The sequence below is a fragment of the Neovison vison genome, chromosome 13 (genome assembly GCF_020171115.1).
Source record: "Neovison vison isolate M4711 chromosome 13, ASM_NN_V1, whole genome shotgun sequence".
NCBI lineage: Eukaryota > Metazoa > Chordata > Mammalia > Carnivora > Mustelidae > Neogale > Neogale vison.
This window is the reverse complement of record NC_058103.1, coordinates 41,365,493-41,437,581: the sequence shown is the minus strand read 5'-3', so window position 1 is coordinate 41,437,581 and position 72,089 is coordinate 41,365,493. Positions and strand designations below refer to the sequence as shown.

The 72,089-nt window shown below is 40.3% G+C and overlaps 1 protein-coding gene and 2 long non-coding RNA genes across 3 annotated transcripts; 2 read left to right on the top strand and 1 right to left on the bottom strand.

Annotated features, from left to right (window-relative positions):
* Positions 1 to 8,273: 8,273 nt before the first annotated feature.
* Positions 8,274 to 10,686, top strand: LOC122893713. Its single transcript, XR_006381675.1, has 2 exons — positions 8,274 to 8,336; positions 10,570 to 10,686. It is a non-coding gene; the product is annotated as an uncharacterized LOC122893713 (long non-coding RNA).
* A 23,329-nt stretch (positions 10,687 to 34,015) lies between these two features.
* On the top strand, positions 34,016 to 60,500 carry LOC122893712. The gene is made up of 4 exons (XR_006381674.1): positions 34,016 to 34,295; positions 35,984 to 36,066; positions 59,640 to 59,825; positions 60,439 to 60,500. It is a non-coding gene; the product is annotated as an uncharacterized LOC122893712 (long non-coding RNA).
* A 1,307-nt stretch (positions 60,501 to 61,807) lies between these two features.
* On the bottom strand, positions 61,808 to 62,521 carry LOC122893710 (interleukin-18-like). The gene is given in 1 exon segment (XM_044230921.1): positions 61,808 to 62,521. A coding segment is annotated over 1 exon segment (603 nt). The 5' UTR covers positions 62,423 to 62,521; the 3' UTR covers positions 61,808 to 61,819.
* Positions 62,522 to 72,089: the final 9,568 nt, after the last annotated feature.

Genomic DNA, 72,089 nt, shown 5'->3' with positions numbered 1-72,089 from the left:
TTCTCATCCTCAAGTTCCTCTTGTTTCCCACACTCCATTCCCAAATGGAACTTCCCTTCATTTCTACTCTTCACTCCAACTCACGCTTCATACACGTCAGCCAGCCATGGCTCTCTGATTAGTTATTCTCTTCCTTTTATATACTGTGATTTTTTTTTTTTTCTGGTAACTTGTGAAAATAATCCATGTTGATCATAGATGTTTGGAGAAAAATAGGTAAGTACAAAGAAAGAAAATGAATGAGTCACCAGTAATCCCACCAGTCAAGACTGATTATCTCACCGCTCAAGACAGCCGCTATATTTTGGTATTTTCCTTCCATTTTTTCCTATGCATACATTTGTAAATGTGGTCTTTTATAATGAGGTCTTTTCTCTTTTTTTTCCTACTTAACTTTCCATGTGATGTCATTAAACATGGTTTTTAGAAGTTGTATGATTTTCAGTTAAATGAAAGGACCCTAGGCTGACATCCACCTATTGGGTGATGTGGTTAGTTACTAACTGGTTGGTGTATCTGATTGGTTAGTCTATTGGTTTTGATTGATTGGCGTGTTGGTTGTAATTACAGTTGGTTAGTGTCTGTGCCATTAATATTTTAATGTTGTTGTTAAATATTTTGAATATCACCAGTAGTTATACCATTACAGAGTTAACATTTCCCTATCATTGGACATTTGGATTGTATTTAATTCATGCTATTATAAGTACATCTATAAAAGAAACACAATAATTTTTTTTTTTTTTTTATAAATGGCTAAGAATTTCCTCTGGTTAAATTTCTAGAAATTCAGTAACAGGCCAAAGATACAATTATTTTAAAGGTATTGATGTATATTGCCCTGTAGAAAGATTAGATTCATTTATAGTATACTCTAGCCAAAAAGGCACAGAGGTTTCACTGAACCCTACAAGCCTGAATATTATAATTTTCAAAAGATCTTTGCCAGTCTGATGATGGAAAAATTGTGTCTTGCTTGAATTTGTATTTCTTTTGATATATTTTTAATGTGAGCATTTGAACGTTTGACAGTGTGTTTTGCCATTTTTCTCTGCTCACTTTTCTGCTCTACAATTCATCATGTTTCTAGGCTCTATCTTTACTCTTTTTGTAGATGGGACAGCTGTCCCTTCACTGACTGCCAGGATTAGTTTGCCTACTTTCCCTGGCAAGGCTCCTGCCACTTTCTTCACAAACCCACTCGCAGACCTCCTAAAGCAGTTCCTTAGTTGGATTTGCAGATGAGTTATGTTGTAGGGTATTTGTGTTGCTTTCTGTGGGTGTGCTGCTGCCTCACTTATAATCTAAGTTCTCCAAAGAAAAGGGCTTTGACTTTTAATAAAAAGAAAACATTTCTGGGGCGTCTGGGTGGCTCAGTGGGTTAAGCCTCTGCATTCGGCTCAGGTCATGATCCCTGGGTCCTGGGATGGAGCTTCGCATTGGGCTCTCTGCTCAGTGGGGAGCCTGCTTCCTCCTCTCTCTCTCTGCCTGACTCTCTGCCTACTTGTGATCTCTGTTTGTCAAATAAATAAATAAATACATACATACATACATACTATTTAAAAAAAAAAAAAAAAGAAAACATTTCTTTGGGTCTCATTTGATTATCTATTGTTGCATAACAAACCACCCTGAAACTTAGAGGTTTACAACAACCAGCCAATTTATTATTATCTCTCATGGTGTGTGTGTGTGTGAGAGAGAGAGAGAGAAAGAAAGAGAGAGCAAGTGAGCTAGGCTATTGTTCCTTGAGGTGTCTCTTGAAGTTGTAGCCAGGTGGGGGAAGAGGCTAGAGTCATCCAAAAGCTTGACTGGGTTGGATATCCAAGACGGCTTCTTGTCTCACTTCTCTGACTCCTCATAGGCGAAAGCTGGAACAGCTAAGGGCTGTCTGGGCTTTCTCTCTCTCCCTCTCTTGTGTGACTTTTTCACATGGCAACCTTGGGTTTTCTCAAAGCATGGCACTCACAAGGTATATGAATTTCTTACCTGGGGGCTCGCTTCTCCAGGAGCAAGTACTCCAAAGAGATCAAAGTAGAAGCTGCAAGGCTTCTTATGACATGGTCTTAGCAATCATGTAGCATCACTTTGGCCTCATTCTGTTGATCAGAAGGGAGTCACCGAATCTCAAAATTGAGAGCCCTGGTTAAGGAGGAAGGGGCTCTACAGGGGAGTAGACACCAGGAGGCATGGGGGGAGGGGCTTCTTTGGAGACTAGCATTGATTGTATTCCATCCATATTTAGCACTCAATAAATTCTTATTAAATGAACAACCTAGAAACTGGGGATAAATTATTTTATAAAAAAGCCATTTGACCTTAATTTCCTTTGCTGTTGGGGAGGACCCAGAGACTGAGCCATGAAAAATGAGACTCTGTCCTACTGCAATCTAATCTCTGAGGAGCAAGTAACCTCAAAGAAATTCACTTATGGGTGTAATTATATCCTACTGACAACTGGATATTTTATTCCAAGATTCTATTATCCTTCGTTATCTAACCAATATTTTCCTATTTATCCTCATTTTCTGCCTCTGAATAGGAAGGCAGCTGCACTGATGCCAAATCTCCCATCACACATGCTGTTGTTAAACATAATGAAGTTACTTCAGTGCCATTGCATATCCTTTCTGATTCATAACATTAGAAGTTCGGTGTTAGTTACAGTGACAGCCCATCTTTTCACAAGAGATCTAGACCTCAAGGTTCGTTTTTGAATCCAGTCTGGGGAAGGAGCCACCACTGTGTCTCTGACTGAGTCAGTCAGGGAAGTTTTGGGTCATGCTTCGGCCTAAAGTGTAAAATTGGTCTATTCAATTCCCATACTCTAACAACTTCCTTTGACAGCCTCCAAATGGAAAACACATGAGTCTTTAAGCTTCCATGAATACATTTAAAGGTAGTTTCTCATTAACAGTGTTTAGGATTATACCACATGCCTTCTAGGAACTTAGAGAAGGGGAAAAGACACATATCTTGATACAAAGGTAGGCAGCCTATACAAAAGGCCATATAAACGATAAGAGGTGTGAAAGGCCATTGGGATTCAGAGATCAAAGACATTATTGAGGGCGCCTGGGTGGCTCAGTGGGTTAAGCCGCTGCCTTCGGCTCAGGTCATGATCTCAGGGTCCTGGGATCGAGTCCCGCATCGGGCTCTCTGCTCAGCAGGGAGCCTGCTTCCCTCTCTCTCTCTCTACCTGCCTCTCCATCTACTTGTGATTTCTCTCTGTCAAATAAATAAATAAAATCTTTAAAAAAAAAAAAAAGACATTATTGAATAGGGTGGCATCTGTTCGATTCTGAAAAGGATTCCCATAGATAAATGTGCCCATTTTTAGAGCTAAAACCAGTCTCAACACAGAGCCTGCTGCAGCTGGGAAGGGAATGGAGCTTTGTTGCTCTGGCAGCATTTTGTTAGCACGCCTAAGCATCACGGGGAGACCAAAGTGAGTTAACCCCCTCTGTGCCCTCTAAACAAAAACCAGACAACCAGAGGAGGGGCCTCCGGGAAGCCCCACGGAAGGCGGCCTCTTGTCTTCTCAACTGGTGCCAATATTTGAAATATCAGTAGGTGTGGCAGTTTCTCCGCTGTAGGTTTGCAGGTCCCCTGATGGGTGGGGAGGCCTGGCAGAGAAACAATCCCAGCACACATTGGGAAACAAATGTACAAATGTTCATTTGGGCGCCTTGAACAGCACACATGGGTTTCAGCCCTGGAGACTGCAAGGGTTCTTAGCAGGGAAGCAGTTAATGTGTCACAGCACACTTTTAAAACCAGAAGAATCTCCCTGACCCTTCCCCCATCTGGAGCTGGCTTCTAGCTGAGTTTAAGGGATTTGGAAGGGATTTGGGAGGGGGGGTGTGGTTCTGGTGGTTCAGTTCCTAGGAAATAAAACAATCCTTTTCTTTGACCTTTAATGTGATTCAGATCAGCATCTCCTTGGCACAAAGCCTTTTCTGTGCAGCCCGATGGCTGTGAGTGCAGCCGTTCAACCTCGGTCTTCTGCTCCTCCAGTCACCAGCAGCCTGAATTTGGATTGGGAAACTCAGGGATTCAGAGCTCAACCTCTGACTCTTGTATCGCTGATCCTTGAGAAGTTCAAACCCAGCTCAAAGCCGGATCCCTCAGATAATTGTTTCTCCTCCCTTTTTAGTCAGTGACGAAGGGGAACAGCCTTCTTTTAACACTTGGTGAATGGCAGAACTACAAGGGCTTAAGGAAGGACTTAGAACCAGTGATTGGATGGTCTGGAGCCACACTTTGGAATTGTCGCCTAATCCCAAATGACATACATGCTCTCTGGAGGGAAGTTGAAAAGCAAGAATTGAAGGAGTTATGGACAAAAGAGTATATGGTAAATTCCCTCACAAACTGGGGATTTGATTAATCCCAGTGGAGTCATGAATCTGACTGAGGGAAGTACCCATCATGCGGTGCCCCTCTGTGGGAACAAAGATCCTGTCATATTGACGCTGCCTCTTTCCCTCTGCTCTGATGTTATACTGTGTTTTGGCGATGCAATTTGTAGCTTAGAAAGAAGAACACATTTGTCTACAGCATCCACAATAAGAGTCCTGCTGGGTTATCAGGTAGCTTTTGAAATCTGTAAAGGCTCAGTATAACAAAGATAATTTTTTCATTGGTAAGGAAACACAGATTTAGTTTAATCATTGGGGCATAAGCAAGTTAAACTACAAAACCAACAGAATTTGAGATAGACAATCTACCCTGAGTGATAAAGGCCGGCTGTTCAAATTCGAGTCAATTTATAGAGAAGCATTGTAAAAGGCAGGAAGTACTGTGGTTCTCAGACTTTGGTGGACATAAAAACCTTCACGAGGACTTGTTAAAGATGCAGATTCCCAAAGATTCTGATTCAGCAAACCATTTTGAAGGCAAGAAGCAGGGCATCCCAGGTAATTACCCCAGGTAATTCTGATACTCTGGGGTCTAACACATTGAGAAGTAGAATAGGGTTCTAAAGGGGAAGGGCCAGTGCAGAGATTCAGAACCCCAGTTTTTTAAACTATTACCATGACCCATCTCTGAAATCCTCCCAACATCCTCAGTAAGTGAAGCAATCTATTAGTTAGGGAGTAGTTGGCTATAGGTTATAGAAGTCCTGGAAAACAGTGACTTAAACTAATAAGGGCTTTCGTTTTTGAGAGGAGAGGATAAATGAGAAGTCTGGAGTTGGGCAATCCAGGTGTAGTGGCTGGCCTCCCAGGAGTGGTCCCCCAAAAGACATGTCCGACATCGAAATCCCTGGAAACAATGTTACATTATTTGGAAAAAGCGTCTTTGCAGATATCATCAAATATCTTGAGATCATCCTGTATTACCCCGGGTGGACCTAAATCCAATAGCAGGTGCCCTTAGAAGAGTAAAGCAGAGAGAGAGGAGGCACAGAAGAGGAGTCAGCAGAGTGACTACGGAGGTGGAGATGGGAATGATGTGGCCACAAGCCCAGGGGCAGCACCAGGAACTGGAAGAGGCAAACAATGGATTCTTCCCTAAAGCCCCCAAAAGGTGCACAGCGCTACCTGATTTCCAACTTCTAGTCTCCAGAGCTGTGAAAGAATAAATCTGCATTGTTTTAAGCCCCTGAGTTTATAATAATTTGTTATAGCAACTCTAGAAAATTAATACACCAGTGTTGGTATGGAGAGGTTCCAGCAGGGACCAAATTTCCTTCTGTCTTTCTACTCAGCCATTCTTAGCACAAGCTAGCTGCTTCCTTGTCATGAGATGGCTATTCCATCGCTGTATGGTATCTGTGTTCCAAGCAGAAAGAGAAAAGAGCAAAGGGAAAGGCATGGATAGTTTAACCTCCCTCCATTTTAAGGAGCTTTCCTGGAAGCCTCATGTAATAATTTCCTCTTAACGCTCATTGACCAGAATGAGTCAAGCAGCCCCCCCACCGGCAAGGAAGGCTTGGAAAAAAAATAAAATATATATATATATATATTTTTAATGTTAGGTAACTTGTCACATCATACAAAATTGGAGTTTTATTAGTAAAGAGGATGTTGAAATTGGGGAGGCAACCAGAAAACCCTTCCATGGCAACCATGCCCAACAAACCCGACTGTCCCACTACAGTGGGTTTTCCTTAAAACTTGGACTGTGAGAAGTGGAGACTGGTTGGTCTGAGTTGCTTGAGAACACTATGTGAGGGCTAGCAATTCCTTCTCAACCAACCCTTGGTAATGAATACTTTCATATCTTAATGTCATCAACCTGAGGTAAAGGAACTTCTGTGACCTGTTTACCTCACTTTGTTCTTCTTCTTCTTCTTTTTTTTTTTTAATATTTTATTTATTTATTTGACAGAGATCACAAGCAGGCCAGAGAGGCAGGAAGAGAGAGAGAGTAAGGAGAAAACAGGCTCCCTGTGGAGCAGAGAGCCCGATGCGGGACTCGATCCCAGAACTCTGGGATCATGACTCAGGCCTAAGGCAGAGGCTTTAACCCACTGAGCCACCCAGGCACCCCACCTCACTTTGTTCTTAAAAGGAATTTCCTTTTGACCAAAAAATGGCAGATCTCTTACGTGTGGCCCACAAGTTTTGCAAACTTGGATATCTAGAAATTTTAATGAAGACATCTCCTTTTAACACAGTTTTTCTAAACACTATGATTTTTCCAATTCTTTTTTTTTTTTTTTTAAATTAGAAGATAATGCCACTGGCACTATATTTACCCCGTAGGGCTGGTGTGATTGAAAGCATTACAGTAAGTAATCTTTTTTTCCTCAGCTGTGGAGGTTTAGAAAGGATTGAATGTGGCTAAGGAGCTTGTGATTTTTAGAATTAAAGTATGACTTTTTTTGGCCAGCCTTTCGTTCATAAACACTCAGGTCCCCAAAGGGGCCATTGCAGTAGTGGTGTAAGCTCTGGATTCATCGACACTGGACTGTAAACAAAGCTGGCCAGTCAGTGCCCTGCAACATCGCTGCCGATGGGCCCCTCTGCCTCCACCTCCTGGAGTATTGCTGGACAGCCACATCCCTTTGCTGGAGAACGTACTTATGTGAAACAGACATCCTTGAGCCAAACTTTTAATTTGGTGGTTCTCAATGGGGAGAGATTTGGAAACATCTGAAGACATTTTCGTTTGTCACAACTCCGTTGGAGAGGGATTTGGAGGTGGCGCTACTGATACCTAGAAGGAAGAAGCCAATGATGTGGCTAAACATTTTACAGTGCCTAGAATAGCCCCGTTGACATAGAATTATCCAACTCTAGATGTCAGCAGGACTGAGGCAGAGAAACCTTAGAGTACATAAATAGTAACTTTTAAGGGTAAAAATTAAAACCCTTAAGTTAAACAAACAAACAAACAACTCCTAATGTCCTTTGAATTCTTCTGTGAATACCAGAGGCCACTGAGACCCAAGCTGGCTGCTAGCAATGGGTAGAGTTACTGTTGTTATTTTCGAATGAGAAAGATTGTGTTTCTGGGTAAAATAACAGCAGGTGAAATTTTCCAAAAATAAATAGTATTTTCACAGTGTTATCTTGCTTAACTTCTGTGAAAGTTTCAAATGGGGGAACATTTGATCTTGCCACAACTTTCTGCATTAGTCATTCTGACAGCACTTCCTAGGAGGAGGGTGGTTGAGACTGTCAGAGTCTTCTGACAAGTCCCAGACTGATTCTAACCATCAGGAGTGGGTGATTTGCTTCCTATTCAGTACAAATGGAATAAAGGATCTTGAGCCAGGCAGTTAAGAATCATTGTGAATGCATCAGCATATATTGGTCAAGGGGTGAAAGCCATTGCATGTTGCAACCAAACATTTTTGAGAAAACTTGTGTCATGCCGTGGACTAATAGTGTTAGTCTACATTGTGTAATTTTTCCTTTCCATTTGCTGGCCTCTTTAATTCATGTCCAAGTGAGGATCTGTTAAGTAGGTTAATAGATATCATTACTGTTTGAAGCACTACAAACAAGCACGAAATGGCTTCATCTTTTCAATTTTATTTAATTTACAGTGAGAGCACTGTTTCAGTAAATTGATTGCATACAAATTAAGAGCATTAAATAATGTTCCTTGACAGTTTTCAACTTTGGTTTCATCATCTTGCCACTGATACTTTTGCCCATAGTCTTCCAGGATTAGTAGACAGACAACTCAATCAGATGCTTAGTAATACTCAACACCTATTTGCATGACTTAGGAGAAATAGTTGGTAAAATCATCTGTGGGGAATTTAGTCCCTTTCTGCCTTGGAGGATTAACCACATGAGACAACCCTTATGAATCTTGTTTATCCTTCTCACAGGCACTGTTTGTATCTAAGCTTTGCATAAGCCCAAATTCAAAAGGTAAGTTCCCTTTCCTGAGTATTGTTATTTACATAAGTCTCTGGACCTTGGAGTTTAAGGTTATAAAATCCAATACGTAAATGTTCTTCTTAAGCTTTTTAAAATTGTAGGTGACATCTGGCTACACTAGAGCTTTTGCATTATGAGAAGAGAGATCTATTAAAAGTCTGCTTTTCCCAGTAAAATATAACTGAGATTGGCTAACTGCTTGATGATTAAGACTAAATTCTCTCTGGACAGACGAGTCTGTTCAAATATCTGATCCATGGTCAAGAAATGTAAATATAGGGACGCCTGGGTGGCTCAGTTTGTTGGACGACTGCCTTCGGCTCAGGGCGTGATCCTGGAGTCCCCGGATCAAGTCCCACATCAGGCTCCCAGCTCCATGGGGAGTCTGCTTCGCTCTCTGACCTTCTCCTCGCTCATGCTCTCTCTCACTGTCTCTCTCTCTCAAATAAATAAATAAAATCTTTAAAAAAAAAAAAAGAAATGTAAATATATGTGCGTTTGTATGGAAAACTGTTCCTTTACCAATGGAGAAATATGTGGAGTTGATTTTGTTTTCTAGTGTGTAAGTGGATGCATCTTTTCTATTTCTTCTCCTCCCCTTCTCCTTTCTGTTTTGTTTCCCACTATTTCTACTAACCTGTTGACCCCATGTGGAGTAAATTCTTAGTTTTGAAGATACAGACTAATTGGTGCTTTTCGTTGTAGAGGGACTTGCTTACCCAATTTGGATGCTGAGATAAAAACAGCTATGCTTTGGAGGCCCTTGGTTCAACAGGAAAGCTTTCGGCCATACTACTTTGTGTTTGGAACTTCCTTTGTGTACCTGAAACTTCTACTATTTTTCAAATAACTCAGCTATTTGAAAGCACATAGAACTATTTGTGCTGACTTTAGGACATTTCTTCTCTAATTAACTACGGAGGCCTGCATCTTAATTGCTAATATTTTAATTAAGAAAGAGTTCTACAGTTTGCACAGGTAGAACCATTGTAATTTGTGTAGATCTTTTAACTGTGGGCCTGATTTCTCATCTATAACATGAGAGGTTAGAGGCACTAAGTGACCTCTAATGTTTCTTCAAGGTCTAAAATTGTATGATTCTATGATTTGTTTTTCCATATTATCCTTTGTTGAACTGAAGTTGAAAGTCTGCAACACACATCAGAATTAAATAAAACCTGGTTCATAGACTTGGGATAACATACTAGCTCCCTACCACATATTTTGAATTTGAATGTGTCTCTCTGAGATGCCTTCTTTTATCCATGAAATATAGGTGGAATTACCAATCTCATAAGATTTTCACAAGAATGAAAGATAACTTTAAAGAGATAGTTTTCAAGTCATTGAAATAATGCCTGGTACTTAGTAGATGCTCAATAAATACTAGTTTTCTTCTCTTTTGGAGCCTTATAATAAAACCCTTAAATACTGATTTCTTTCAAGTTTGTGAATTATTCCTCACCAAAAGACATTGGCGTGGCTGCCTCTCCTTCTTATTAAGGGAAGGCAAAATGGGACAAGGAGAGATCAAGCTCAAGGGGTCTGTCTCTTGCTACAGACACAACTCCCCCCGCACCCCTTCATTTTTGCCATTAAAGCTCTTGGCAGCAAAAGCAAGGTGGAATTTATCAGGAAAAAGCTATCAGCCAGACTGACTCCTATCAAAGGCTCCATGTCAATAAACATTTACAAGAAATAAGCTTCATAAATGTGCCTTAATTCCAAGAACCGGGTGGCAATGGCAGCTTTGCATCAGGTGTTAGAATCTTTCAAGGTTATAGTTCCATTTTATAACAGTTTCCTCCCAGTATAGAAGTAATTGAAGCTGAGTGCCTATGAAGAAGTTTTTAGATAATGACACTAACTCATTTTAACTGAGGAAAGAAGTGTCCTTCTAAAATAAGATAGATATCCTTCTGTACCTAAGACCAAAAAATCCCTGCTTTCTTTGCTGAAGATGAACCTGCCATTCTTCATGCTGGTCAAACATGGCTGAGATTTATTTTGGCCAAAGAAAACTTTATTTGTTCAGGCTTTGTTTTGCTGATGGAATTGTAGAATCCTGGAAGTGAAAGAGAACTCAGAAATGATTGCCTGAACCCTCCTCTTTCCCCCACTTGAAAGTGAATGAGGTGGGCATAACAGGGATGTTAATGTGACAGACCAGGGCCCAGAAGAGAGAGTGGTATTCAAGAGTGAGCTGAAGTCATTATCCTTTTAGGAGAGTCAAGGGCACCATCAACTGTGTAATGACAGCAGCAGCACTGGAGATGGAGTAGAGAGAGGAGAACCAAGCTGGAAGAAAACAAGGAGGGTCCTTGCTTCAAATAATGGGCAGGTATGTGCCTTATATTTGGGTGCCTGTGACACAGGAGGGTCAGGCTGGTTTGAAAATCTGGGCAGACAGTAAAGACCAACCTCATGTCTTAGAAGAAAAAAATTGCTGCACTGAGAAGCTAAGAGATAAGGCTAACATTAACATAGCTAGTTGGTGGCACAAAGGACTAGCTCTGGGACCTCCAGATTTTTTTATCTTTCTTTCCCGTGACTCATTGTTTCTCTGTTTTTTTTTTTTTTTTTTTTTTGTTGTTGTTGTTGTTGTTAATGGGCCGCCATTTACACTTGAACATTCTTCTCATTACGGTGATTCTCTGTGTATTGTTCAAGATGTATAAGCGTAGCCAATCTCTTATTGCAAGCCAGTAGTACCTCGCTGTCTGAATGGAAAGCTCCAGAGAAATGTAAGGAATTATTTTTATTATTAATGGGTTGTTGTTACTATTATCATTTAGCCAGTGGCTTAAAGGGATCTGGGATGAACCGCTGTCACAGATAACCTTCTCTGGGGGTCTCATTCCCTGCATATTCAGGTCCTCGTTTGAGGGTGACTCCACCAATAGAACAGTCAGATAGCACAGATGCCTAGAGAAAGATACCTTGGGGCCCAGGGGCTTAGTGGGTCTTAGTGAGAGGAGCCTACTGATTCATAACCTCCAAGGCTGCTTCACTGGGGTAGTAGAGGACAGTAGTGAGACAGTGGACTATGGTGCCCTACCCTTCTGGAAAGCAAGGACCATGGCATACATAGCTTGGCAACCCCAGAGACCATGTTGGTAACCTGCCACCTAGGAATGAATGGTACTGAATTTCCCCTTCTTGCTGATGATCTTATCTTCTTATCCCCTTCTTGCTGAGTGATGATCTTACCTGTTCAACCAACTTAATCATTCCATAGCAATTAGCTGATTAATTCAATAAATAATTATGAATAACTTCCGTGTACCAGACACAGTTGTAACTCATTTGTACCTCTTAAAAAAACACACCAGCCTCCATGGGTCCCATGGATTTTGCATGGATGAGCCCATTCCTAAATCACCTTGCTAAAAGGCCCCTGAGTCCTAGATAACAAGGACTAAAGTCACTATATTGTGTTTGCCAGATTTTATGATTTAAAATTTATTATTTGACTGTTGAGTTCTGAATTTTATTGGCTATTTATAATGATTTATGTTCTACTTATTAAAACCTATTTCATAAGCATTATAAGTCTGGATTAAGTATCCTTTTTAAAAGTTCCTAGTATTTGCTACAAATCCAAAACTTAACAAGTGTAAGGTTTATTTTGAAATCACAGCAGTGAAATTGTATGGTCTTCAATGTCCTTGAGGGAACAGACTTTCCCCTGCATTCTGAACCACAATTTATTATTGTTTAAATCAATGCATGACTCTTTGCATACCAGCCTGTACTTAGGGTCACAGAGACTTAACCTCAGAACAAAATCACTTTGTTCAATAAAAAACAGGGTCTCTCCAGTCCTCTGGAGCTTTTTCCATGTATTCCATAAGAAAAAAAGTTTATTTGACTGCATGATAACCTCAAGCATAATTCCTCATAGATATAAACCTGACAAACATCTTACCCACCCCACTACAGAGGGGGATTTAACGCCAGCTTCAGCATTAACTCCTGAAAGGCAGGTAGACAGTGCTCTAAAAAACAAGAGGCCAGGAGAATGGACACAGATTCTTAATAAAGTAGTCATAATGCAAAACTTCTCATATTTGCTCGAAGTTCTTTTACAGGCACTTTCAGTTTTATCCTTTCAGTAGTTCCAGGTCGTTATGACACTATACTTCTAAAGACATCTTCTAGAATTACAGAAATCACTTCAGTTTTCATTCCCCTAAAAACAAGGTGGTTAGTAGGTGAGCAGGGTTTTAAAAGTTTCTGATATGTCTGCGGTTTGCCTCCACTTTGAAGAAGACATTTGTTCACTAGCCCCCCAGTTTTGGTGTCATCTTAGAGGTGGAAATGCTGCTTCTTAAGGGACCATCCCATGCATTCGATCCTACCCTGGTATAGTATTTGCCATCTAGCTTCATTAATGGTACCTAAGATAACTACATGAGATAGAAAAACACTTCTGTATGTTTCTCCTTTACTCTCACGCCACCACTACACTCACAACATATCTGATATCAGATGCAGTATTCCACCCTCCCCCCCCAAACAAGCAATTCCCTGTGATACCAGCTGGGGGTCCTACAATTCACTTTCTACGCTAACTGGGGTTAGTGCAGACCCTGCAGGCTAAGGACCCACTCAGTCCCCCAAGACTGCCCCCCCACTTCAGAATCAATTATAAGTAGTAGGTCTCCAGGTTACCCAAAACATCTGTCTAAGTTGGCTGTAAATCAAAGGTTCCGTTGATCCCCTCTGTGGATTTGATAATTTCCTAGAACAGCTCACAAAACTTAGGAAAATATTTTCTTATGTTTACCAGTTTATTATACAATGAAAGATATCATAAATTATACATATGAACAGCCAGATGAAAGATACATAGGGGGAGGTCTGAAGGGGTCCTGAGCACAGGAGCTTCTGTCTCCATGGAGCTGGAGTGTGCCACCCTTTGGTCCATGGCTGTGTTCGCCAACTGGGAAGCTCTTTGAATCCTATACTTTTGAGATTTTTTTTTTGTATCTCTCTTTGTGTGTTTTTTAAAATTTTTAAAATTATTTTAAAAGTTAACATATAATGTATTATTAGCCCCAGGAGTACAGGTCTGTGAATTGCCAGGTTTACGCACTTCACAGCACTCACCATAGCACATACCCTCCCTAATGTCCATAACCCCACCACCTTCTCCCTGGCCCCTTCCCCCTGGCAACCCTCAGTTTGTTTTGTGAGTCTCTTATGGTTTGTCTCCCTCCTGATCCCATCTTGTTTCATTAATTCTTTTCCTATCCCCAAACCCCCCATGTTGCCTCTCTACTTCCTCATATCAGGGAAATCATATGATAATTGTCTTTCTCTGATTGACTTATTTCGCTAAGCATAATACTCTCTAGTTTCATCCACATCATCGCAAATGGCAAGATTTCTTTTGACAGCTGCATAGTATTCCATTGTATGTATATACCGCCTCTTCTTTATCCATTCATCTGTTGGTGGACATCTAGGTTCTTTCCATACTTTGGCTATTGTGGACATTGCTGCTATAAATATTCAGGTGCACCTGCTCCTTCGGATCACTACGTTTATATCCTTAGGGTAAATACCCAGTAGTGTAATTGCTGGTCCTAGGGTAGCTCTATTTTCAACTTTTTGAGGAACCTCCATACTGTTTTCCAGAGTGGTTGCACCAGCTTGCATTCCCACCAACAGTGTAGGAGGGTTCCCCTTTCTCCACATTCTTGCCTGCATCTGTCATTTCCTGACTTGTTAATTTTAGCCATTCTGACTGGTGTGAGGAGATATCATACTTTTGAGATTTTTATGGAGACTTCATCACACAGGCATGATTGATCATTAGCACAATTTCTAGCACTTCTCCTCTCCTTGGAGAATGGGGTGTGAGGCTGAAAATTCCAAGCTTCTACTCATAATTTGGGCTTTCTGCCCCCATCCAGGAGCCCACCAAGAATCACCTCATTAGAACAAAAGACATTCCTATCACCCAGGAAATTCCTAAGGATTTGGGAGCTCTGTGTCAGGAATCAGGGTTAAAGACCAAATATTAGAACAAAAGATGCTTCTAGTGCTCTTATCACTTAGGAAATTACAAGGGTTTTAGGAACTCTGTTCCAGGAACTGGGGGGTGGAGATCAGTATATATATTTTGTTATTTCACATAAGAGAGAAGACATTAGACTATTTAAACTTCGTAGCTTGGATGCTCCAGGGCTCTGTATGTCTACTATTTTAGTAACCTCTGAAGCTAGGAAGTCAAGGATAAGAATAGTATTTTATAGAATTTTGATAAAGGCACAGCTTGCTCCCCACCCCTCCACTTCTGGGATAGAATATCAGTGCCTCAGGACCCTTCTGGTCTGGTCTCTTTGGTACTGTTTGTTGCTGTGCTTATCATTCAGGGTCTGTGTACAGTAGGCACTCAGTATTCTGTTTGTCCTGTACATCCTTATTGTCTGAGAAGAGGACTCCCTTGAGAACGTCTCCTCCTCTTACTCTCATTGTGTGGCTCCAATGATAGCTGCTAGGATCTTTTATTATTTGTACTATGGCCCCAGTGGCCATGACTGATTAATCCAGAGTTAGCACTGCCTGAGTCTGGGCCAGTAAGAGTCCTTCCCTGGGAACTTTTCAAACTGGAATGAGGAATATAGTCAATCCCTCTCTGGAGATTCCAATGATGGGTTGTACAGCTCAGGAGTGCTCTTGGAGTCTTTGCTTCCTAGCAGAAATGTTCCTGCCATATAGAGAGAAGCAGAAATGAGATGGAACCAGGATTAGCATTTCTGGTTCTAAGTGCTCCAAAGTAAAGCTGGTTCCTTGCCTTTCTCTTAGTTTGGTCCTTCAACTCTTCCTTGGATTTTATGAACTAACAGATTCACCCCCTTCAGTTTTTCTAGTTCAAATTGCATTTCTGTCACTTGCACCCAAAAGAGTCCTACTACTCCAAAGCCCCTCCCCCCATCGTTTGCAAGACCTATCTTGCAACTTATCTTTTCTGTGCACAAAACATCAACTATCTAACTTGGTTAAAGAACCACTTACTCAGGGTTCAGAGGAAACATAGGTGAGTTCTCACCAGACTCTGGAGAAACTTCCGTGCTTTGTTATCTTGTCAATGATTGATAGTAAGGTGGGATTTTGGGGCTTGGCAGAGGGTGAAGAGTCCTGGCACTATGCCTCAAATCACCCAGAGGCAGCTTAATGGGGCCCTGCTGTTGCATTAACACCTGCTGGTCTTGGAATAAGAGAGCCGTTGACTTGGTATACTTTTCTGACTAAAGTATTGAGGAAATATGAACCTGAAAGAATGAGTCTGATTATAGTTTTTCTAAGCTGTGTAGTTTATGCCAATACAGTAACTCGTAATATCTAGATCAGACTTTAAGGAATTCTCTCTGTTCTATCTAATGACTTCCTCAATTTTACTTATCTTTTCTCTATATGTTGTAACTTTTAAGGTGACCTAAATTACTGGAGCAAAATATTAATACCTCAAATGAAGGAAAGTCTTGGAAGCAGTGAATTGGTTAGAGAAGAGAGAAAGTGTAGAATTTGAAAAAGACCAAAAGAATAGAGAAGGAGTACAACAAAGGAGATGGAAAAATGAGTGATAGGGCAAACATCATGAAACAGGAAATAGGTTAGAAAGATCAGTGAAACCAACAAGAAATTAAATAGAGACCTGAATTCTCTTCATCTGTTTTGGAAGAAATGGAGAGTTTCTCATGCTTCCAGAAGAGCAAAAAGTCAAAAGTAACAGCAAAGCTCCAACCCACGGTTTCCTGTCCAGCTGGAGTGAGTTTTAGCTAAGGAATGAATGCCAGCAGTAATAGCTTAGTAGTATTTCCCACTCACTTACAGTCCAGGTTGGTCCTAATTTGGCTCTGGGCATGATATTTTGAGCCAAAATAAGTCTGTCCAATTTGGGATGGATCCAGTTTCACCTGGATTCTTTGGTTCAAAAGGAAGCTGTCCGGAACAGTGAGACATCCTGAATTCCATTCCCTGGTCTCTCCTGATGGCAATGACTTGAAGCCAGGAATTAACGTAGCATCCTGCAAGCTTCCTCCTTGACTTAAAAATTGGAAATGCATTTTCCCATCTTCCTAGAAATACAGTTTCTAATTTAGGTTCCAGAGTGAGTGTGATAAGTACTAGCTCCGGAAAATGGCATATCTGTCTTGTGCCCTCTTTTTTCTCCTTTATTTTCCTTTCTTTGATGTCTAGTGTTGGTTACATGAGCTGTGTTCTTACATTTTCATTAACGAATGCCTCTACTGGCTTGTAAAGCACAAAGAACCAGCTGATTCATCTAGAAAACAGCTTTATGCTCTGTACACACTGTGGATTCAGCATAAGAGCAGTTTAATCCTATCACATCTCAGACAAAGTCAGCCTTTCAGTACTTTCTTGAAGGGTGAGCAAGAACAATATGTGTTTCAGAATAGTTAGGAACAAGAATGTTATAAGTCATGGAATATACAAAACCTTTGCCAGCCAATATGTTTGATAGATGATAAATGTGTTTGTAAAATAAATCCACACTTGGGCAGGCACCCATTATCAACAGCTGCAAAGCTTAAAGAGGATATCCTGCAGGGATATTTTTCACAAACACAAAAATATGTAAATAAATACCAGGGTTGTTTCAGATGGACTCTGTCACCACTAAAAATTCACTTTTCAGAGATAAAATGTCACCATGAGAATTTCATTGCTTCAAGAATGATCCTAGCTATGTTATTTATGGACGAGGAAGGATGATAAGACTCTTCTTCAGTATACTACTTTATCAAGCTGGAAATCCAACGGAGCCAAGATGGTGGAGAGGAGTTGTTTGTTTTGTGTTGTGATAGAAGAGCACAAGGATCCCAACTGCTAGAACAGCTGCATCATAAATAACCCACATAGAACAGATGCAGTGTTGGTGGGGGTGTGGGTGGTTTGGAGGTGCTGCAGGACAAATTTGTGAATGGAAAGATTTGTCACATAAAACCCTCTATAAATATTGAAAGTAGCTAAAATCACTGACATATATTTTTATTGAAAACCTGTGTTGGAGTGTTAGACCTGAAGTTTAATGGTAATGTCATAGCCAGTCCTCATGGATTCAGTATTTTAGTGAATCTGCATTCAATTTTATACACCCCTCCAAGCCAGAAACCTGAGCAGAAAAACTCTTTCTCCTGCATCTCCCACATCTAATCAATCACCAAGCCCATCAGGCTTAGATGTTTATTGAGTCGATCCCCACCTCTTTTTCTTCTCAGTTTCACTGAGATGTAATTGACATATAATACCATATTGTTTAAGATATACAACATAATAATTTGATATATGTAGCTATTGTGAAATGATCACCAAGTGGGTTTAGTTAACTTTCATCACTGACCCAGTTATACTCTTTTTTTCTTGTGATGAGAACTTTTAAGGATCTACTTTCCAACCAACTTTCAAATATACAGTATCTGATTGTTAACTATAGTTATCATGCTGTACATTACTTCCCCAGAACTTATTTATCTTATATCTGGAAGTCTGTACTTTTGACTACCTTCACCCATTTCCCTCACCCTTCACCCCCACCTCAAGCAACCACTAATCTCTTCTGTTTCTATGAGTTCAGTTTTTTCTATATTCTACATATGAGTGAGATTATACAGTATTTCTTTTTCTGATTTATTATCCTTAGCATAATGCCCTCAGAGTTCATCCTTGTTATCGAAAATCAGAATTTCCTTCCTTTTTTAAAAAAATTAATTGGCCCCATCTCTTACTCTCCATGGACAATGACCTTGGTTCAGGACATATGTGATATTTTTGACTGAGGGTCCACTATATTCTCATAGCCCTTGTCTTATCCATCTAATGCAACATCTATCATGTTCAAGAGCTCAATTGCTGGCTTAATGTTTCTATGTCAGTTCCCCCTTTCTTCATGAAGGATAAAAACCTAAATTCCTGGGTATGAAAAAGCCCAGCATAATTAACCTACTTTATAGCCTCAATTATCACAGACTTCCGTAGGCACTTTCATACAGAGCTTACCTGGATTTCCTGGAAATGATCATAACCTTTTACTTATTAATTATATTTGTGTATGATGTTCTCCTAGCTTTGGATGGCCTGTTTTCTCCTTGTCCCAGCCTTCTTTGGTCTATACTGATACTTACAACTTAGATTAAAAATTTCTTCCAGTTTCCTCTATGAAGCACTTCTTGCTCATCCCTGAAGAGTTGGGGAAGCATAACGAATGCTTATTAACTTTTCCACTCACTACCTGCATACCTTTCTTAGGGACACAAATTTACTTTAATGGCACCCTTTTCCAATTTCAGTCTGTGTGCTTCATGTGAGACTGGCTTTATCCCCGGGCCTAAGGTAGTAGAGCATGTGACTTAGGCAGAGCTAATCTGTGTAGTTCATGCCATTGGCTGTAGCCATTGATCAAGTATGAGCATATGATCAAAAGTGGGCCAAAGTCAGATGAAATTCAGTGGTGGCACTGCTGATTGAGCTATTGGGGAAGGAGATTTTCTTATTATTGAATTAGGGGTTGTGATGATATGGGCATGAAATTCCTAGGAGCCATCCTGTGGAGTCAAATTTTGGAGCCCATCCAAAGTAAGAGGAGCAGGAAAGAGGGGCCCAAAGATATTGTGATGAACTGAGCTTCTCCAGTAAGCAAGATCCAATAGGATCTTTCATGAGCCCATAAAATACCCCTTTACTCTTCTTTTGTTTAGGCTGGGGTTGGATTTTGTTTAGTTGGGGTTAGATTTTGTGTCACTTCTAACCCAAGGAACCCCACCTCATAGGTCAATTATTTCTCTCTCCTTCATACTACCTTTTATATCCTTATATTTTGCCCTTGCTCCACTCAGAAGAGTTGAGTAAAACCTAGTGTTCAGTAAAGATGAAGTTTCTAGGGCTATCCTGTCTACGGAGGCATGGAAGTCAACTACCAAGTCAATCTTCCCTCAGTGTTAATGATTGAACATATTATATATCTGGCATAGGATTATATGCCTGGAGGAGGAATGGATAAAAACTGGAGAAGGCAAAAATAGAAGAAAGTAGGGCAAGAAGAGAGGTAGTTTCCATACTAAATGGGAGAAGATTTCTGTCTTGGGTCTTTATCTTTAGATCTTTGTTTCTATTCAAATACAAACTAAAGTGATTCATCACTTATATATATATAACACCCAGTGCTCATCATAACATAGGAGTGAGAAGGGAAGGAGTGTGGAGGGTTCTACCCCAGCTACTCACAATAGTGAGGAATAAGGAAGACATTGCTCTCTTATTTATATTTGCAAAGAATATGGAGATGGGGGTCAGATGAACCTAGACTTGACCTGCCTTAGTTATGGTTCCCATGGAGATTGATCATGAGCATAAGCATTTTTATGACTTTCAGAAGGAGAGTCCTTGACTTTTTAGAATTTAGGTGAAATCAAGGCAAAATAGTTGCCAAAGGTGGCAACATGGAGACCAGGAGTTAATTTAATAGGTCAAATTAAAAATGAGAGCCTAGTAATCATGATAATGCTCAACAGGGTTCTGTTGGCCCTCTTACAACAGTAGATTTGCTCCAGATGCCCACAGGAGCTCTGTCAAATAGTCTTAATACCTCTTGGACTAAGCCCAGAATTCTCTTATTTGAGAATTCTGAGTTTGGATGTGTCCTCAACATATTATTTGATGGATGCTGGGCTAGCACATGCAGATGAAGTAAGTTCTTGCAAAATTCTCTTGGATTAAAGAAGAGGCCAAAGACTGTTAGATCTCACTGCTAAAATATCCAATGAATGTTCCTTATTCTAGAAAGAAGAGGTACTACAGTTAATAACAGAGTCCATGGTTAGCTAGTTAACCCAACACATGGAATCTAGAAATACTTTTTTTTTTTTTAAATTTTATTTATTTATTTGAGAGAGAGAGTGTGAGAGAGAGAATGAGCGAGGAGAAGGTCAGAGAGCGAAGCAGACTCCCCATGGAGCTGGGAGCCTGATGTGGGACTCGATCCCGGGACTCCAGGATCACGCCCTGAGCCGAAGGCAGTCGTCCAACCAACTGCGCCACCCAGGCGTCCCTAGAAATACTTTTAATTAAGTATTTCAAATCCAAGTTCTATATTCTATTTCTTTTCAGGTCTTTAGGGTGGTAGAGATTGAAAAGTTCAACTTGTTTCTGAACTCTGCCTCTGAGTCTTTAGTCTTAAATACTTGGATCATCATATAGTCAACCACATGGGTAATAAGACTGTTTTTTTCCCTTTCCCTTATGGTCTCTCTGCCTCTTTCCTTGCCTTTTAGCTCTTCAGTGCTCAGCTTCTTTATTTTTCCTTTCTTCCCACTTTCTTCCTGTCTAACTTTGTGTCTAGCGTAAGGGGAGGGTTGTCATTTTTTGCTTTCCTGGGGTTGGGGTAGGAGTGAGGTAAGGGCTTTGGGTCCTTAGTGCAAAGGAGGGAGAAGAAGATTACCTTAGGGTAGAGGATTTGAGTTGCAAATATTAGTTTTCTGCTAGCACTTCCCCTTGTTGTTAAAATAAATGAGTTTCTTTCTCCTACCTAGGCTTGTATTACCTTACAGAAACACTTTATTTTTGTTAGGTTCCAGGATCCAAAAGCAGGTATTGGGAAGACTTATTACATGAGAAAAATCCCTGCGCAGAGAGGATCACCATACCCCTGAGATCTAGGGCAGGAGACACTGAACTATTCCTTTAGACTTTTTTATTTGACCACAGGAAAATTGCTCTTCTTCATGGCTTTTGGATTGAAGTGCCTGAACTAAGAAATCAGGGACTGGGTGACTTATATATTCTTGGCTTTCAGTAGGAAAAGGAGTCATGGTCTTGACAGGGATAGCAATATCTTCTTGGTTTTCTCTCTCAAAATGGAGCCCTTGCTCTACTTTATTTTTGGTTTTGCTTAGCAGCTGATATGTGGAAGTTAAATAGGACTTAACATATATTTGTCCCATTGGTTTTAATGTATTTTTTACTTATTTATCTCTTCCCATTAGACTGTAGGTGTCTGGAATTCTGCCTTTTTTTGTCTTTAAGTCCCCATTGCCCAGCACCATGCCGAGTACAGCATTGGTGCTTGTATCTGTTGGATGCAAGGTAAGATAACCCTTGGTAGAGAGCATCAGAAATGTTTATTTGAAATTTTCAGAATGGATTTGGGGAAATTTTCGTGTTTTTCTCAGGTGTAGAATATCTTTATTAGCAAAAATTTGTTGTAAGTGAAGCAATGATAAAAATAAAGAGGTTGAATAAGCTGAATAAATAGTTGCTGTTGACAGTGTTTCTCATTGTGTCCTTCAGACCATCAGCTTCTCCTGAAAACATGCTTGTGGTCTACATTGTTGGTTTTTACCTCTCTCCTTCTATCTGTGCTCCCTGCCCTCTCCCCAAATCCTCCTACAATTTATTAAGTTTCATTTACTCTCGCTTCAAATCAAGGAAATCATGTAGACTTCTTAAAGCCTTAATGCCCAATAAATCCCTAGACTCAGACCTTCTGGCCCTACTCGTTTTTTGAGTTTTTTTTTTTGTTTTTTTTTAATTTCAAGTTTTTATTTAAATTCTGGTTCCTTAACATATAGTAATATTAGTTTCATTATAGTAAAATTAGTTACTATATTGCATATTATATTAGTAATATCTATTAGTAATAAAATAGCTTAATTAAGCAATAATTTAGTGATTCATCACTTATAAATATATAACACCCAGTGCTCATCATAACAAGTGCCCTCCTTAATACCCATCACTCATTTAACCATCTCCCCATCCATCAGACCTTACTCTGTTTTTCACCACCTCCCCAACCTAATTTTAAATATCCTGTTTGAGATTGGGTTGAGTGCCCTCCCTTGATTCATTTTGTAGCAGTTGGAAGAAAGGGCAGTGAGAATGATGTGGAAATATACGAGTTTGTTTTCTGAAAGATAAAACTCAAGTTTTAAAAAAAATTTTATTTTTTAATTTAAATTTAATTTTATTTATTATTATTATTATTTTATTATATTTATTTATTTATTTTAATTTTATTAATATGGTAACCACAAACACCTCTCTGGGTCAATGAATATTTATAATGCAAATACAAAATGGCTTATCCTCAGATATGCTAGCTGTTTTTAAATTTTACCTAGAAAATAAAAAAGGATAAGATGTATATTTTCTATATTTTTCTTTAAACATTATTTTTTTCCTTTTTAGTCTCTTCTTGATGGCAATGGAATTATTTTGCTTGGCAAATTATGGAATAATTGCTTAGCATGTTCACAAAAGAAGTCAAAGTAGAAAATAATTAGTTTGTAGGCATACAAACTTTGCTCTAAGTCAGAGTACAGTTTTGAGTCTGATATTTTTAAGGATTAGCAATTACCACAATGTGTCCCATCAGCTTAATAGTTGCTAAAAATGTGTTAATATTGGGAGATTTCTTTTATACCCTTTTCTTTTATCCTCCCCCCATCCATTCCCTTCCCCCTACCTCCCCACCATTCCCTCCTCTCCTCTTCTTTTCTTCTGAAGAACACTTCATATACTAAGGACACTTATCAGGATATTTGACTGTAGTCACATTTGTCTATTATAACTCTTATTTGTGGAACCACTCATGTCTCAGGTAGTTAGGCTGCCTGATGCCTTTCAAGTTATACCAAAACCCTGAAGTTTTGGCTAAGCTGAGGTTACACTAGTCCTACATGAGAAGCATTTAAATTCCTGCTTTATGTTTTTAGTGATTGTGTAGGGTCAAGCATAACAGGTTGTTGAAGAGTGTTTTTTGTCTAGAGACAGGGTAGTGGTAAAGGATATAAGAAATATTTCACTGGGAATAATGTTAAGATGGAATTAAAACTTTACATTTTCAACCAATCAACATTAAAAAAAAAAAGTTTTGTAACTCAAGAAAGTGGGGCTTAGCCTCAACTTCGCAGTATCACTCTCTTTACATTTTCCTGGACAGGAGTTTCAAGAAAATGAATATACCCTTGACCTTCCTCCATGGGTATCTGGAGGAAAACAAAAGAATCATAAAAGGGTTTTCCCACTCTTGCATGAAAAGTGCAAGAATACTACAAAGTGCTGCTCTGTTTTATAGTGGAAACCATGCAGTAATAGGGTCTGTATGAAGAGGTTTCTTGGAATTTTTGTAATGAATGCATGTGGATTTAAACATGCAGATGGGTTGTAAGTTATTAAACATCAAGACCATGGCAATAAAGATGCCACTGTTCTTTTGATAATATACAGAACTTTGTGTTTGTGCATGTCTGTGTGGGCCTTCATTTCAAAAGATAAATATATTTTTAGAGCTTTGACAAATGAAGTATTCTTTGAGTGTTTGCGAGTTAAGACAAAACCCACCCCAAACCCTCCAAAACCCTAATGGCATGACATCAGTCAGGTGCCCAGTGATGAGAGGACTCCAGACTCATATTGAGAGTAAAGCCTTCTTAAGATGCTCCTATGAGAAAGATTTTCCATAGGATAATATGCAGCTTTATATGTCTGTATTTTTCATTTTACTCCTAATTTTCTCTTGTATACTTTTGTTGTTGTTAGCTGCTGTTTCTTGGAATAATGCTTACAAAAATGATTTACTATATATATAGGATTTAAATATTTTGCAATGTTCTTCACTTTTTTTTTCTTCTCAAAAGTCAAGACAACGCTGATGGGATCAAAGGAATCTCTTTTTCAGATTATCCAGGGGTCAAATTTGGGATTTTATCTTAGGAGAAGTACATTCAGAAAACGTAAAAAGAAAAACAACAAAACTCCCAGCTGGAGTGAGAAATAGCAAAACCTCACATTTTTGTCTGTTGCCAATTGGTGACGTTCCAGCAGAGTCTGTCTTTTGAAATCTTGTTTCCTCTCCCCAAAATTAAACCCCAGTTGTGTCTTCAAAAGGAAAGGCTCCACCGTTCTATCCATCATGACTCTCTATAAACTTTCTTTCATGAAGGAAAAGGAGAATGTTTTTGAGAGTCTTGGAATAGTCAACAAGGTGATTTCACAATTGAATTCATATTCTCTGCATTTTCCCCTTATAATATTTCTGTAGCCTATAATAAATTCTATATTGAAATTTTAGTAGCATCAAAAATCTTCTTTGAGAACAAGAAGTTTCCACCGTCCATGATAACACACTATAACATTCATAGAGTGTTTGCATGTGGACTTGAAGTTGCATATTAACTGTAATTGATGATCTGTTTGGTTCATCAAACTTTGGTCTAGTGAAATGTTTGAGGATTTTAGCTGTAAAGAGAAGGTACCAATATGGCTGAAGATAAAAAGTAACCAATCTATCTGTATATATCTTGTACATTCTCTGAGCTGCCAATGTTCAAGGAGCTATGGGGAATTCAGCAGATGACACAACGCTTGTCTATGAAAAACTGGAGTCTGGAAGGAGATTTGGAGGCAAAAAGGTATAAGCACGTTCTAGAGGCAGAGGTCTCAGCTGCAGTCACAGCTGCTAATAGGGAGAGAAAGGAAGGCAAGTAACAATTCTCAGATGTCAGAAGATGTATGTAATGGTAAAATATTAGAGTTTTACTTTTAATACTCTTCGAATTTAGTTTTAGAAATTAACAGTCATCACATTTTGCTTTTCAAATGACTGCAGCTTCCTTTTGGCATTGTTAAGAGTTGATCCCCTTATAACTTGTATCTGTCTCCTAAGGACCCCGGAGCCTAGATAATGTTTGCAAGAATCATCAGTAATTACTAGCCTCCTCACTTGATAGATCTGCTCTGCTGTAGGGCAGGTGAGGGGTTAGTAGAGACCACCATTATCAGAAATAATTAGCCATTTAGCCAGAGGGGAAGGCTTAGTGGCCTAACTATGGGCTTTACCCATCCAGGTGGGATCATGGCCTCTATTCTCCAGGGGGTCTATTTAGCCTCTTTATCTCAGAATCAGCAAGTTTGCTATTTGTGTCTTTTGGCTAAGAAATTTTTTCTTCTCTCAAAAATCTTTTGCAAGTTACTAGTGTCCCAGGTGGGGAGAAGCATACCTGACTTCAGAGGGGTAAGAGCCTTTGCCTTTTCATTAGGGGACTCAGTGATGCTTTCCTACAGTTGCTCTTACAGTATTTAGTTTCCTGGTTTGACTGCTCCAACAGAGATACTATGAAGCCCCAAATGGCTATATAGTCATTCCTGCAGGAACAGCAGAACAGGGATAACAATGGGCAGAATGTGGGACAGCTGGAAGGGGAGACATGCTATATATATTAAGGCTCCAAGAACAGAGAACATGAAGAGTAAGGTCACATAGGAACCCCCAATCGAGACATAATAGTAAACACGATACAGTTGTTCATTTAGGATAAAGATGTTTCTCGTATGGACATTTCTATCTAGGATGCTCCAGGTTGAGTAGTCACAAATAGTTACTCACATAGTGAACATTAACCTTTTTTTTATTTTTAAAGATTTTATTTATTTATTTGACAGACAGAGATCACAAGTAGGCAGAGAGGCAGGCAGAGAGAGGAGGGGGAAGCAGGCTCCCTGCTGAGCGGAGAGCCCGATGCAGGGCTCGACCCCAGGACCCTGGGATCATGACTTGAGCAGAAGGCAGAGGCTTTAACCCACTGAGCCACACAGGCGCCCCAGCATTAATCTTTTTTATAGTAGCACCCTTTAATAGAAATAAAATATGCATGGCATATGTAATTTAAAATTAGTAGCCACACTTATAAAGTAAAAAGAAATGAGTGAAATTAATTTTAACAATATACTGTCTTCAACCCAATATATCCCAAATATTATCATTTCAGCTTGCCATTAATACAAGAATTATGAATGAGATGTTTTACATTATTTTTTTTCTTCTGATCTAGGTCTTCAAACTTTGGCATAAACTTAACAGTTACAGCACGTGTCTGTTTGGTCTAGCTGCATTTCACCCACACCATAGTCACGTGTGGCACGTGGCTTCTGAATTGAACAGTGTCACTCTAGGCTTAGTAGGCTAGTGGTCTTCTTTATAAATAAAGTATTTTATTTCTTAAACTTGTATTACTGAACAGCAATAACCAAAAAAATTACCCCCCCCATCAAATAAAACCAACCAGCCACATAAATAAAAAAAGTCTTAAGAACAGTCAGCTGGATTCTTGCCAAATTTGAATTCATTTTAATGGCATCCAGAGGTGGGCCTTGGAGAGACAGCCAATTCTCCACAGAAGCTTTAGCAAAGATTTGGTGATTAAATTGCTCCCTCCAGCTCAGCTCTATATGGTGTGCTCCTGGGTGACAGAAGTAATATATCAATTTATTGCTGGTTGGAGGTTCTGGTAAATGAAAGAAGGAAGATCAGCTAGTGTTTCAATACTCAGGGAGCCACATGGGTCTTTCACACTGAGACAGACCAGTGGCAGAAGAGTTAAGTCAAATTTATTTTCTTTTCTGTGCCGAGATTTAACCCAGATGGCTTGGTCTGTCAACCAGGGTTTGTATGCCCCAGTGCCTTGGCTGAAGGATGGCACGTTGTTGGACTCACTTAAGGGATGGAAATAGTGAGGGGATTTGGAATAAAGGATGTCTGCAGTAGAAAGAAAAATGATTGTTGGCTTGCTATCCTTGTTTTCCCCATACCAAAATAAGCAAAGTGGGTATTTTGAACTTATTTTAAAAGCAGTCAGGAAAAGAGGAATCTTAGTGGGCAAGCTGTTACAGCACTAATTCACCAGGCACCATGGTTCTTTCTTAGAAAACCCAGATAAAACAAAAGGATAAATTTGGTTTTTGTACTATAACTGAGTAAGAATATAATTTTTAACAAGAAATGAACCCCACTTATAGGTAACATTTTGGTCTTATTTTCCTGTTATAAAAGTGATTTTATATAAAGCTAGAAAATTCAGAAAAGTATAAAGAAAAATATATTATCTTACCATCCAGTGATGTATAGTATAAGTAGTCATTATTTTCTTGAGTTTTGTTCCCGTGAATATAAATATATTTAAATGAGTTGTTATTACAAATAAATTTCTGTTCTTTTTCACTTGACATAGATAGCATAGACATTTTACCATGTTTTAAATCACCCTTTATAAACTATACATTTATAGAATATACTGTATGACAATGTACTCTTTCTTTCCCTTTTTGGACTTTGAAATTTTTTCTAATATTTTCTAAGTGACATGCAGAAAAATTTTAATTTATTCAATTGAAATCAAATTGCTTAGTTTCATATCAGTATTTGGCATTTATAGTAAAATAATATACTGTAAAGTGAAGATAAAAGAAAGACTATTTTCATTTTATAACCCTTTGCCTTGTATCCAGAACTTATCACTGAAGTCAAGTTGTGCTGTCTTGAATAAAGCAAGTACCAGTTGTGAGCAAATCAGTGAGGACTTTCTTCCCCCAAAGATTTATAAATTTACTTAAGAGAGAGAGAGAGAGAGAGAGAGAGAGAGAGAGGGAGGGGGACTGTGTGAGCAGGGGAGGAGCAGAGGGAACGCTGTCTCCCTGCCCACTGGAGAGCAAGACTTGGGGCTTGATCTCCCTATTGAGAGATTGTGACCTGAGCTGAAACCAAGAGTTGGGCACTCAACCGACTGAGCTACCCTGTTTATGTGTGTTTGTGTGTGTTTAAAGATTTATTTATTTTAGAAAGGTAGAGTGTGTGCAGGTTTGAGGAAAGGCGGACTCCATGGCTAGTGTGGAGCCTGACCGAGGGCTTGATCCCAGTACTCTGAGACCATGACCTGACTTGAAGCCAAGAATCAGATGCTTAACTGACTGAGCCACCAGGCAACTTTCAATGAGGACTTTTTATTTCTGGTCATGGGCTTTTTGAGTTATTAGACACAACAGTGGTTCCCAGTGTATGTCAAGAGAAAAGCATACCCTCTGCACATGTTCTGCCTCACATGCAGGAGATGTCTAGTCAGTGGTACTTATTCTTGCATTGGCATCTGATTCCTAAATGTCATTTTTGTGGAAAAATTTCCTTGTAAAATGTACTGATGACATTGACTAAGTGACATTATTTACCTTCTAACATTATGGCATATTCCTTCATAATAGATACAAAGTAAACCAAATAGTATAATGATAGTCACATACCCATTCCATTATGTAGCTCAGTATTCTGTCATTCTTGCTTCCCCTGTACTTTTATCCTCTCTCCAGACCTTCTACTTGATACTCTTCTATGACTTACACACCTATTGTGATACAGAACATTTTTATTTCCCCAGAAAATTCCTCCATGTCCTTTCCTTTTTTAAAAATTTTATTTTATTTTTTTTCAGTGTTCCAAGATTCATTGTTAATGTACCACATGCAGTGCTACATGCAATACGTGCCTTCCTTAATACCCACCACCAGCCTCACCCACCCACCCCCCCATCCCTTCCCCTGAAAACCATCAGTTTATTTCTCAGAGTCCACAGTCTCTCATTGTTTGTCTTCCCCTCTGATTTCCCCCAACTCACTTCTCCTTTGCTTCTCCCAATGCCCTCCATGTTATTCCTTATGCTCCACAGGTAAGTGAAACCCTATGATAATTGGCTCTTTCTGCTTGATTTTTTTCACTCAGCATAATCTCTTCCAGTCCCATCCATGTTGATACAAAAGTTGGGTATTCATCCTTTCTGATGGAGGCATAATACTCCATTGATTATATATGGACTGTATCTTCTTTATCCATTCGTCCATTGAAGGGCATTGTGGTTCTTTCCACAGTTTGGTGATTATGGCCATTGCTGCTATGAACATTGGGTTACAGATGGCCCTTCTTTTCACTACATCTGTATCTTTGGGGTAAATACCCAGTAGTGCAATTGCAGGGTCCTAGGGTAGCTCTATTTTTAATTTCTTAAGGAATCTCCACACTGTTTCCCAAAGTGGCTGCACCAACTTACATTCCCACCAACAGTGTAAGAGGGTTCCCCTTTCTCCACATCCTCTCCAATACTTGTTGTTTACTGTCTTTCTAATTTTGGCCGTTCTAACTGGTGTAAGGTGATATCTCAATTTGGTTTTGTTTTGAATCTCCCTGATGGCTAATGAGGATGAACATTTTTTCATGTGTCTGTTAGCCATTTGTATGTCTTCTTTGGAAAAGTGTATGTTCGTGTCTTCTGCCCATTTTTTGACATGATTATCTGTTTTGTGTGTGTTGAGTTTGAGGAGTTCTTAATAGATCTCGGATATCAGCCCTTTGTCTGTAGTGTCATTTGCAAATATCTTCTCCCATTCTGTGGGTTGCCTCTTTGTTTTGTTGACTATTTCCTTTGCTTTGCAGAAACTTTTGATCTTGATGAAGTCCCCAAAGTTCATTTTTGCTTTTGTTTCCTTTGCCTTTGGAGACATGTCTTGAAAGAAGTTGCTGTGGCCATTGTTGAAGAGGTTACTGCCTATGTTCTCCTCTAGGATTTTGATAGATTCCTGCCTCACGTTGAGGTCTTTTATCCATTTCGAGTTTATCTTTGTGTATGGTGTAAGAGAATGGTCTTCTTCTATGCTTAGCTGTCCAATTTTCCCAGCACCATTTATTGAAGAGACTGTCTTTTTTCCACTGTATATTTTCCCCTGCTTTGTTGAAGATTATTTGACCATAGAGTTGTGGATTCATATCTGGGCTCTCTACACTGTTCCACTCCATGACCTTTCCTATGCAATCCTCCTGCCCATCCCTCTCTCCCAAGGGGTAACCACCATTCTGGTAATCTTCACATTAGATTTTCTTTGCCTGTTTTAGAATTTCATATAAATGGAATCATATGGCATATTCCTTTTGTGTGCAGTTTCTTTCACTTAGTAGTATGTCTGTGAGATTCATCCCTGATGTTGCATGTGTCAGTAGTTCATTCATTTTTATTGCTGAGTAGTTGTTTCTTGTAGAAACACACCATAATTTGTTTATTTATTCTTCTACTAACTGACATTTGAAGTATTTCCAGTTTGGGGCTATGAGCATTTTTGTATGTCTTAATGTGAAAATATGTTTTCAGTTCTCTTGGGTAAATATGTAAGAGTAGAGTGAGAAAGTAGGTATAGTTTAAAAGTAGGTGCATTTTGATTTTATAAGAAACTGCCAATTGTTTTTCCATTCTTGCCAGCCATGTGTTATGATTCTGGTTGTTCTACATCCTTGTCAGCATTTGCTGTTGTCAGTCTTTTTAATTTTAGCCATGGTGGTGGGTGTGTAGTGGTATTTTGTTGTGGCCTTATTTTGCATTTCCCTGATGATAAACAATATCAAGCATTTTTTTTTTTCCTTCATTGGCTTATTGTCCATTTGTGAGGTGTCAGACTGTTCAAGAAAGACATTTTTTTCAGATCTCTTGGACTAAGCTCACGTCCTAGGCATTGTTTCTTTGTTCTGGGGGTTAGGCTAGAAGTATATTTCTCAAAAGAGGTGTGTAGGAAAGCCCTGCAAGGTCACCGTATGCTTCTGAGGTTTGTTATAGCTTTGTCCTCCTATTGTAGCCTCATTCAGTTCTCTGGACTCACTCATGCCTAATACTTGCCTTCTGTGACTTCTCTCTTGTCTGGGATTGCGATTCCCTTTGTTTTTCCCCTATCTGCTTAGTGCAAGGTTCACTGGGAAGAAGCCGTTGCCAAGCTCCTTAGTGCTATGTAGCATGAACTCATAATACATTTGTATCTCAAAATGTCCACTAAGAACTCAGGATCCCATTCTAATCCAGCACCATGAGAACTAAAAATACCTCAAATAACTCTATTTTGAAACACTGGAATTGAGTCAAGGAGTAATATATTTTGGGATTGCAAAGTGACACCAACATTATTCATAGAAACTTAAGAGCATTTGGAGAGACGTTGTGATTTATATCTAAATCACTGTGCTTAAGCTACAAGCTAAAAAATGTTCCTTGAACTCTGGTGAAAATAAGATTAAAAAAATTTCCAATCCATCATGGACCAATGCTTCTATAAATAAAAAGTGTTTAGCTTGCTATGAAGGTTTCTATACATGTATTTTCAGTTTCTCCTCACAGACCGTTAATAGTTTATAGACTACAACCAGTCTTCAGGTCACTTGCTGAGCAGACCTGATTCCCAGCATTGACTCACAGCCAGACTGCTTAGGTTTGAACACTGATGCCATTACTTGTAAGTTGGGTGGCCTTAAGGAAGCTTTTTGTCTCAGTTTTTTCCTTTGTAAAATGGAGATGGTGATGACGACATGTACTGCATAGGATTGTGTTAAAGATGAAATCGGTTAATATATGGAAAGCACTGACACTAGTGCATAGCACATAAGTGCAGTATGAAGGTTAGCTATTATTCTCACTATCCTCTCCTAAGTCTTCTATCAGCCAGGACACTTCTAGTTATAACTAACAGCAACCTAGTTCAAGTTAAATAAAAAAGAAAAATGTTGGTATTTGTAACAGGGGCTCATATGGTGATATCTAAATCTGATACTTCTTTCTTCTGTGTTAGCTCTGCTGTCAGATGGGCTCTCCCTGAAGGTGCCAAGATGGCCACCAGCTGCTTCAGGCTTCCATCTTAGCAACTTAGCAACCTAGTGGAAAGAGAAACCTTCCTAATTTTCCACATTTTTGGTTATTAGTTTCATTGATCTGGCTTGGTTCATGTCATGAGCCTACTAGGACCACAAAAACTAAGAACTTAAGACAAGTAATCTCCTGAGGAAGAATGCAGAATTCTGTTTCCAGAATAATAGAGAATGGTGGTTTTTTGTTCAAGAATTGAGTAAATGGGTTAGAATCTACTAGCTCTTTGAGACAGGTAATGGTTTTTATCTACGGTGAACTTTTAGGAAAAGATAACCCACAGGAGGAGAATACCATTTCTTCCTTGGAAGAAACTTCCAGTATTATGAGGTAGAAGGGTGTAGATAGTGACCTAATAAAAACCATGACTGGGTCTTCTAAAATACAGTCTTAACAACGGAATACAGCATGTTAGAAATAGTTACTAAAAATGCCTTTACAAAATTAGCCAACATAATCCAGAAGATCCTAACCTACCACCAGTAAGAAATTTATGTAGACTTAGAATGGAAAAACTGAGTCCAGTGGTCACATACAGAACACCTGCAATGTGAGAGGAAAGAAGACATTGACATTTTGCTTAGATCATATGAAGAGGTGAGTGGGTGCTCTTTCCATTGCATCATTTGTTGGGAAAGTCTGTACTGAGAGCTCTGTAGGTTTTTTTGTATGATGTGATGGAGGAAATGATCTGTGTTGTGAATATTCTTCTCATTTGTGCCCTTAACGCTTGCCAGATTATGAAAGGTTGGTAAGAAATTGGTTGATGCCTGGTATGGAAACTTAGTTTATTTCTCTGCATGTAGATGGCTAGGTCATGGAAACTTTTTGGAAAGATGGGATTTATTGAGTAGCTTTCTTAGATCAAGGGCCTTGGGGGCTTAAGGGGCTTCAAGGGACCCAATTTATTGGATCCCAGAGATTCATAAGGTTATACTTTCCTACTGATGAGAGAAGACATCTGAACACATTCACCTTGTAACTGTGAGGAACAAAAGGCAAGAGCTGCTGATATAGTTAAGGAAGTGTAGTTATTCAGGCGTGTGCACCATAAAAGAGTATTATACTTATTTTCCATTGCTGAACTGCTCTGAGTTCCACGAAATCACAAAATTTAAAGAATGACATGGCTATTTCATAGAGATAAAGCCCCATTTGTGACTGATATCACAAAATGACCCATTAGAATCCTACTTTAAATTTTTGTAGCTCTCTGTTGGAGTATAAACCTCAGGGTGTGTCCCAATTATCAAGCATCCCCATTCAGGATACCATAATTTAAAGAGGAAATGCTTGAGTTGAATTTTAACTCTGACCACCAAAATGAAAAGTAACTGGAATTTTGGAGATCAGTATGTGAATTTCAAATGATCTGTAAATATAGCCAAAGTTTAGGAAACATTTGCATCAGCATAGCTTCGTGATGCAAACTGGAAGTGATGAAATTAAATCTGTACCACACCAACATCTTTGGAAACATGATATAAGAATTGAGATGGGCCCAGACTGAAAATATTGAGTGATTTTCAAGCATGGCTTATGACTCTTTGCTACACAAAGTGTGGCCCATGGACCTGCATCATAGGCATAACCTAGGAACTTCTTAAGAACGTAGTATCAGTCTGTCCTCCTTTCTCACAGACCTGCTGATTCAGAATCTGCCCCTTAATAAGATTGCCAAGTAATTCTAATGCACTTAAAGTGTGAGAAGTTTTGGAAGTTTCTAATGCACTTAAAGTGTGAGAAGTTTAGGAAGTCCCCCCCCCCATTATCAGGAATCTAGGATGATGACTAAAACTAGAGTTTTGTGTCCTACCCCAGACTTTACTGAATTAGAGTGGAGGATTTTATAAGTCCCTGGGGAATTCTGGTTAATCTCTTAAAGAGGATTCTCATCAATTTGATTAAAATTTATTAATGATTAATACTAGACTCTTGTGTGTTTTTATCTAGGTAGTTTATGGAACTGCTTTAGGAGCTGCTTTTTTTCTTTTTTAAAGATTATTTATTTACTTATTTATTTGAAAGGGGGAGAGAGAGAGTGAGGACAAGTAGGGGGTAGATAGGGGCAGAGGGAGAGGGAGCAGCAGACTCCCCACTGAGCAGGGAGCCTGATGTGGGGCTCCCAGGACTCTGGGAATCATGATCTGAGCTGAAGGCAGATGCTTAACCAACTGAGTCACCCTGGTGTCCCAGGAGCTGCTTTTATATTATGGCCAAGGTTATATATTTGTGAATACCTAACAAGGAATATTTTACTAGTGTTATCAATAAAAATTTATGTTACTCCTTCCTGTCCCTCTATACGCATATATGTGGATTTCCGACTCTGTGGTGTCTAATGGAGAAAAAAACCGAGCTTCTTTCCAACCTCTGTGATCATAACTATTTGGATACATGTCTGTCTTTTCTTCTAGACTCTAAGGTAAGTACACACACTTTATTAAGACTTATTATGAAAATTATTATAAATAACTTGAGGAATAAACTATTAAAGATACTGAAGTATAAGTTCCAGAGACTGAAAGCATGAAGAAGAGAGATCATTCCTGATTAATGTGGAAAAACAGGGAACTGAGCTTGAAGTTGGGCAGAACATTTCAGACAGGAATTTCATGGAATAAAGAGCAGTCTAGTTTGGTGGTTATTATTTGGCATAACAGGGTATAAATAAAGTAGGAGGGGGGTTTAAAGCTGCAAAATAAGTTAAGGTCATTGGCAATTATAAAAGCGTAGGATAAGGAGCTTGGACTCGTCACTATTTGGGCCTTTAAGAACTAGCTGCTTTAGAGAGTAACTTGGCCAGACCTCTGTCTTTGGGAGAGCTATCTGATTAAAACAAAACAAAAAAGCTTTGGAAGGATGGGAGGTGGGAGGAAATGGAGGAGGGAAGACACTGGGAGATTATTGAAGGTGGGTAAGTGGCTGTGGGTGACCATGGAGGGATGCAGTTTTAGGAGAGCAGTGGGGCCTTATGTCAGACAGCAAACACTTAAAACAATGAACGGGCCTTTCAGTTGTAAGGGCAAGGAGCAAATACGTCTTTCTGAAGAAACTGGTGGTGAAGGAAAGGGGAAATAGAGAGAAGTGGAAAGTAGTAAAACTATAGAATTGATACAGTTTTTATATAGTTTTTTTAAATGGAGTAACTAGAGTTTATTAGAAGTCTGGACCCAACAGTGGGGAAGAAACAAATATCATCATGCCTGGGGTAATTTATGGTACCCAGGAATCAGGAGACTGAGAGGAAGTGGGAAAGATGTAATCAAACACAACACTGAATCTGGTTTCTCCTTCAGAGACAGGCTGACCTCACCCCCATGATTATCCCTGGTGGTAAGGGATAGACATCTTCCTTGAAGACTGATCCTATTGTCTCTTGCTGGATCCCTTTCATCTTCAACAACTGTTGCTTCTCCTGTTTGCCTTCCCTTTTGGTGTCATTCTCTTTCTCTGTGCTCTTACTGCTCTCAGGTTGCCCATTCTGAAATTGTCACCAATTCACTGTCCATGATGAACTTGCTGACCTTTTGAGGAATATTTTCATTTTAGGAGAAGATGATACAAAGAGGGCAATGCTTAGATATCTGGGAACAAAATGCTCATAATAGGCAGAATTCTCACATCAGCCTCTCAGTCACATAAAAATAATGCCACTGTCCCAACACGGGCCAAACCAGCAAATGTGGCCACAGACATGCATCTTCAGCTCACCTGAGAGCGTGAAATAAATGCAGATTCTCAGGCCTCATCCAAAATCTTTAAATTAGAATCCGTATGTTAAGATCACTGACTGAGTTATGTGCGCACATTAAAGTCTGAGAAGTAATGTTTTAGGGAAAGAGCTATTTTATAAGGTGGTTGTGAGGATTTAATGAGGAAGCATACACCGAGTACCTTATACATGCTGGTGTATAAGTGGGTGCTTAATAAATATTCTTGGTAAATCCCAGGAGGGCAGAAGGAAGCATCTATCTCCAGGGCCAGTGATGTATAATATTGATAAAGAGAAAGGAAAAGCAATGTAGCACTCTTTGGAGTACTAAAGGACGAGGGATTTGTTGTTGTTGTTTGTTTTGTTTTTGTTTTTTCCATCTGTTTGCTTTTCGCCAGAGGAAAGGAAAATAATGAAGGCAGAGGAGGGAATGAACGTAACTGGCAAGCAAGAGCGAGAAAATACGGAATGGAAAAATAAGGTACTTAGGAATGAAATACCTTGAGGTGGTGAAAGAAGAAATAAACAGGGTAAAGGGCTCTTAAAATGCACACTGCTAAAAATTTGGATGAGGGGAAAACTAGATTTCTCCAGGTTGGCGGGGAGGTGTGAGTGTGTGATGTGTAGAGAGAGACAGCGAAACCCAAGTGATTTAGCATAAGGCTGGCTTAAAAAGTTTAATAGCCCTCGTGTAACATGGTAAGTTTGTGTTTTGAATTTTCACTCAAGGACATCTTTGTACAGAAGAACAGTGTGGTTTGGTTTTGTGCCCAGCTGACGGGAATGAGTGGGAGGCAGGTGGCCAACAGGGAGACTGAGGTTGTGTTGAGGTGTCAGTAAACAGGCAGGGGAAGTGTTGGCTTTCAACAACAGACCCTTTTTCGGGTCCTCATGACTGGATGAGTCTACTGTTAATCACTTCTACACAAATGGATGGGAACTAAATCACAGACCCCTATCCCCCATACACATCTTGCCAATGGGAGAGTTGTCAGCATGGGGTGAGTTAGGGACATGGTAACTTCTTCAGGACATGGTAACTTCCCGTGACAGTAGCTGGTGAAGGATGATAGTCAACATTAGAGAAAGGTGGAGAGAGGGATTCTGGGTCTCCCCCCACCCCCTAGCCAATGTCAATGAAGTATCCCAAGGCAGGATGGGGAAGAAGCAGGGCCTGGCAATACGTTAATGAGAAGGATATTATTAGCTCTTGGCCCTGTGATAAAGTAGTGAGTAAGGCACCTACCTTTTCTGAATCTCTCCTTTTCATCTGCAGAATAAGTCATGTTTCTCCAGGGTGTCACGAGGTGAACTAATATCAGTTTGGAGACATTTTAGCCTTAGATTAAGATGGGAACTTAGAATCTTGTAGAATCAAATCCCTTTCTTTTGTAGGCAAGAACTGAGGCCAGGGCAGTCAAGTAAGTTGCTTAGGGATACAGTTACTTCATGACTAATCTGGGAGTAGAACAAGGTCTCCTGAGTCCCAAGCTGAGGCTTAAAACATTTGGTAGCTTATTCTACTATCTTCTATGTTAAACTCCAGAGATAAAGTTACTTGTACTTTAATTTCTGGATTGGTGAACTTTTTGACCTTCAGAGCTAAGGCACAAGGATGCTTGATGATGACTGTTTTAACAGCTGGTAATTCTGAGCCTGACTTTCCATTTTACCAAAAAGGAGAAGCTTTACATTTACCCACACTTTAACTTTTGGTTTTCCTCATTTTTATTAGCCTAGAAATTTCCATAAACTCAGCACACTTTACTGTTGTGGGTATTTTTTGGTGTCTTGGAAAGAGTATGGATGGGTTTTGCAGTCACACAGGATGGCTCAAATCCTGCCTCCGCCACTTACTTGCACTATAGCTCTGGGCAAGTTCCTTAACTGCTCTGAGTCACACTTTTTTTTATAATAGTATATTAGTAATCGCCAGAGAAACAGAACCTACCAGATCTCTCTCCCTATAAATGGAGATTGATTATGAGGAATTGGGTCACAGTATCAAGGCAGCTGACAAGTCCCACAACTTGCTGTCTGCAAGCTGGAGACCCAGGAGAGCCAGTGGTGTAATTTAGTCTATGGAGGCCTGAGAACCAGGAAACTGATGGCGTGAATCTCAAGTGCAGGTTTAGAGAAGACGAAATGTCCCAACTTAATCAGTGAAGGAGTTAAAAGTGACACATTCCTTCTAACCCCCCTTTTGTACTTTTCTGCCCCAAAGTAGTTTAGGCAATGCCCACCCACATTGGAGAGGACCATTCACTTTGCTGAGTCCACCAATTCAAATGCTAATCCCGTCCCTCACAGGCCCACCCAGAAATAGTATTTAATCTGGGCACCCCATGGCTGGGCTAGTTGACACATCAAATTCACCATCACAAAGAGGTCTTACCTACCTATCTTATGGGATGGTTTGATAATTATTAGAATGATGTTTCAAAGTGCTTAGAAGAGGATCTAGAATAGAATAGGAGTTCAATAAATGCTAGCTATCACTATCACTATCAACAAGTCCTCATTGAGTACCTAACTGAAAGAAGTGTGATGATTCATTGGGATTTCAACCCCACAGTTAGGTACAAAATATTTCCCAGTTGTCTCTACTGACCTGCCAGGGTTTACATTACAGCTAGCAAAACCAACAATTAATAGCCTATCATCCAGCTCTGAGGGTGAACCTCTGAATGCAGGTAATTTTTTAAATACTCAAAAACACATTCTATGGCACCTTAGCTATCCTCCTTTCCCATAGGTCATCTAGGTTGTCATGCTTGCCTTCTTCCTCTGGCTCCTACAGCAGCTTGGGTGGCTGCTGTCCCCTTGGGTTGACCAGCTGGACTTGAGCTGCAACTCTTTTCAGGGAGAGCAAGGATAAGGGGTTCTTTTCCTGGGTCATTTATTGTTTCATTGCCTTTCAATAGAGACATTCCCCTTGCATTTAAACTTCAGTTTCTCATTTCCATGGGGAGTTTCCTGTTTGGTCCTGATGTGGGTAGGCTGGCAAGACTAGGAGACAGGGTATAGCTACAAAAGCAGCTGCTTTTACAAAGAAAAAGGGCAGAAGTGATCTACTTGCCTGTTTTTTTTTGTTTTTTTTTTTAAAGAAAGGACAATTCACTTTTACTATTCTGCATAAAGTGGGTAGTTTGGGCTTCATCCATATTGATAAGTGGTAAATGGGCTATTCATGCAGGACAACTGGGAAATGACTTTTTGTAGCTGAAATAGGAAGAGACATGCTAATGTGATATTGAGCAGAAAGTAGATTCCCATTTTGTCCTGTGATTGGTCTCTGTCTAGAGACATGCACAAATGCAGCTCTAGGAACCTGATGAATGGCAGCTTTAGTACTCAGTGGAAATCCCTGATCTGTTGGTCTTGGAATAATGGTGTGAAAAGGGATATAGAATAAATAATTAGAATGTAATCTAATATTAGCTGCTATGGACTGACTTCCTTTGCAGTGGATGTGGGAATACTTAGCTCCTTAGTACCGTCCACACACAACTGAAGTGCACACAACAGATGCAGGGGTCATAGCTGGTATGACAGTCAGTATTTTCAGGATGGGACATAAAGGATTTGCAGGGGGAAGAAATAAATAAGCTACATTCTCCCTGTCTGTGTCATGCCAGACAGGGAGACTGTATATTTACAAAATGATTCTCTCACTGTATATTTCCTAATGTCTTCATGTACACCGAGGAAGTGTTATATGCCATTCCCTTTTAAATTTTATACCATTGCCTTCAAAACTTAGGATGAAGTGCCCTTCAACCCTCTAAGGGTGAATCAATGCCCTACTGACCATGGGGTATTAATGTATCAAGAGAGAATCTCACCTGTTCTGAAGGTCAGCGGACCCAATTTGGTGTTATCTCACCCATCATCTGAAGCTTGATTCTAATAGAAAGTTGAGAAATAGGTATTTAAATTTCAGAAAAAATTCTATGCAATATCCTAGTATGACATTTGGGACTTAAGAGAATATGTGGAATTGCTTATGGGAGACCTGAAGGAAAAGGATCAGCCCCGGATGGTCTCCACACTCAGAGGAGAGCACAGGCAACGGATGGCAGGGTTTTGTTTCTCTTGCACCAAAGCATCAGGCCCTCACTGTGCTCGAGAACACAGGCTAGTTGTGACTAGCATGCGCTGTAACTGATTTATGTGTAGTTGGAGCCATACAAACCGTGGTAATCATGAGTCAGTTCAGCAAGGATCAAAAGAAAAAGTTAGCCCTCCAGACATCTTGTCTTGCAAAATGCAATCGGCACTGCAATGGTTTTCTGTTTTGGCTATTGTATCGATTGTACCAGTGTGATGTATTTCTGGAAAACTTGTTGATCCATTACTCAAGCAGGTTCCTGCTAGCCTTGATTAATTTGTTCTTTTCTAGCCACATTCCACTGTTGCTTGCTTGTAGAGCTTTTGGAAAGCCTGCTTGGTGGGTGGTGAGTAATCCAAATGCCCGGGCATCAATCTTTTACTTTCAGAAGGCAGAAGATACCCTCAGATAATCTTCTCTTCAGCCTCCCGATTCTAGGGGAGATAAGGCTGAGGACAGCTCTTACTGGTATCATGTGGAGCTGATTTGGGCCCCCTCGAGGAGCTGCTGGTGGGAAAGCACACCTGAGTGGAGCTTGTCTCTCAGGTGCTGCTTTGGAACGGGCCATGGAAATACCAAATCCCATTGAAGTCTGCAGCTTTGCAATCTCTTCCAAAAAGGAAGCTAGAGTGATTCTTTTCCTGGCAGGAAAAGATGGTTTATGTCATAGCAGAACAAATGAAAATGGCCTCCAGTGAATAAAAATGGTCCCCCGTGCAAAACCCAATATCCCCCTGCTAAGACAACCAAAATGCCTCCCTGGCCTCTCTTTTGAGCAGGGGCAGTGGTTTTGGTTAAGCAAAGGTGAGGTTCTTGTTTGGTGGATGAGCTAGGGAGGAGAGATGGTTTTGTGGGATAAGTAGAGACTATAGGGAACCCTGGCTCAGAGGAAGGAATGCTAAGATGGAGACGACAGAGCAGATGGGCAGACCTGCCCCTCTCATCCCATCCCCAGAGAGGGTGAAGAGGCCCCAGGATGATCACACACCTTATCCAGAGGCATCTAAGCCTATGTCCAGACCTATCCCCCTGTAATAATGGTGCCATTGCCTCAACTTTCGTGTCCAGGACACTGCTGCCCTGATGTGGCCTCACCATTGCATTTAAGCAAGGGCTGAAGCTAAGTTAAGACAGCTCTCCTGGAAGTGTTGAATCTAGCAGTTTCTGAGACTGCCTCCATCCTGGCAAAGTCCCTTGTTGGGAATCTGTCATGAGGAATCTTGTTGGAAACCTCTCTTTGCCTCTCTGTCTCTCTCTCTTTCTTTTCTTCTTTTTGCAGTAGAGTCATACCATCCAGAGGAGTAATTTGTATAGTTATTTACCTCTTCTCCTGGAGGAGGGATAGAGGGAAATCGTTGGAGGCATCTCAGCCTTAACTGGGTATTTATAACAAGATACCAATCCAAGATGGAGTGCCGCTATATCTAGAAATAGATTCCTTAGAAGAGAGCTGAGGAAGATGGGTAGGGATGTAGTCTGATAGGCTGCATTTGACTTCCTCAGAGAAGCAGCTTGCCTAACAAACGACAAGGACTCGTGTGGCTCACACTGAGGTTACAGCGTCAACTGAGGTTGCAAACAGAATTCTAGGAGGTAGTTATCACTGCACTGCAGTGGCATTCATCCAAGAATTCATAGCCTGGGCAGCTCATTTTGCTCTCAGCATCTTGATGAGCAGGTAACACAGAAGAATGTCCTTGTTCTGCAGATGAAATGAAGGCAGAGAAAGACTTTCTGAGGAGTAGGCAACCTGGATTTGTGCCTATTTCTTATTAATCACAGATTCCGGAAAACTCACTTTTCCGACAGGGCCTCTTTGCTCCAAAATAACAAGTCTTGCCACTGATGATATGGATTGCTAATGGTGCTCATGCTATGCACATGGGGCTTGACTGAGAGAAGATCTCAGGTTTCTCAACAGAAAGCTGGCTCCTAAGTGGCAGAGACTAATTATATTCACCATGGAAGGGGAAAGAGTGCAAGAATTTCTATTTTTGGCACTAAACTGGTACAAGAAATAGAGTCAGTTCAGTTGGTCATTTTTCACACAGCAGACAACAGACTAAACAGTTCTAAATCAAGCAGTTATTTTAGTAATGATAATTTTGGTTTTCCTTGAGTGATTTGAAAATGCTTAATGAAACGGAGCTATTTCTTTATAACCAGTTTCCTCCATTCACCCGCACTGGTGTTCATGAATTTACTAATCTCTGCAGGGGAGGCTCTGATGGGCAGCTCTGGATGACTTGGGTCCTGGTCAAGCCTTTCTCAGAGGAGGAGCTTCACAGCCACTTCCTTGCTCCCTGTTGGGTTAGCTTACCCTGCTCTTACTCTGCTAGGTTTTGCCAACCAGGCCAGACATAAGCAGACCTCTTTGAATCTTGGGAAGCCACAGTGGCTCAGAAGGCATATACAGAAGCTAATTTTATTTGCTGCAACAAGCAACAAGACTGGGGTTTATTGAGCAGTAATTGAGATCTATTAAACTTGCTCTGGCATTGCCCAAGACAGCGAAGTAAACATAATAAATGATGGAGAGTGACCCATTTTTTACTTTGCTCTGTTGGAGGCTTACCGAATTGCCATTTACAGAATTGCAGCTGAATAAGAGATCATGGCTATTGGGACCTCTCCCTCCACCATGTGAAATAGTATCCTGAATGGTAGCTTGATTATACTATGAAGAGCGAATTCTAAGCATGCCAGGGAGAGGAGCAGTGGGAAGTCACCTATAGCAGTTTTTAACCTCTCCTACTGCTACAAAGATGTTATTGTTAGATTTATAATCAACACACAGTCTCAGTGGATATTTGTGGAGTTACCACTTGCTTGTTACTTATTTTACATATTATCATCGTTTGTGCATGCATGGCCCTTTTATTTTTTTGAGAGAGAGCATTTGCACATGCATTCAAACCAGTTTGGGGGGAAGGCAGAGGGAGAGGATGAGAGAGAATCCAGCATGGAGCCTGAGGTGGGGCTCAGTCTCTCAAACCTGAGATCTTGACATGAGCTGAAATCAAGAGTCAGAGGCTTACCTGACTGAGCCACACAGCACCTCTGTGTGACTCCCCCCCTTCTATTTTTAAAGATTTTACTTATTTATTTGAGAGGGAGAGAGAGTTGGGGGAGGAGCAGAGGGAAAGGGACCTGCAGACTCTGGCTGAACATGGAGCCCAAACAGGGCTCAGTCCCACAACACCGAGCTCATGATCTGAGTTGGAATCAAGAGTTGGATGCTTAACTGACTGAGCCACCCAGGCACTGCTGCATGACCTTTTCAAAAATTAATTGACACAATGAACTCCTGTGAAACCTTCACCAGTGGCAGAACCAGAATATGATCATCTTACATCAACCCAACTTCTCCTTATTCTCTTTCTTCCTCTATCCCCAGAAGCATTTTTCATTCACTTGAATTTTCTTTAGGTTTATGATGGTGTATTATTTATTTTTATTTATTTTAAACTTTATACAAAGAGCATGACACTATATGAAGTCTTTTAGAACTTGCTGTCTTCACTCCACATTATGATACTAAAAGTTTTCTGGGTTTTTGAATACAACAACCTTTTTCCCTGTTATATAATATTTCATTGGGAAAACCAATTTCCCTGCTATATAATATTTCATTACATAGATACATTATCATTTATTTATTTCTCCTCCTGTTGACAGTTTGTTAGTGTTACACTGTTCAAGTCTATGAACATTCTCTCCCAGTACAGATGAGTAAGTGTTTCTCTTGAGGAAATATCTAGAAATGGAATGCAGGGCATAAAAATGGTCAACTTTAAAAGACAATGCCAGTTGGTATTCTAAGAGTTGTAGTTTTTATGAAAAACCAAATCTAGTTTAATTTTTCATATAGCATGAAGCAGATCTGTTCTTTTTGCAATCTCATGAGACTTGTGAATAATCTCGAGGGCGAGTGTTCGGTGGGTTATGGTGGTGGGCAAATACAGCAATATGGAAAATTTGGCAACATTTTCAAAGCAGTTTGTTCGCCAGATGTTTTCAGAGTTTAAATGAGTCAGAGAGTTGTTTACCTTTGGACCAAAGCCAATGTCTTTTGGAGCTGGTGAGGAGTGATGTAGATGGAGAGGGACCAGTGGAGCATCTCCCACAGAAGTGCCGACAAAACGGGGGTTGGAATTGTGATGGGGGGTGGGGTCAGGAGCAAGGTCTTCTGCAAGCTGATCACCACAACTGGCTCCTCTTACCATGTAGTTAAACTCTCTACTTTGGACTCACAGGGCCAATCACAGACTTATCATCTGCTCTCACCAAAATTCCAGAGACCGTCAATGCTCTGTTTTCACAGCCTGACACAGACAGAGTAACATGGGGGAAAATTGCAGGTTTGTCTTCATTTTTGCTCATGGAATGGTTAGGAAATGTTTGAGTTAGGAAGGAGAATATGTCATTTTTTCATAACCCCCTTTTTGATAGGTGGAGCTAATTTTCCCTCCTTGATAGTTACCTTTGAATCTCCTAGAGTCTTCTATGGAAATGCCAATCTGTGGGGTACTTTTGATCTTTTTTCAAATTTCCATGGCCCCCTGGCCAATGGTCTATATATTTTCTGCCAAACCAAAGAAACTAGATTTCTTACTTTTCACTGTGTTTTCTTCTCATCCAGTAGGCATCTTTCAGTGGCTCACGGAATTTGAAATAAAGACATGCCATTGCATTTCTAAGTTGAGAACTGAAGCTGCTGGGTTGGAGTGAAGCTTGAATTAATAGGGGATATGGGACTGCTGATTTTGACTCTTCCCAGGTGACCTTAAGGTCTGAGATAGGTCACTAATTGGTTTTGAGGCTTAGAGTTAGATATAGTCCTGCTTGTAGACAAAGAAACTAAAGTGTGACTGCTGACTTTTCCAGCTATATGAGTCTGTATGATCTGTTCCGTTAGCCTCCTTGATCCGGGCCAAGGAACTGCGTATAGGTCTCCTCGTCCCTCCTTCATGCCTTCTTCCCTTTCCTATGCCATCCTCCCTTCCCTTTCTCTTCTTATCATCCTCCTTCCTTGCCTTCATTTCTTCTGGCAGCTCTTGGAGAAGCCAGAAGAAAACAATTAGCTAAGACAGTTATCAATTTGGACAGTATTCTGTTCACATTTATTTGGAATTGTTCTGCAGTATATGTGGGCCTACTCAGAGCACAAAGGAAAAAGAAGAGTGGAACTGAGCATTGTAATAAATGGCAGAGCTTTTACCCATATTTCATTAGCATTTAGGGTGGGAGTGAGATTAAAACTGTGTGATTGAGCAAATGGAATAAGGTAGATGACTAATTTTCTCTGTACTTAAGGCCAATAGTATCAGCCAAGACACAGTCACTGCCATACCAGGCTCCCTTTCCTTATTCTAGTTCCACCATCTTATAGGCAGAATTGAATTAAACTGTCACAGCAGTCTTATAAGGAAGATATAATTATTGTGGCCATTTTTCAGATAAGGAAACCAAGGCTTAGAAAAGTTAAATATCAGGGCACCTGGGTAGCTCAGTTGGTTAAGCATCCAACTTTTGATTTTGGCTCAGGCCATGATCTCAGGGCTATGGGATCGAGCCCTGTGTTGGGCTCCCTGCTCAGAGCAGAGTCTGCTTGAGACTGTCCCTCACCCTTAACCCCTCTCCCTCACTCACATGCATATGTGTGCTTGCTCTCCCTCTCTCTCTAAAATAAATGAATCTCTTTTTTTTAAAAAAAGAAAAGTACCTTGCTCAAAGTTATGTATTTAGATAGAGAAGGGGCTAACGTTAACTGAAAGCCTGGCTTGGCAAACGTTCCTCCGAGCGGCCTGCTGTTGGTAGGAAGAGAAGGGGCCTAGAACTAGCGGATGAAGAAGGAAACTGCTGATCTTTCATGACTCCCTTTGAGCTACCAAATGCTGGGTGTGTAAGCTACAGCTTTTGCCACTGGCAGCTAAGGCCCACCCTGATCTCAAGGCTGTAACTCAAGCCACAATGACCCGCTTCAGTGTGTTTCTTAATTCAAATCAGGAATACTTTGTTTCGCTCCATAAAACAAGTCTATTAAATTAGGAGCATAGTTGTTCCGCCTAAACAATCGGAAGTAATGCCTCTTTCACATTAAAACATGCAATGTGTTTTACGAAAAGAATTGGCCTCTTGTAAGCTAAATCTATGAGAGGATGGGATATTTTAATGAAAACCTTAGGAAGCGCACAATTATTGTGAATCCAGTGTTTATTCCAAGCTCAGAGTATGGCCCACACTCACTGGGGTTTTATTAAAACTTCCAGCCAAGTGCTGTGAAGCAAGGAGTGTTCCTGGCAAGGTCTAGGCTCAGTTACAGTTTTAGGCAACAGTAGAAAACATGGTTCCAAGCAAAAGGCAGGAGCAAGAGAGTGTTGCTGATAGCAGATTTGGCAGGCAGTGTGCCAGGGCACTTTTAGAAACTTTGCTGAATGAATTCCATGTTGCCCCAAGAGTTTCACAAGGGCAGCTCAGAAAACTGAGAGAAGGGGCCCCGTTTGACCAGTCCACCATGTGACTTCTGAAGATAGATCATCACAGATTTTATGAAAGAGGCTCCTACCCATGTTACTAGTTCTATTTTTCTATTAAACGTAACTGCTTAACAGAATCACCTTCCTGGTGCTGATTTAACGAACAAAAATAAATGTAATGGGATCTTAAGTTATTAAGGTAGAAGAAACAGAAGATAGAAATTCTTAAAACAAAATGTGACTACATAAAAGAATGAGAAGGCTAGAACCTCTATATTTTAATTACAAATTTAAAAAAATCAATCTTGAAATTTTCTTCAAAGGCAATTGCTACTCAGTTTCTAATACTTCTTAGATTCTACAGTTCTTTAATCTCTCTTTTCCCTTGTCCTTCCCAGAGGCAGTATTTAATTTATGAACATACTTTGTTTTAAACATTATTTGAAAACTGAAAGTTGAGAATTAAAAATACATACCCATAGAATGTGATAGGGAGTAAGTAGAATCCCAATCAATTGTTAAGAGAGTAAACTTTATCTTATTAATAATATATAATTACTTCTATAGGAAAATTAGTTTCTCATTCTAACTCTAAATCAAATCTCTGTAATTAACCAACTCCTCTGGGCTTTTTTGTTGTCCCAGTCAGAATTTACAGAATAATTCAAAAAACACTTGAAAACTGTCAGTATGTGGAAGGTAATCGTAAGCTCAGTGAGATGTCACAGAGTGGCATGAAGACATTAGGCCACGGCTCATGGGGGAGGTGGTTTGAAGAATAGTTAGCATATGAACTGGTGAAGGGAAAATGGGAAAGGATTCCAGGCAAAATGAGCAAAAACATGGAAATAGAAAGAATCATGGATAGGAAACAGGGAATGTTAATGGGGAAGTGCTGGTGAAATCAGACTTTTACTGAAGAGTAGAAGACCGTACTTGGGATGCTTCAGCATTTGGACGGCTTCAAATGAAGAATTTGGAATTTAAGAATGGAAGAAGGTGTTTAACAAATATTTGTTGAATGAATGTCTTATTTATATTATATTTTGGTCCCTGTCTCTCTTTCCCTCTGGTTTATTTCATCTCATCCTCTTCTGTTTTGTTTTTTTCCTTCTTCCCAGCTTTCTCGAGCCTCCCAGTCGCTTCCTCCTTTCTCCAGCTTACATAAGACTTTCTCTGTGCAAGGGAGTGGAAGAATCTTACTTGTCCTTAATGAGATCCAGTTGTTTTTTTTTGAAAATGTTGCTAAAGAGGCATGTAAAACATCGTGTCTCCATTTTCTGGCCCTTCTTTCTGTTATGAGTCTCCTGTCCTCCCCACTGTGGATCTGGACCCTAGCAGAGACAGTGCTCTTGACATCTTTGCAAACTGCTTCCTCAGTAGGTTCAGCTGCACCCTGCGCATCCCCGCCAGCCCAGAGTTCTGTGGCTTTGCCCATGTGGCAGGTTGTAGTTGAGCCAAGCTCAGACTAGAAATCAGAGGGTTGAGTACCTGTACATTTTGATTCTGGCCATGACATTGGCAGTGGAGAATGCTCAGGAACTCTAGGAAGAAAGATCTTCCTCAGGCATCACCATTACCCTCTCTGTTCTTAATCCTTCTACCTCTGTCAGCCTTTCTGGCTCAGATGCCTATAATTTGCTTTGTCACTGCCCCCAAATATTTCTTTTCTTTCTTTCTTTCTTTTTTTTTTTTTTTAATATTTTATTTATTTATTTGACAGAGATCACAAGTAGGCAGAGAGGCAGGAAGAAAGAGAGGGGGAAGCAGGCTCCCTGCCGAGCAGAAAGCCCAATGCAGGTTGGATCCCAGGACCCCGGGATCTTGACCTGAGCTGAAGGCAGAGGCTTAACCCACTGAGCCACCCAGGCGCCCACCCCCAAATATTTCTTAGTGCTCTTAGCTTCCACCAGCCAACAGACTCTATTAATTTGAGGTTTCGTAAGGTCGTCTTGAAGAATGAATCTCAGTTTTCAAAATTACAGTACCCAGTTCATAATTGATTTCTCAGTTGAGACAGTCAATCACTTTTTATTCCATTCCTTTGTTTTTGTTTGTTTGTTAGTTGTGGCCTTGGTCACAATAAAATATGATTTCACTTATCTTTGGGATCTAAGAAACCAACCAACCAAACAACAACAACAACAACAAACCACTCTTAAGTGTAGAGAACAAACTAGTGGTTGCCAGAGGGGAGGTAGGTGGCAGGACGAGTGAAATAGATAAAGGGGATTAAGAGGTACAAATGTTGAATTGTAATATAAGTCACGGAGATGAAAAGTACAACATAGGGAATATAGTCAATAATACTGTAATAGTATTGTATGGTGACAGATGGTGGCTACATTTACTTTGATGAGCATTGAGTAATGTATAGAAGAGTTGAATCACTATCTTGTACACCTGAAACTAATGTAACGTTATATGTCAGTTACACTTCAATAATAAGAAGAACCTGAAAAAATGTTGATGGGGGACTTTAAGGACATACAGATTGCTTATGGGCATAGTGAACGTACCTTCTATGTTCTCCAGTTGGGATCCATAGCTTCTAATATGTGAATCCTATGGGAACTATGGAACAAAACATTTGAAATTAGAATGGTTAAGCTAGATCTTAAAGGCGTATGTGCTATATCTACATTCTCACCAAAATAATCTCCATGAGTCCTGTAACTGGATCTGAGTTTTCACACTTTAGGGCAGAGTTCTGTAAAAATGTAGGCACCTACATGGTTAAGGCTTCTTGCTCATTCAGTCCCGAATGTGAATTAGTTTCAGATCCTTTTTTTTTTTTTTTTAAAGATTTTATTCATTTATTTGACAGACATAGAACACAAGTAGGCAGAAAGGCAGGCAGAGAGAGAGAGAGAGAAAGAAGCAGGTTCTGCACTGAGCAGAGAGCCCGATGCGGGGCTCCATCCCAGGACCCTGGGATCATGACCTGAGCCAAAGGCAGTGGCTTTAACCCACTGAGCCACCCAGGCGCCCCAGTTTCAGATCCTTTGAGCTATTAGACTCTTAAGAGAACAGGCTCTGTGGAGTAGGAGGAGGGACCACAAAGGTTCTTTGATTAGCCTTCAGCCATTGCACTCAACCTGGGGAGCTCTAAAAAAATGCAAATTCTTGGGCTTCACTCTTAGAAATTCTGGTTTGACAGGTCTGGGCATCTGCTTTATAAACACCCCCAAGTGATTCTGATACCTGATTGAAGTTGTTGTAGTCACTAACTCTGGCATAGTGCTTTCCTGCAGCAGAGAGTCATTATGTAGACTGCGTGAAAATGGAGCCTAGACTCGAATGGGTGGACTGGCCTGGGGGGATTCTGCAATAGGGGGCTTGTTTTGAAGCAGGGCTCGGTGTTAAAATGGGAACCGTCTTTATAGAGGGTTTCTGGCCAGTTTGGGCTAGACACTTAGGGGACAATTTCTGCTGCCATTAGGAAAAGGGGGAAATTTCTTACCACTTCAGAGGCCTCCTTTGGGTGAGTCAAACTGAATGATATTTAGGCTCTGGACTGTACAGAACAACTGGGGAGAGGAGGAGTTAGCAGCTGGTAGCTGGACCTGAAATGAGCATCAGTGTGTAAATGCATCAGTAGTCACAAGCCAGCAGCTTCGATGCCTTTTGTGACACTTTGTCTTTGGGACGATTCTACCCTGTGATTGTTGTGCCTGCTGTTTGTACATCAGTCCTTTCATCAGGGCCTTCTTGGAGGCTTGTGATCACCACACTTCTCCAGTATGAAATTAAATTTCCCCAGCCTAGAAATACTCGGTGGGGGAAGGTAGTCTTGAGCAAAATTTTTCAGTACTGTCCCTGGGGGATGCCTTTTACATGGCCTTTCTCCTCTCACTTCCTCCCAAAACATCCATATAGGAAAATTACAAACTCAGCCCTCCTTCTGGATCATTATAATTTGCAAAGTTTGCCCAGGCTGGGTGTAGACAGAGGAAAGAAATTATTTAGAGCAGATGTGCTAGTCTTATGTAACTTGAGCTTGAGGTACCAAAGGGAAGCTTTGAATCACGTAGGTCCTGAAACTATACTTCTGAGGATCTCTTTTCTTGACAACCACCTTCCTTCTTCTGCCCACCTCATTCCCACCCCATTCCTTAGAAGAAAAGTCAGTGGTAAACTCTTGGCAAGAGAGAATCCCCACATGGAGAGTTCACCAGACCAGGGTGTGGTTCTGCCTTCTGCCACAGGTATAGAGTGGGAAGTGTTGATGTGGCCCGCAGAGTGGCCCCAGAGATGTCACACTTCTGCAGTTCTCCTGCCTCTGTCCAAAGAACTGCTGTCCTTCCATTTGTACTCTTTTATAAACACATTCCACTGAGGACCCAGGGGAGATATTCCAAACCCGTGGAGTCCAAACCCTGGGGCCGCGGCATGTTTGCTGTTGTATCCCACCATCTACCATGGGTCTTGGCACCTAGTGGGTGATTCAAAATGTTTTGTTGAATAAATGGTAATGACCATTCCATATTCTGGTTCTAGTCGAATTAAGGCTGATTATTTTTTCTATCTCACAGCTAGCAAGGTTTCCTCCTTATTTTAGCAATAACCTTCATGTCCTGCCTATTCCCTTCAAAGACCAAGTTTGGGACTGTGGAGATTGAGTAGAATTATTTTCATATGGCCTTGATGAAGGATTGGCGCCTGTTACTGTGAAGGCATGTGGATACAGGTCTGACTTCTCATTTCACCTGTTTTTTCTTAGCAACTCTTCGCCCACCACTGACAAGCTGAGACCTGTAAAATGCTCCTTAAATAAGCCAAAACGGTATCATGAACACAAACAACCTTAGCTCCAGTTCCAGCCTCCAGCCAAGCTTCTTCGACCTAGGTCAGGTGCAAGCACATATTCTTTATCTATAGAAAGGGAATAAAATTACCACTTCATTTGTGGTGAGGTGATAAATGTATTTAACAACTAAATCAGTATGCTGGCTGCCTGTGGGCTCAGGATCCCACTGCCTGGGTGTGGATATGGGCTTTATCACTTCTTAGCTGTGTGACCTTGAGCAAGTGACTTACTCTCTCAGTGCCTCCACTTCCCGCATGCTAAAATCAGGTTCATCATAGCACCCACATTGTAGGATTGTTGTGTGAAATAAAACGAAATTACGTGTACAGTGTGAGATCAGTGCCTGGCATATGGTGAGGCCCAGAATATGCTAGTTTTGAAATGAGAGTAGATACCCATTGGATGATAGCATTCAAAGATCACTTTCATTTGGCCAAATGGGAATTTTATCTATATATCTATAATTTTATCTATAATTTTCTAAAATTGTAATTCTAATTCTAAAAAATTATCTATAATTTTCCTACCTTCCTGCCCAAGCAACAGAGAACTACTACTACCATTCTGACTTTGGCATTTAAGATCTACTTAAAGTCTACAGTGGACAAAAGCAATGGAGCATTTCATTACTTTTTCTTCTTTAGAAACAGGAAAAGTGGAGTGTCTTTAAGCTGAAATGGTGCAGAGGAGCTGTCAACAGACTGGAGAATTAATGGATAGCTGGGTTTTGATCTTAGTTAGAAAGACTATGTATATTTTCTTTCTAAAAAGATAGTAGATAATAAATAATAATATTTTGTGGCTACCTGTTTCACTCTTTTCCTTTTTCTGTGGGAGAAAAATACATGATGTACACAAAAGACAGTATAACATATATAAATAGTTTAAAGCAGGGGTTAGCAAATGATAGTCTATGAACCAGGTTTTGCCTTTGACCTCTTTTTGTAGGGTCTATGAGCTAATGAGGATTTTTTTTCATTGTTAAAGGATTGTGAAAAACAACAACAACAATAATAATAAACAAACCGACCCAAAGAAGATATGAGAGAGATCATATGTAGCCCTGAAATATTTACTGTCTTGCTCTTTACAGAAAAAGTTTGCCAACCCCTGGCTTAAAGAGTAATAAATCAGTTCTCCTTTCACCTCTGCTTATTTTATAGAACAGTATATCACTAATATCTTTGAAATTTGTAAGTACCCTTCCCTGACCACATCCAATGCCCTCCCCCAGAGCTAACCACTGTTCTGAATTTTATATTATTCATTCCTTTGCTTAAATTTTTTTTAATCATGTACATATATGTAAGTATACAAGATAGTGTTTATTTTTCTTTTTCTTGACCTCTGTATAAATGGAATAATACTCTATATTTTCTTCCACCATATGTCTTATTCTTTCAGTATTATCTTTTTTTGCATTATTATTATTGTTTTAAGATTTTATTTATTTATTTGACAGACAGAGAGATCACAAGTAGACAGAGAGGCAGGCAGAGAGAGAGGGAAGCAGGCTTCCCGCCAAGCAGAGAGCCCAATGTGGGGCTCGATTCCAGGACCCTGAGATCACGACCTGAGCTGAAGGCAAAGACTTTAACCCACTGAGCCACCCAGGTGCCCCTTTTTTTCTCATTATTAAGATTTGAGAGCCATCCAGTAGCATAGATGCAGATGTAGTTCATTAATTTTCATTGCTGTAGCATCTTTCTGTGTGTATGCGCCATGTTAATTTATCTGTTCTATTCTTGATGGACATTTGAGTTGTTTTCTGCTTTTGTTTTTTTCTATTATGAACACTTGCTATCAGCATTCTTATTCCTACTTCCTGGTGCATATGTGCTAGAGATTCTTTAGAAGTGGAATCCTTAGATCATTGGTATATGTATTTTTAACTTTACGAAGTAGCAATCAATATTACAGTTTTCACAGATGAACTGGAACTGACCTCATGGTACACAAAACATGGAAGAAGCAGACTCATTCTTTTCATCTAAATCAAGGCAACATTGCAACTTTCGTGATTTGATTAGTCCCAAATGGAAGGATGGGAATTTTCTTGCCATGGTAGATTTTAGATCACATTTCCCTTAAAGCCTGAATCAGAATCTCAGTGACCAGTTTTCTGTTCTTTGATCTCCCTTTTCCCAATGAATAAGAACAAAGCTGGTGCCACATCCACATGTTTTTCACCAGCCAGACATTTACAATGAAAATTCCACTTTTCTGTAGCACGAGAATTCTCAGGGCAAGAGCCAAAGACCCACAAAGACACATGGAGAGGACTCACAGTAGAACTTTATGACCTAGCATACTCATTCTGCCCCCCTCCTTCATTTATGGTACGGATTCCTTCGTCCCTAAGGAAAATACATTTCTTGGATACATTTTAGAAATACCTCATGAGTTCAAGTCAAATCTGATTTCCATGGGCTCATTAAGTACTTAATGTTTGGGATTTTAGATTCCAAACCATTTGGAATCATTCCTTAGATGCACTATTCTTTCTTCAATCTTCAGTCTCTTTCACTGATTAATCTGACCCATCCTTCTTTCCTCAGCCTGTTCTTTTCCAGCCACCCTTTTGATTCACCTTTCATACTCTTATACCCTTTGAGAAAGTCTCAACATGTGTTCCTTACCTTCATTGCATCTCATCGTAACCAGCTTCTATTGCATTAAAAATGAGAACTTTCAGGTTTTTACATGATCTGCTTCTCTGAATATTACCCAAAGTGCCCAAGGTTAGAGTTTTATTTTTAATATTTACCCAAGTTTGAATATTACCCAAAGGGATGGGATGTGGGCTATGTATGGGAACACTCATCCTTTGTTTCCTTGGCCTTTTCTACCTTCAAGAATTTTGAGTTAGTGGTTTACCAACCTGGTTTCTCTTTCTGCTATCCTGTTATTACTTGAAAGCTGGGCTGGAAAAGTTCTGATCACATGGAAAATCTACAGCTGCTTCTTTGACACACATACACACATTATTGACTTAAAATAGCAAAATAGAAATGCTTTTAAGTTTTAGAATCTCATGTAGAATGCCATTTAGTATCTATAAATATATTTATGGTTTTAAAAAAAATAACAGAATGAAAAGGGAGAAAATCTGAGCTTGAGGATAACACACTACCCACTTGATTATAAGGACTCTTTCATGGTGAGGCTCTAAGTCTTGATAGCTATAATGTCCTAGATGATTTAGTAGCCCTCTTAGTCTGAGAAATGGATTTTCAATTGGGGTGACCTCTAATGGTGACCATATGACATGGAGTCAAGGAGGGGCTGTAGATGTCTCTTGTGGAGGTGATGATGCCACCAAGTATGAAAACGTGTCTACCATTTCCGTAAATCAAAGCTAAAAGTTCACTCAAAAAGATTCAGCAAGTATTAAGAGCTTTAAACTTAATTTTATTTTAATCTCAGTTGAAATAGGTTTTGGTTCTACTTTGGTTCTACTTAGCCCAAGGAAAAATATCTTATAAGCTTTTCTCAGGACCTAAAAGAAATACCTCTTATTTCGAACATAAGCAACATGTGTAAAGGGATATTGTCATTATTTTTCTACCTTCAACCGGAAGTGTTTCCTAGACAACCTCAAGGATTTCTTCTTGCTCCCAATCTATGATTTGGTGTAGAATTGAGTCTTTCTTATGACAAATAGAGTCAGAATGTTGAGAGGCTATTTTTTTCCCTCCTTCTGGCTTCTCCAGTTTATCATGGTTATGGCAGCCTCTCTTTAGACTTTTAGGGATGGCAGCAATAAAACACAACACAACAAAATATTTTCTACAGGCTTCATTGCTTTCTATAGGTTACCGCTGGCCTGATCTGGGAGAAAGGTGGTTTAATCCAGAGCCAGGGCCCTCTAAGATTGGCGGAAGAAAATCTCATTGTATAATGTGTTTCAAAGGGGAGTTCTGTGGGGGAATGCTGCACTCAGGAAGGCTTGAGGTCCCAGACACTGTGCTCATCTCACACGGTTGTTCCAGCAAATGGGCTATTGCTTTTAAGACTCCTCCAGCGGTCTACTCAAGCTGCCTCTGTCTTCTTCCCCCACCCCTCCTCTCAAAGGCTGTGAGTGATTTACGTGTGTTTCACTTTTTAAGTGAAGTCCTATGATGCTTAACTATTACACACTTTATATACCTGAATATAGGAATAAAAGATGATTAAGAGCCAAAAAGGGGATTTGGTCAGTTTGAAATTCTTTATATACTTTCATGAATGTTAGATGAGCCAGTTGTTAATGATATTTACTTTATTAACACAACTACTTATCTATATTTAAGATAATTTATCTAAAACAATAAAATAGAAATATTACTGTTTCTTCTCCCAGCTTCCCAAAGTAATTTTATTTATTTACTCTTTACATGTATTTTTTTGTGATTTCTGCATTAGTGATCTAATGTAGATTTCCAAAGCTCATAATTCTCACTTAAGTTTTTTGAAACAGTACTTTTGAGTACCTGTTTAATGTGATCAAAAGAAACACTGTGCCAGGGCACCTGGGTGGCTCGGTGGGTTAAAGCCTCTGCTTTTGGCCCGGGTCATGATCCTAGGGTCCTGGGATTGAGCCCCGCATCGGGCTTTCTGATCAGTGGGGAGCCTGCTTCCTCCTGTCTCTCTGCCTGCCTCTCTGCCTACTTGTGATCTGTCTGTCAAATAAATAAATAAAAATATTTAAAAAAAAAAAAAACCACTGTGCCAAGCAATAAGAACTTACTTGGTTAACATTAGGTAGTTGGATTTTTAAAAATTTAATATATTTATTTAGGGAGGCCTGGGCGGCTCAGTCAGTTAAGTGTCTGCCTTCAGCTCAGGTCATGATCTCAGGGCCCTGGGATTGAGCCCCACATTGGGCTCCCTTCGCAGCAGGAGCTTGCTTCTCCCTGTCCCTGCTGCTGCCCCTGCTTATATTCTCTCTCTCTGTCAAAGAAATAAAATCTTAAAAAATAAAATAAAATCTTATTATTGATGTATTTTAAAATAACTGTAAAATAACTGTAAAAACTGTAAAACTGTAAAAAACTGTAAAACTGTATTTTTAAAAAACTGGCACATGTTAACATAAATTACATATTTTTACAAACAGTCATTGTATTTTCCAAAACAAAGAAATTTATGAGAATGGCATTTTTACATTTTTACAAATCTCTTATGTTTATTTTATATCTTCTTATATTCATTAGGCATTCAATCTTTAATGGTATGTTGTTTTGACTGAAATTTCTTTTTTTTTTTTAAATATTATTTATTAATTTGACAGAGAGAGATCACAAATAGGCAGAGAGGCAGGCAGAGAGAGAGAGGAGGAAGCAGGCTCCCTGCTGAGCAGGGAGCCGGATGTGGGACTCGATCCCAGAACCCTGAGATCATGACCTGAGCTGAAGGCAGCGGCTTAACCCACTGAGCCACCCAGGCGCCCCTTGACTGAAATTTCTAAAAGCCTGCCCAGGGCACCTGGCTGGGTCAGTAGAGCATGCAATTCTTGATTTCAGTGTCATGAGTTCTAACTCCACACTAGACATGGAGTATACTTAAAAATAACAACAACAACAACAACAGCAACAACAAAGCGGGCTAAAATTAACCAGTCAGGAAAAAACAAATTTTAGCAAGGATGCAGAGAAAGGGGAACCCTCTTCCATTGCTGGTGGTAATGCAAACTGGTACAGCTACTCTGGAAAACAGTATGAAATTTCCTCAAAAATTTAAAAATAGAGCTACCGTATGACCCAGCAATTGCACAACTAAGGATTTACACCAAAGATACAAATGTAGTGATCTGAAGGGGCATCTGCACCCCAATGTTTATAGCAGCAATGTCCACAATAGCCAAACTATGGGAAGAGCCCAGATGTCCATTGACAGAGGAATGGATAAAGAAGATATGGTGTATATACATGATGGAATATTACTCAGCCATAAAAAATGAAATCTTGCCATTTGCAATGACATGCATGGAACTAGAGGGTATAACCCTAAGTAAAATAAGTCAATCAGAGAAAGACAATTATCCTATGATCTCACTCATGTCTGGAATTTAAGAAACAAAACAGAGGAACACAGGGGAAGGGAGGGAAAAATAAAACAAGATGAAATCAGAGAGTGAGACAAACCATAAGAGACTCTTAATCATACGAAACAAACTGAAGGTTGCTGGAGGGGAGAGGGTGGGGAAATGGGGTGATTGGGTAAATGGCATTAAGGAAGGCACTGGGTGTTATATACAACTGATGAATCACTGTACTCTACCTCTGAAACTAATAATACACTATATGTTATTTAATTGAATTTAAATAAAAAAGAAACTAAAAGAAAAAAAAGAAAGAACAAGGGAGGGAGGGAAAGAAGGAAGGAAGAAAAGAAAGAAAGAAAGAAACCCAGCCCTCACACAGACATGTGGTTGGAAAAGGGAAAGGGAACCCTTAGGGTTCCTTGGACCACACCTTGAGAACTGTTTGCCTACAACCTTGGCACTGTAGATAGTTGGATTTTTATTGTCATGGAGGTATGTATTTGTGATCTCTAAAATAAAACCGCCTACTGTATCACTTTTTAAAAGTTATTTTAAAGGTTTGTTGGCTTATTTTTAACTATATTCAGTAGTTGCAAATAAAACTCTTTACCTGTGAGAAAAAAATGACTAAATTTGGGTCACATTCCTTTTGTCTCCTTTTATAAACCAATTCTACACTGACATCCCTGTAAGTACCCCAAACAAGCATGGGTTGAGGTTGGTTTAAGGCTTTTGTGTCTTATTCCCAAAGCACACTGTAATTCAAAATAAAATAACTGAGAAAACACCTTGTTGTGTATGAAATTTTGTAGGAATCTAATGTTCAACTCCTTTTGTAAGGGACATGGTGAAAGAAAATGCTTGCTTTATAATAGAGCGTCTGTAGTATAACACAGTGAGTTCCCTTACAAGAGAAAGGACTACAAAAACTCTATTTTCCTATTTAAAGTGTCCATTTAATTTGCTTAATATGTAGAAGTACCTGTTAATCCATCCCCTTCTTATGTTTTCCAGTTACAGATAAGATTGATTTACCACAGGGATGAAACTTGGAGAAGTCCCCTCTGCCTACTTGCTGTTGTTTCTCTTAAGGATTAAAAATGCCTTTAGAAAAGAGACAAGGGGGATGATGTTTGCTGTGTAAACCCTTTTGAACCTTGCACTTCTGACAGGGAAAGAGATTGAGCCATGTTAAAACAGTTTTAATTGTTGAAAATACCATGAATAATGAAAACCCCGTGGTGTACCTGTCAGGTCCCATGAGCCAGTTTTCTATACAATGTTTGGAGTGACCTCGGGTCATTTCTTGATTCAGTCCTGCCGTCATTGTCATCAACATTTTAATCCTTGCTATCATTCGCTGATCACCTCCAGTGCCAAGGACTGCACACGTGGATTGACACAAATCCTCTCTCCTGGCTCACACAGTTACTTGCCTGTGGTGGAAAGGTTTAGCGTGGAAAGGAGTGTGTATGTAATAAAGTCTTGCACACCTCAGTAGCTTGTTTCCAGCCCGTGCTGATTTTTGCGATGTTAAAACCCGCCAAAGCTGTGAAGGGAACTGGCCTTACGCAAAATGACAATGTAGGACCAAGGGCCTTCCAGTGCCTTTCATGCTCCTGCAAACACGGCTCCATGTCCATCCCTCCCTGCCCTCTACCTCTTGCTTTCTTCTGGGATTCTGTCCCCTCTTAATACCAAGCCAAAGCAAGTGCTTTGTCATGACAAGGGTCTAATTTCGAAATTTTGAAGATTTGGCCTTGAAACTTGGGTTTCCTGCTCAAGAACCTCTGTTTTCTCGAGCACATCACTGAAGTTTCCTAAGCTTCAGTTTTCTTACCTATGTTAAAAGTGGTCGTCTGTGAACTAAGAGATAAAATGCGTATTGCTGAGACTAAGGTGTGTTTATGTTTCCATGTACCATCTGCCTCGGAATGTGGCATGTGCATGAAGGAGCAACTGCCAGCAGTTTCTGAGCTACAGATGCCTTCTGAGGGAGACAGGTGTGTGTTTGGAGTTCAGGGCCAGGTGCAAAGATGCTGGCACCTCTGGAGTAAATTGAATTAGGAGGTAGTGTTTGTTACCTGTCTGCATCTGCTCTGTTTTCTTAATCCTCCAGTTTGAACCATAGACTTTATTTTTAAGATTGATTGATTTATTTTAGAGCCAGTAAGCGGGATGGGGGGGCGCAGTTTAGGGTGTTGGGGAAGGGGTTAGGAGAAGAGAGAGAGCATCTCAAGGAGACTCCCCACTAGGCCTGGAGCCCACCGCAGGGCTCAATCTCATGACCAGGAGATCATGTCCTGGGCTGAAGTCCAGAGTTGGATGCTGAACTGATGCTTAATTGACCAGAGATTCTTAAAGCATAGACGTAAGAGGTCTTCTAGGCCCAGGTGATGTAACTGAAGCCCAGGGAGGTTAATGGCCTCACCCAAAATTATGTCACTCACTAGGCCTCTGAGCTGGGGCGAGAGCCCGATGTCATCTCTCCCAGAAGAGGAATTGACAAAACACCGGGTTTGCCAGTATCCATGTTTAGTCTGAAGGACGCTTGTTAAATTCTGTTTCCTCCTAAGCATTCCCAGCGGAAGCTTTTAGATAACTAATGCTTTTTCTGTGACTCCTCCAGGTAAAATGATTTCACCAGTGCCTTAAAAAGGCAGTGCTCTGGCCCTGACCCTCTTCACCCCGGGCTGGTTAGAGCTGAGCTAGGACGGAAGACTGCAGCGCTCACACCGATGAGGCCCTGAGGACCTTGAAGATGTTTGGGGAAGTGCAGGGAGCCCTCTGACTGAACTCAGCAGGTGTCTCAATGGTACGCTGATGTTCATATGAAGACTTTTGTCTGAGATTCTTAACATTTTTATGATGACATGTTTCAAGCATTCAGGAAAATGTTAAAACACACTAACAAACACTGTGACTCACTGTAGCTCCTCTCTACTTATTTACCTTTTTTTTTTTTTTCCATAACTGTTTCCCTTCACTTTTAAGGGAAATGGAACAGGTGCAGTGAGAATGCCCTGAGGATTCCTTCCCCTTTCTTCTCCTCCCCGTTGCCCCAGGAAGACACTACTCTGAATTTGGCATTCATCATTTTTTGCATGTTTTATACTTTTCATATTATATCTGTAAATAGGCATACTTATCTGAAAGTAGTATACAGTCAAGTTTTGCATGTTTTTAAACTTTACATACATAATATTATACTGTATGATTCTCATACTTTGCTTATTTTGTCCAACATCATGTTTGGGGGATTTATCCACGTTGAAACATGGAGTCCATATAATTTTAACTGCTATCGTTTACGTTGTATGAATATGCCATGACTTATTTATCCATATTTTGCTGCTTGCCTATCTCACTGTCTTCACTCTGTACTTGAATCTTTTCTAAATCATGGTTTCATTTTGTGACTCCTTCAGAGTTGAAGAGTAAAGCACCACTTGTAATTATCGCAGGAAAATTCAGATCATGTCACAGAATCCAAAGGTGAGCATGTAGGGCTTTGAGTGGTGATACTGTGGGAGAAAAAATTGTTTTTGTGATGCTAGGGTTCCTTTTTTCCTAAAGCGTATTTAAAGTAGACCTCTGAGTGACTTTAAGGTTGTATTTTTAAGGAACTTTTTTTTTTTTTTTCCCTTTAAACAAACCATTTCTCTCCTTTGTTCTTGTTTTCTTCTTTCCACTTGCGAAGGAGGCCCAGTTAGACCTGAATTGTTGCCCAGTAATTTTGTGCTGATTCATCGTCTATTTCCCACATATTTTTGAAAAATTAATAAAAAGTAGAGGCTGTAGGAATTTAGTTTGGTTGTTTCAGGGAGGAATGTCAGGAAAGACGATTTCTCCTCCCGATGGTTCCCACCAAAGAACCCTCCACCTCTCCCGAAGCCTGGTGGTGTCTCAGTCTGTGTGCCCGTCCCTGAACAGACAGACTTATTTCTTCCGGCTTTCTTTTCCTGAGGTCCCCTCCTGACTGTCCTTGCTCTCTTTTCCTGGATGCATAGACCCCATTGAAGTTAACCCATCTGGTTATGAGACTTCCGAGATCCCAGTTTAACTATATTTAGTGAGGCTGGGATCATGTGTCCCAGTGCTGTTTGGGGAGAGCTATTTCCAGGAAGGCAGAGGGCCGGTGGGGGGGTAAAGCAGACAGCACAGCTGCAGGGGAAGGTTGTAAAAAAGATTAAACCCTCCCCACAGCTGAGTGTATTTTACCAATGTAAATGTTGATCTCCTTTTTTTTTTTAAAACCCTCAAGGGACCCTGAGGAGAGGGATGTGTCTCTGGAACCCTAACTAGGCCAAAAAAAAAAAAAAAAGGCATTATGGTTGGGTATGCAGCTGACCCAAGGCAAGAAGCTTCCAGAGCTGAGACAGGGTCACAGAAAGGTCAAGGGGAAGGAAGGAAGTGGGTGAGAGGACTCAAATGGAATATTTCAGGCGCTGTAAGCTTTTAAATAAATATTCCCACCCCTGCCCTTGGCTTATCAAGTCCTTCTAACCTTTTGAAGTTAACTAATCTTGCCATCCTTAAACTCACCATGGTGTAGTCGTTAGAGACTGGATCTGGTTTGAACTGTCCCGTTGTCCCAGAGAAGGAGGCAAATGAATGCTGGGAGGTGTGTTATCAGGAGGGCAGTTATAGGTGGTGGCCCTGGGGCCTGCTCAGAAAATCAGAGTAAGGTAAGTGCCCCCTGACCCCCTAGTCACAGTGTCTCCCTCTGTTCCTCCAGCCTGCTGTTTACACATGGGGCTGTCTCGGTGGCCCCTACCCAGGGTCTTCAGCCTCTTCTTTTTTTTTTTTTCAAACTGTGATTTTAATATCTAGCTTGGGGTTTTGAACAGTGAACATAACGGATTTGTCCCCACTTCCATCCTTTTCTTTCAAAATGAGTTTGAAAAGCTCTTTCTCTCTTTTACAAGCTAGAAAGTGTCCTTGGTACAATGAAGACTCAAATTGTATCTTATTGTCATGTCCTGGAATACTTCTCTGAAAGAATATGATGTCATTCCCTTCATCACTGATACTGTCTGGGGGTCTCATTTCCTTAAAGGAAATAGTTTTGTTCTTACAGGACAGAGTAGACATTCTGTTACACATCACAGAGATGGTTACTGCCAGACCTCTGGTGAGGCTATCTTTATACATATTTATGATAAATATGGTATGGGATGCGTTTTCTGTACAGTCAGAATCAGGCATATCCTCAAACACTGGTTGATTGCCCTCGTTAATGAAGAGAACTTGGTCGTTCAAATTTCATATGATAGAGAATCTAGGTTCAAGCTTGCCAAAGTAATCTGATTCCAGGTTGTCATCATTTTCAGCTACAAAGTAAAGTGTATTGTCAATAAATTTCATTCCCACAAAGTTGATGCAGTTGTCTTCTACTGGGTTAGTAGCCATCTGTATTCCTGTGCTTGACAGTTTCCTACGAGAGGAAGGGATCTGGAAAGTTTTAGGTCTCTTTCTTTTCTTGAGGCTGTGGAGGTGGGAAAAGGTGGCAGTTCCTTCAGCAGCTGAAGCTGGCGGCCTCTTCAGCCTCTTCTTAATGGCTTTGGAGTTTCTCTTTCTGGTAGAAGCTAATGATTTATTTATGGATCTCTTGGATCTCTCGTCCAAGATGTTCCTTACTGAATTGCAGAATAATCAAACCAAAACAGCAAGATCCAGGTATGTTGAGCTCATGGGAGAGAAAATGATTTTAAGAATGAAAATATTTGGTACTCATCATTTTTGAGTATTTCCTCCTGGCCACATGGATACTATGTTCTATTTTAGGATGTAATAAATGATATTTAGGAAAGGTTGACATTTTCTGAGCACTCTCCATATTTCCCACACTTTGCTAACCCCTTTATACGTATTCTCATTTCATCTTTCCAATAACCTTAGGAATAAGTCGCACTTTGTAGATAAAAAGGGCTGAGGCTTTGAGGGATTCAGTTATATCTCCAAGGTCACAGAGCTGTTATGTGGAAGAGCCAAGGCTTGAACCCGGCCCTGAAATGCTCCAAAACACGTGTTCCTCCTGTGACGCTGCTGTGGTGTAGGCTGTACATCTGGACGCAGAACTCAGCACGTGGGATTAGACTTCAGTTTGTGGCATGAGAATGCCCAGTTGATTTTGAAATGGCCTTTCTATACAAAGTCCACAGGGCTTTGTTCCTGGTATTAAAATTAGGAGGAATCTTTAGGTGTTTTAGGAATTTCCTTTTTCCACCCCCCTAGTTAATCTGATCACTTAAATCATTTATTTATTCTTCCAGTGTTTATTAGGTGTCCAGCATGTGCCAAATGCTAAATGCTGGGGAGACAATGGTTAGAAGCAATGGTAGTCATGCACAATGGGCCCGTGAAGTTGGAGTCTAGTTTGATCAAACAATCCCACAATTATGAAATTTCCTGTAAGCTAAGTGCTCTGCAAGAGAGGGATACAGGTGGAGGTATTCATGATATGGGAATATGATCAGTCGGTGAGGTTGGGGAAGGCTTTCTGGGACTTAATGTGGGAGCAATGTAAGTATGGGTGATTCCATATTCTATATGTATGGCACTATTTTGGGGTGCTGTCTTTGGCTGTTCAGCAAAAGAGCTCCCTTTAGGAAATTCCTTGGATTAGAGCTTTCACTTGGTATCTGCCTTATTGGCCTGGGGGGGTTACATATTTAAGGTTTGAGAGGACCAGGCTTAATCAGAGACTCAGCCAAGCATTTCATATACTCAACACAACTTAGCATAGAATGTCCAGAAAGCAGGATGCTCCTGTTTGTCCAGCCTAGAAATGGACTTGAATATCTCTTACCCTTTGGAGCGTGGTTATAATAGAGGTGGGTATAGTTTATCTTGCCTGTATCAGTACAGGAAGCCAATCTCTAGACTGATCTAATATTTATTTAGGCTTCAGGAAGATGTATCCCATGAGGTTTCTTCCGTACACGACAAGGATCACAGAATCCTGGGATGTTAAGGTGGAAGAATGTTAATGAATCTTCATGGAGAAGGACCATGTTCGGTTCTGGCTCCCCTGTCTGGCCAATGAGAGAAAAGAAGCCCAGTGGTAAGATTTCCTCTGCAAGGCTTACACATTCATGAGCCATTCTAGGTGCTGTGGCCAGTTTGGTGATCCAACCAGACAGAACTCCTGCCCTCACTGAAGTCCATTCTAGTGTACTAGCACTCCAGCATTTCCCAGTCTCAGCCCTGTTCTCTGTTACAGCATATTCACTTTCCAGATCTCATTCCTCACTGGAAATGAGCTCTCCGTGAGACAAGAAGGCATTATTTTGATCAGTGACTCTTCTGAAATTTGACACTAGCAAGACAAATGCCTGGGAGAACCTTCTATAATAAAATCATGCCGATATATGGAACCAGAAAAGACCTTGAATAGTCAGAAAAATATTGAAAAAGAAAGCCAAAGTTGGTAGCATCACAATTCCAGACTTCAGGCTCTATTACAAAGCTGTCATCATTGAGAGAGTATGGTACTGGCACAAAAACAGACACATAGATCAATAGAACAGAATAGAGAGCCCAGAAATAGACTGTGAACTCTATGGTCAACTAATCTTCGACAAAGCAGGAAAGAATGCCCAATGGAAAAAAGACAGTCTCTTCAACAAATGGTGTTGGGAAAATTGGACAGCCACATGCAGAAAAATGAAACTGAACCATTTCCTTACACCACACACAAAAATAGACTCAAAATGCATGAAAGAACTCAATATGAAAAAGGAATCCATCAAAATCCTTGAGGAGAACACAGGCAGCAACCTCTTCGACCTCAGCCGCAGCAACTTCTTCCTAGGAACATCGCCAAAGGCAAGGGAAGCAAGGGCAAAAATGAACTACTAGGATGTCATTAAGAGCAAAACCTTCTGCACAGCAAAGGAAACAGTCAACAAAACCAAAAAACAACTAACAGAATGGGAGAAGATATTTGCAAACAACACATCAGATAAAGGGCTAGTATCCAAGAATCTATAAAGAACTTATCAAACTCAACACCCAAAGAACAAAGAATCCAATCAAGAAATGGGCAGAAGACATGAACAGACATTTCTGCAAAGAAGACATCCAGATGGCCAACAGACACATGAAAAAGTACTCCACATCACTCGGCATCAGGGAAATACAAATAAAAATCACAATGAGATACCACCTCGCACCAGTCAGAATGGCTATAATTAACAAGTCAGGAAACAACAGATGCTGGCGAGGATGCGGAGAAAGGGGAAACCTCCTACACTGTTGGTGGGAATGCAAGCTGGTGCAACCACTCTGGAAAACAGCATGAAGATTCCTCAAAAAGTTGAAAAGAGAGCTACTCTAAGGCCCAGCAATCACACAATGGTTATTTACCCTAAAGATACAAATGTAGTACCTGTACCCCTGGGGCTAATTATATATTATATATTTATAAAAAATTTAAAAATTATTTAAAAAAAAGATACAAATGTAATGATCTGAAGGGGCATGTGCACCTGAGTGTTTATAGCAGCAATGTCCACAATAGCCAAACTATGGAAAGAACCTAGATGTCCATCAACAGATAAATGGATAAAGAAGAGGTGATATATATATATATATATATATATATATATCACCTCTTCTCTTTTTATATATATATAAAAAGAGAAGAGGTGATATATATATATATATATATATATATATAATGGAATACTATGCAGCCATCAAAAGAAACGAAATCTTGCCATTTGTGATGACGTGGATGGAACTAGAGGGTATTAGGCTGAGCTAAACAAGTCAATCAGAGAAAGACAATTATCATATGATCTCCCTGGTATGAGGAAGTTGAGGGGCAGAGTGGGGGGTTTGAGGGGTAGGAAAAGAATAAATGAAACAAGATGGGATTGGGAGGGAGAAAAACCATAAGAGACTCCTAATCTCACAAAACAAACTGAGGGTTGCCAGGGGGAGGGGGGTAGGAAGAGGGTGGTGGGGTTATGGACATTGGGGAGGGTATGTGCTATGGTGAGTGCTGTGAAGTGTTTGTAAACCTGGCAATTCATAGACCTATACCCCTGGGGCTAAGAATACATTATATGTTAATAAAAAATTTTAAAAAATGATGCTGACATTTTCCTTCGTTAACATCCAGCTGTTCTCTTGAAAAACGGAGCATTACCACCCCATGGTAAAGCCATACTCTTTGTGACTCATTGACTCATAGCATTGACGGAGGTGGGCTTTAGCTGGGGACTATGAGAAAATACTGCTTTTTTTATTGTTGCCTTTTTAAAAAAAATTGCATTAGCAACAAATTTTTTTAAATGGCTATTTTGTTTACTGTTCCGAAAGTAAGAGTAACCTCTCCACTGGAGGTCAAAAAATTATCTGTTTCTCCTTGAAGTCATTTAGGCCTTATATCTTCTTTTTGAATGATTTTTTTGCATTTTATTATTTCTGCCTAAGTGAGCCAATTAGGTACTAAGTCCCCCAAATTTCTATCTCTAACAAGTAGTATCTAGTTGCGGAGTGATTGTCACCAGTTTTAAATTAATGGATGACTTTCCTAGTGAGGCCCCATACATTTTCATAGCTTATGACCCTCTTGTGTTGAAACTGGATATCCCAAATCAATGTAATATAAGCCTAATAATATAAGTAATGACTTATGTAGTGCTTGCTATGAGTTAGGAACTGTTTCAACCTCTTTAATAGAAACCGTTTTATTTTTTATTGTGTTTTATTTTTTGTTGTTCTTGTTTCAAATTTTTTAAAAAATCTAGTTAGTTAACATATAGTGTAATATTGGTTTCAGGATTAGAATTTAGAGACTCATCACTTATGTAAACATCCACTGCTCATCCCAGTAACTGCCTTCCTTAATCCCCATCACCCATCCTGGCCATTCGAACTCATTTTCTTTTTCTTTTTTTTTTTTTAGATTTTATTTATTTATTTGACAGAGATCACAAGTAGGCAGAGAAGCAGGCAGAGAAGAGAGGAGGAAGCAGGCTCCCTACTGAGCAGAGAGCAGGATGTGGGGGCTCAATCCCAGGACCCTGGGATCATGACCTGAGCCAAAGACAGAGCCTTTAACCCACTGAGCCACCCAGGCGCCCCTCAAACTCATTTTCATACTCACAATAATCCCTGGAAGGGCATGTTATTATTTTTTTCCACAACGTGGATGAGGAGGCTGTAGTAGATTAAGGGCCAAGATGTTGAAACATCATCTTTAGTTCTACCGTCACTCTGTAATTCCTCACTCCATTCTCAAATCTTCGCTAAGTCTGCAGAACCCATCTCCAAGTCAGTCGTTTGTTGTGCGAATGCACATTGATTTTTTTTCCCATCTGTCAAAGTCAGAACTGATAATGACTTTGGCTACCAACTGGTTCCACTGCCCTCCCTCTGTGACTCTTCACCAAACTTTGTGGAGAAATCAAATGCTTCAGGTAAAAGCCCCAGCACACTCTTCCAGCCTGCTTCAGTTGCCTTTTATCTAAATCTCTCTAATGATTTGCTCTTAATGAGCTGATCTTTGCCATTGAAATTCTGATTTTGTTTTGCTTTCTATTGTTGTGTTGACACTAAGGGAGGTCAATTAACACATGAAAATACCCCTTACCCCCTTCAGCGTTGCACACTGTGCCACATTTTATCTAGTTGGGCTGCTGGCTCTTTGCAAGGAGTGATTGATGCAGGGTACTCAGAGGTCAAAAGTATTACCTCCTGGCAGCTTGGAGTGCAGTCTAGGGACCCACAGCACTGGCATTATCTGGATGCCTGTTAGAAATGCTGACTCCCAGGCCCTGCCCCTGATGTACTGAACCATAACCTGCATCTAACAGGTTTCGCATCAAAGTTTGAGAAGTACTATTCTATCTCACAGCCCAGAGAAAGGCATGGGTTGGATTAATTTCAAGACTTTACCCTTCTTGGGGCACCTGGGTGGCTCAGTTGGTTAAGCAGCTGCCTTTGGCTCAGGTTATGATTCCAGGGTCCTGGGATTGAGACCCGCATCGAGACCTGCATCAGGCTCCCTGCTCAGTGGAGAGCCTGCTTCTCCCTTTCTCTCAGCCTGCCATTCTGCTTACTTGTGCTATCTCTCTGTCAAATAATTAAATAAAATCTTCTTAAAAAGGAGTTTAATTAAAAAAAACAAAAACAAAAACAAAAAAGACTTTACCCTTCTTCACTTCTGTTTCTCTTGTCTCTCCAGCCAGGTATTTATCTAGGACAGATCTTCATAGGGGAATGTCCTTCATAATAATGCTTTTCTTTAAGTTTTAAAAATGAAAACGCATGTTTGCTTTTGGGTTTTACACCTGTTCTTGTTTCATGAAACGTCAGGTCTCTAGGCAGCTTCCCGTTCTCGAAATTTCTGAAATGCTCTGTGTGTTTCACATGGGACTGTCTGTTTCTCTGAGGTTTTCAAGAAATAGTATCCTTGTTTTCCCATGCTTCATATTGGTTGAGAAGAATTGTTTTCTTTTCATAAGCTGAGTATGATACAGCTGCTTTTGATGTGAGATTAGAGCCAACATCGCTGAGCCAAATTATTTCGCTTTGAAGTCCTGTAATTGCAGCTTGATTTTGACTAGACGTATCTCTTACCTAAACAAACCAACAGTTAATACTTCATCGGGAGCATTCTACTGTTGTGTGTTTGGAGTAGCACTTTACTTATCTAACCAGTTATTTATTTTTCAAGTGGAAAAGAATATATTACATCTTTAGTCATATTTTAAAGTTCCTAGGATTCAAGTGAGAGCCCTCAGGTTCTGGTTTTAAATTTAGTTTTAATCTCAAAAAGAAAACTGTGGTACTTAAGCTGAATGGACCCGTGGAGGCCCACAGTCCTAGTTTCTGAAGGGACCTATGACTAAGAAAGAATTCTAGCTGAGGATAAGATTTTTTTTTTTTTTTAAGATTTTATTTTTATTTATTTGAGAGAGAGACAGTGACAGAGAGCATGAGTGAGGAGAAGGTCAGATGGAGAAGCAGACTCTTCATGGAGCTGGGAGCCCGATGCGGGACTCAATCCCGGGACTCCGGGATCATGACCTGAGCCAAAGGCAGTCGTCCAACCAACTGAGCCACCCAGGTGCCGGAAGGAGGATAATGTTTTGAAGAAAAAATTCGAAGTGCCATTTGGCATGCTGCTGTGATTTTTCAATGCAGGTGTTCATTGAGCACCTACTGTGTACCTAGTACTAGGTTGCTTCTGTTCTGGAGAACGTATATCCTAGATTTCCTGGAGCAGTCTTCATTTCATTTTTTGTGGCCAGACCATGTGTCTCAATTTTTGATCCAACAAATACGTTCACAACAGGGGAAGCAAGGAGCAGAAGGTAAAAGGGCTGATTCTCAGTGAGGAGTCGTGATGCCTCTGCTTCCTGCTTTGTGTGAGCCCGTGCTCCACCTGGTAAATGTAGGAAACGGTTCAGAGGGCACACCAGGCTGGAAAAATCTGTGCACATGCCAAGATTTTTAGGGAACTCTGCTTCCCTGTTATCCCCTGTATCCTACCTTACCCCAGAGGACTTAAGTTATCTGCAAAGCTTGATTACAGGCCAAATTAAACCAGTTGCACTGGGCCTTGGAGACTTTTGCAAACAAATTGTGCAGGCAGTGAAATGGGCACTGGGCAATAAAGGACATGCAATAAAATATTTTTGTTGTTTTATGTATAGGACTAACAGTTCAAACTTGCCTGGTTTTACAGCCAGTTTAGATTAGCTAAAACAAATTTAAAGGAGTTTAAATTTAAAGTAGTTTAATTTAAACTTTAAATTTAAAGTAGTTTAAATTTAAGGACAATTACATCTTTTCAAACAGCTTCCTTTCGCCTTTCTTCCCCATCGGTACCCTCCTAATACTCCTCATCTACTCCTCACCTCTTGAAAAACAGAAACAAACCTATAATTGGTTACAAATAGCGATAATGCTCTCTTTGAATTTATTTTTGTGTTTATTTCTCCTCCGTAGTCTTCAGTGGAGGTGCTAGTGTGTGAGACAATGAGGGGATTTGTTTGCTGGTTTTAGAGCAAGAATCTGAGAGTGAGGAGGTTGACGGCTGGACCCTTGGTGCCTGCTTTTCTATAAATCGTGCACTTAAAGGGCAGACTGCAGAACAGGAATGTGCCCAGCCTTCTCTCCTCTGGCTTGCAATGTCCAAAACAGAAAGGTTAGGAACTTCGAGTTTAGACACAAAGTGTCCTCACTTCCATTTTAAGTGGTGATAGTGCTTTTCTTTGCAAAGCTATTTGCCATTTATCTTTCTTCCCAGAGTTGGAGGTCCAGGGCAGCGCCCTCCTCGGCAGGAAACATGGACTCCTTCAGAGCATGATGGGGGGGAAAGGGAGTTTGCGGGAGAACCACCAACCGAGCCTGGACTGGGGCTTCACTGCTTTGTTTCCTTCGCACTTTTTTGGTAAGTCACTTAAACTCTATAAACCCCAGCTTGCTCATTGTAAAATGTGCACAACAATAGAGATTTCACAGCCTCCTTGTATTAGATCAGAGAACATATTATCGCTGTGCCCAGCAGCGAGAAGGAAGTCCTCAAAGGTTATTTTTACCCTGGCGAATTCGTTTAGGATTGCTCGCGTGCTGTGCAGTTGGCAGGACACCCTCCCTCCACACCCGCAAGCGGGCTCACCCCAGGAAACGCCTGCGCAGGGAGAAGCCTGCACATCAGTCATTCATTCATTTGCTTATTCATTCTGGATGTGTTACGCATCAGGCATTAGGAATCTAAAAACAACTAAGATGAAGTTTACCCCCAGGGGGCTCCTTATGGACCCATCACAACTTTTATGTAAATTATCCTTCTAAAAAGACTTCTCTTATGGTCTCAGATTTCTGTCCTGTCACCTCAGTCAACTCCTCGCTCTCATTTTGAGTCCATTGATGATGGTTCGACTACACTGGTCAGCAGACCATTTTAAAAAAAATGTAGATTTCTCTTTATATTAAATTAATTTTAATTCATATTGATAATCTCTGCTTCTTGTTGGTTAAGAGAATTCTTGCTTATGGGAATTAAAATCCACAAATTCCAGAGAAGGATATGAGCATACTCTCCTCTGTCTAATACTTAGTGATGCCTCCTGTAGTATTCACAGTTGGGATTGCATTGAACAATATAGCCTGGCGCACAGCGGGCACTTAATTTTAACGGGAGTGAAGTACAGTTCTCAGAGGGCAAATAATACATTTACTATTCTGCTGTCCTGTAAATTAAGATTTGAATAAAAGAACACAAGCGCAGTATCATTTGTAGTCTCTGGGCGAACTGGACATTTTTTTTTCCCCTAATGGGCACCTCTCAGTGTGATTGCTGGGGGAGTGTGGAACAGGGGTGCAAAACCCAGGCTTTGGCGTCAGGCTGACATGGTATGCTCTGAACTGGGCCACTCATTCTTGTATGCAGTTCAGCAACAATTAGCTGTGATTTGGGGCCTATTACTTGATCTCTCTGAGCTTCTGTTTCCTCATCCGTGAACAGAGCATCCTAACAGTTCACAGCTCTCTGGCTGGTGGTGAGAATTAAATGGGGGGTTGGGGGCACCTGGGTGGCTCAGTGGGTTAAAGCCTCTGCCTTTGGCTCAGGTCATGATCCCAGGGTCCTGGGATCGAGCCCTGCATCGGGCTCTCTGCTCAGCAGGAGCCTGTTTCCTCCTCTCTCTGTCTGCTTGTGATCTCTGTCTGTCAAGTAAATAAATAAAATCTTTGAAAAAATATAATAAATAAATGGGGGGCTGTACGTGACGTGCCTGGCTCCCCACTCACAGGAGCAGCCAGCGAGGGTGGCTTTTCTCATTAAGTCAGGTGTGGGGACCGAGGAGGTTGGAATTTTGGATGAATGGCTTTGCCTTTAGAGATTACCATTCCCATTACTATTGCATAAATCAACTGGACAGTCTTTGAGGGTTTATGGCCCTTCCATCTTCCTAGGAGGCACTGCTTCCTCCAGATGTAGTTCTTAACCCAGAGGCCACCTGGAGGGATTCCCAAGGCGTCATCTATTAACAGGCTCTGGGCTGGATAGACCCAAGAGGGAGGGGGCAGCCGTTCCCTCGGGATGAGGGCAGCA